At 45.1% G+C, this 72,089-nt stretch overlaps 1 long non-coding RNA gene across 1 annotated transcript in view; it reads left to right on the top strand.

Moving 5' to 3' along the window:
* The first annotated feature begins 71,525 nt into the window (after positions 1–71,525).
* LOC136996546 (uncharacterized) overlaps positions 71,526–72,089 on the top strand; it is a 7,470-nt gene continuing 6,906 nt past the window's right edge. Inside the window, exon 1 of the long non-coding RNA XR_010887597.1 lies at positions 71,526–72,089. This exon is cut by the window's right edge and continues 164 nt beyond it. This is a non-coding gene — a long non-coding RNA (uncharacterized lncRNA).

Genomic DNA, 72,089 nt, shown 5'->3' with positions numbered 1-72,089 from the left:
TGCCCCCACGCCTCAAGGACCCTGCAACTCCAAACTGATCAGCAACTGATGGTGGGCTAAATGCCTTGACAGATCTTCTCTACTGTTATCTTCCATGATCCTATGGGCAAACTAGTTTGCAACCTCAAAGCATAACAAATGGGGTTGCTGATTCTGGCACGCTTCATGGGAGGCAAAACAAAACCCGACTGATGCATTTGGCCACCCAACCTGCGGACAAGGTGAGAAGATCATTTCTTGTAGGTCTAAGAAGACTCAACACACATTTCTCAGCTGCAGAGCTAGCCTGATCTGAAGTGATCATGATGAGAGAAGTTTCAAGGTCACACAGGCTTTGTGAATTGCTTCTCCCTCCAGAGCAAGATACAGATTCTTACCAGGGAAACTTGTATTGCATCCAATCCTACAGTCAGACAATAGCAAACATTCCTTGGTCTTTATTGCCACAACAAGTATCTGAGGACTCTTCATACTGAAATACATGTTGGCAGAACTTTATACCATCTGGTGACCTGATCCAGAAGTTATAAAAGTGGAAAGGAATGGCAACAAAGGTTGTGACCAAAAAGCGTGCCTGAATTTGAGCCATGAAGAGAAGCAGTAATTAAGACCTAACAAATAATTACCATGTTGGAGTGAAGAATGAGCACAGCCCCAAATCCAGATGTTTCTAGTTGCAGCTCAAAACCCACAATTAAACCGTGATTTTGGTCATTATGAGAAGGTATTTCCAGAGCTGGGTCTTGCCTTTCACTGCCTTTATCCACCAAAACAACTGAGTCAGCATCAACAAAAAGAAAACCCAGCATTTTGATAAATGTCATCCAAACCAGACTGGAGAGTGTTAGCCTGCACTGGATGCCTCCAGCAAAGCTGGATGCCAACCTGTGGGCAGAGCTGCCTTTTTCGGATGAAGTGAGGAGAACGCTTTCTCGCTGGCAGGCGATGTGTGGGTTCTGGAGAGGCAGGGGGTACCTAAAAATACTTTTGTCCTCCCTTGGGAGCAGAGTGCTTAGGATATGGCCATATGGACAGGCAAATGTCACAGTGCATATCTCAGGTTCCTGGTCCTTCTCAGCCTCGACTCGTCATGCCAAGGCACCGATTCCCTGGGGGAAGAAAGGAGGAGAAAGAGTTGGAGCTTTCCTATGGTCACCTGCTCATCCCATCTTCTTTGTGTTGTCCTCAGTGGTGACTCTAGAGGTGAATTACACCATCGACCTAGATTTCTGGGTGATGGTGAGGTGTTAATGGCTCATTTCCTTCCAGTTTCTCCCACTGGTGGTGCTTCAGGGACCGTGACATACTCTGGCTCCCAAGCCTGTCCTCCTTGTGCAGTACACCAGGAGTTATTTTATCCTTTGACAGATTACAGACATCTTGCTTGTTAGCCTATTGAATAATTGCTCAACCACCATCATCAGCTCCTGTTGCCCAGCTTCTGGCATGTGGCTACAAGGGTTAGATGTCAGCTTTTTCAGGCCTGCGCTGGTGTCATTAACCTACCGGAGAAAGGTGAGAGAAGGGATCTGGGGGTTGTCCCTGGGGCAAGTTCCTGAAGAAGGAGGATTGCACTAGCTGAGATGTACCTGTCTACAGTGTCAGAGTCATTTCCCAAACCCCCCAAAATCCCAAAGCAGTTCCAGGCAGCACTTTGCTGCAACTTTCTAATATTCTTTCTGAGTTTTTCCTAAGAGAATACCATCTATTTGAATGCATTCTTAGCTATGTTTCTGGCCATGAGTAACACCTCGACTCTGACACCCAGGCCCATCAGTGTGAATCAGCCGATCAGAGTCTAGCCCTCCTTTAAGAAGCTGCTTGGGGCAGGGAAGTTATTTTCTTGTTTGGCTATACATTATCTAGCAGTGACTGGCTGCTGTCTAAATAAGGCATAATAAAATAATAACACACTGATATTCACCGTAATTAATTTGTAATAATGACAGGGATGCCTTTCTAGACTTGCTAAACCAGCATGTAGGCTTATAGTGAGTATTTCTGAGGATGGACACCACACAGAGACTAATTTCAAGTCTCTTCCTCTGGCATTTTTACCCATGAGTGGATCTGTTGCACAGAGGTGAGAAAAGTCCATCTGCGGCCTTTACATAAAATTGTTTGTAAGAGTCGACAAACCCTGGAGACACAAGGGACTGGGAGGAAAGTGAATTAAGTTTGAAGAGTTGTAATGAAGGGTTTTCAAGACTCATGGTTAGAGCTGGCTGCAAACCAAGGCTTTTGGTTCACCAGAGGTTTTCTCTTTTACATTTAAATAAAAATAAAAATAAAAATATGTTCCTGTCCAAATGGGGTGGAAGTTCCTTTGGACCCTTGAGTGGCTCAGCGAACCGACATACCATTTTCACTGAGCGGAGATGGCCGAATGGCAGCATCTTTGGCCCAAGCAGATCTGCCAACTACATCTGCCCTGCAGCAGCTTCAAGCATCCCTCGCCCTCCAGCAATGTGCTGAGAAGTCCTCTTTTTCAGTCCTCACCCCACTGAACTGAAGATATTTCAACACACTGTTGGCCTTTCTTCGACAAAACAGTCCTTTGTTGGAGAAACACCATGCCATATTAATTTGCAGGAATGCTGGGGGATAAGGCAGCAATAACTTATCAGAGAATCGGGGCCTGTCCTTCGTCATTCACGAAGCAGGATATGAGGGTTTCATTCCCCTTATCTCACGTGGGCTCAAAGCATGTGTTACACATACAACAGGTCATGTTGAGGCACTTCCCAGGAGACCCAGCAGGATGGAGATACGGTTTCGGAACTGCGGCTCTGATTCAGCGTGGTGGCTTTGATGTCTCACTCACTATCATCTCTTGAAAACTCTTGAGATGGATGCCCAGAAATGCACCAGACAGACCAAAAGGTTGGGAAGGTTAGGCTCAAAGAAAAAGCTCACCTGCCTGTCCCTGGCAGTTTTAATGCAGGTATTAATTGCCATCCTATCTCCTAAGCTGATCTGAGTGTGTCTGCAGTCGGCTGCTTTCTCCTGAAGCTGCCTCACTGCAAAGCTGCTGCTGCCTGCAAGCGCTGGCTGCTCTGTGGTCCAGCAAGGACCGGACCGGTGCCAACAGCAGGGCAATTAAGGCCTGCGAGGGTGTCGGCCAGCCTGGCATTAGGGGAAGGCACTTTTTGCTATGGCTGTGAAGCTGATTTGCCTGCAGAGAGTCTGACTCAGCGGTGATGTGAGGGGTAAGCTGAGCTGAACTGTTGCATGCTTGCCACAGGATGAGACCACGCACGTGTTGGGCAGCTGGGCTTTGGCTGACAGAGCGCCATTGCAATATCTCAGTCGTGCGTCTGAGCCTGCAACGTGAGTTTTCCGGCTTCTTTGGGAGGCTTTCATACTGCAGGTGCAACCTGGGAGTCTGAAGCCTCTGGTATTTCACAACGCCAGCGCAAACACTGCATTGCACAACATTTCCCTTTCTTGTTGGGCTAGTGGGTTTATGTGTCAATCCGGGAGGGAGGCTTGGGCTTCGTGGCTCGTCTTTGGCGGCACAGCTGGAGTTGATGCAAAGCGTGGTGTCTGCGAGGAGCAGTAAACACCTTTGCAATGTCCAGTCTGTTCACTGGCTGAGGGATAACAGGAGCTCTCATGTCTCCGCATCTCTTGCAGGTTATGGTTTGAAGCTAGTGCAAAAACAAATACAAGCAATTGCTAAACAAATACATACTGTCCAGGAAGTCAATATTTAAAATGCTAATGTGCAAGAGCAAATTGGATATCTATTTCAAAAGGTGCTGAATTTGCCCCTGTGCAAACATCAGGTGACATATTAAGCACCTGGTACATCTCTCTATTGCTTTGTATAGGTGATTATAGGTACACATCTGTGGGACTGCTGCGTGGGAGGTCTGAGCCCAGTTTTGTAGGCAAGTTTGCAAAAGTTAGGCCGCTTGTGAGATCCATGTTAACTACAGGCAGTCAAATTAAAGACTTGAGTGCACAAATGCTGGGGTCAAGATCGACTGTTCTCTCTTACACAGATTTCCACCTAGAAGTTGTTTGTTTTGTTTGTTCACTGATAATTTTTCTCCCTCTGCCTGAGTAATAGCTTTCCATTAGGAATCTGCTATCGACTCACTATCAGTGAACATTTGCTACAAGGCCTTACCACCAAGAAAAAAACCCACTGAAGGATGCAGCTGAGTCTAATAGCTATTGCAGAACCAGCACTTGTCCCCTTTGCTGAATGAGGTGTGCTTTACTCCTAGATAGATGCCATTAGCTGCAGTCCTTTCAGCTGAGCTGCTCTGGGTTGTCATCACCTCTGCTTGTGGCCGGTGAGACTCAGCACGGCAGTGAAACATTCAATGCAAAACAGATATATTGCAGGGTGGAAAGCCAGTAGCATCTTATTTCAAGTAATTAACCAAGAGGTCAAAGCAAATATGCACAAAGAGCAAATTAAATTAATGTGGATTGGTCATGCCTGCAGAAAATAAAACTGTCAGGGAGCTGGTTTCTTGCGCTATCTATGATTATTTATAGCGGTGCCGCCTGAAGTTGGAGCAACTAATCTGAATGGGAATGGCGTGTATCGAGGGCTGCGGGTCCCTTTCTGCTGCTGATAGAAGTCAGAAGGCAAAGTGAGTCAGGGACAAGCTTTTTTCCAGCTGAAAGTGCGAGTTTGTCAAAAATTGAAACTTTTTGCAGGAGGATGCTGGGCTATGTTGGTATTGGGGCCTGGGCTGCTGGGGCCCCGGGAAAGTCCCAACACTCAGAATGAAACGAAGTCCCAACGGCCACCTCTGCGGATGGTGAGGGGTGTGGGAAACTGCCTGTTTCACAGCATTTTGAGGCAAGGATAGAAACCTGTTTTGCTCCTGGCCGCGCGCTGGTTTTGGTGAGCCAGGAAGGTGGGCAAAGCATGCCTTTCCCTGGCTGGTGTTTTGCCCAGCTCCATGGAGGAGCTCCCCTATTTTAAGGGCATTGCCCTCCTGAGCAAAGCTGGAGACAGATGGTCGCATCCTGCCTGCCTCATCCCCCGAAGTGCCATGGGACTCTGAAGTGTGGCAGCGGGTTGCAGGCATCCATCCCACTCTGCTGGCACCTGAAAGGTACGGAGCAAGGAACGACCACTTCGGAAGCTAACCAGAATGCACTTATGTGCTGGAGCCAGGGGGAGTTTCACGAAGCTCCTTGGCTGTCCCCAAGACAGGCTGGTGCCTTTGCTGATGGAAAAGTTGTATTATTCTTTTTTTTTACTATTCTTATTATTACTATTATTGCTCTTGGGAGTGTCACATGCTCTTCAGAGCATCTCAGGAGCCAGAAGGTCAGAAAAGGATTCAGGTCACACAGTGGATTCAGCATAGCTCTGCTGGAGTCCAAAGCCTAATTTGGCTTATTTTTTTCCAGAAAAGGCACAGGAAGAGAGGTGATTAATTGTCTCATTTCACTTCCTCTGGGATCTCAGTGCACACTTCACTGGTCTCTGGAGGGATCTCACATCCTTTGGGTGAAACACCCTGTCATAACATTTAGCAACAGTCACATGCCTGCCTGGAAGTCCACTAGTTTGAGCAGCCAATGAACTTGCACAGGAAAGGCATCAAAAATCAGCGTTTAAATGTGAAGTCCACCCTGCTTTCAGACATCCCCAGAACACGTCCCAGAAGACGGTCATGATGCCAGCTCATCCTCCCTGCCATTCGGAGCCCGGGGCCCCCTTCTTCCCCCCATCCAAATTATGGATTGCTAATTTTCTGCAATCCCCAGGCCTGGTACTAATCAATCCTGAGCAAACAGAGTTCCCACGAGGTTCATCAGCCTTGAGCACCATCCAGAAACACTCTTACCCCACTCCTGTCACTACCTCACAGTGTCGGATCTGCTGGGAATGGCGGATTGCAGCAGAAGTCATGTCTTCTAGTAGGGCAGACAATGGATCAGTGGAGTCACAAAGCATAGGGGGAACCTGCAGCTGGGGCCTGAACTGGGCATTTACCCCATCTTTAAATTCTCCATGTTGCATTTAGTAGTGCTGATGCTTTGATTTACGAGCTGCAGCTTGTCTGGCAGGTGCTGCAGCTGGCCAAAGCCTGCAGCTTCTCCTTCAGCGGCCAACCAGGGTTTAATTGTTGCATTGCTCAATTCTCAGCTGAGCTGACAAAAAGTTTGCAGCAGTCAGCCTAAGCGATAAGGCTGATTGATTGAGTTTATGGGAGTTCTGTCTATGCGTCTCCGATAAAGCCTGCAGAAAGCATGCAGGCTTGACTCCTCCCCTGAATAAGAAACTCTGGAGACAGAGGCTTTGAAGGAAGCAGTATTTAAAGCTGTGGGTAGTTACCAGCTGCCTTCACTAAATGGAGTCCTTTTCTCACATGTGGTGAATGGAAGAAGTGACTGAGATTTGCATTTTTGGCTGGCGCTGGCTAAGAGGCAAGAAACAGCACAGCAACTCAAACAGAAACAGCAGGTCTGCGGCTCTGAGCACGGGGGAGGAAGGGGAAGCAGCGAGCACATCGGCGAGGGGAAGGATGTAACTATGTGTCACAGGTAGTCATTGCCAGTAATTGATGCATGCTGCATGGTTTAGGCCAAGCCCGTATTTAATTTATGGCCGGGCAGAACTTGGATAGCTCTCCCACTGCTTGCTCATGAGCCTGAAAGTCTCCTTTTCCTTTTCGTTTTTTTTTTGTTGCCCCAATGCAGGCAAATAGCAGTGCTGATCATATGACCTATCTCTAAATTGGCCTCCTGCTGGAAAGGGTATTTTTTTCAGTTAATTCACTTGAACTGTCAGTCTGAGCTGGTAGCTTGGCCCCAGATGTCTGAGGACAGGCACCTCTGTGTTCCTGGACCTGGATTTTGCCCCACCAGCTCTGCACACCTAAGTGGTGGGAGATGGCTCAGGAGCTTGGGGATATCTGCAATGGGATCCTGGCATGTCCCCTTCCAGCTGCTCTTCGCAGGCAGGTTTCAGAGGTGTCAAACACCCTGATTTTGCTGGTACCTCCAAGGACTCTGGTGCTGTTGGAAACTCAAGTCAGCAAATTGTAGGTGAGGCTAATTAAGCTTTGAGGGCAGTGCCTATAGGCTGACCAAGGTGGAACCATTATTGCGCCGGGCCTTGTACAAAAGTGGAGATGTAGATAGGTCCTTGCCGTGCTGGATTAACAGTCCAAAGGGTTTTATGCCGAGCCTAGAAACGATGCATTGAGAAGGTAGTGTGGGCGGAAGAGGGGGCGATGAGTAACTAAACCATGCCCGTCATCATTGAGGTGCATAAACCTAGGGAGCTCCTTGTCAGCTAGTGTCTGCTTTGCAAAACATGCTGAGAGTAGAGTTCATTAGTTATGCAAAGCTGCAAGATTATGAAAATAATGTCTCAGATAATCCAAAATAGCATGTTGCGAGGTCCACAAAGAGGCTGTATTTAGAAAGATGTAAAAACCACTCTCTGCCTGGAGCACTCAAACGGGGAGAAATGCCATCATCGCCCATCCGTGAATGCGTATCAAGTCTGATCTGATCTCCGAGACGATGCACCGGCTTCTTGTCTCCTCCTTCTCTTGCCCAAGGGATGTTTTGACTCCAGCACTGAGCAGAGAGAAAAGCTTATGTGACCTAAATCAGGTTTTGCTTCTGCTCATATCCCTGCAGCTTGAGTAAACAACGAGAGGATGTGACTGAGAGCACATACGGTACCTTGTCAACGCCTCCTTTTTGCTTCAGGTTTTCTTCTCCCTTCCCCAGAGATGTTTGACTCATTCTATATTTAGAGAGATGCCTTCCCTTTCTCCACACTGCTCATTAATCCTCTCTGATCAGCCAGGCCCCAGCCCATCTCTGCAGCTTTTATCGTTTTACAGGGTGACTTTGTCTAGCAGGACCTACCTCCCAAGCCAAGCCCCACCAGTGGGCTGGAAAAGGCCTGGAAAAAACCCAGAGACTTCCAAAACAAACAAGAGGCTCACTTGATCAGTCTGAGTGCCAGCCCCACCCTGGGGTGTGGAATAAACACAGGCAAGTATTTATTCATCTTCACTCAGCATCCAAATATTTGTTTCTCTTTGTCTCATGGACACACACATTCATGCAGAATGTCAGACGCTTTTGTTATCAGTGAACCTGAGCATGCTTCTGTCTGGTAAGGCAGGGGAGGAAAGAGAGCCTCTCTATAAGATTTGTTATAAGTATACTAAAATATCTAGCTATTTGTTGTCTAGATGCACAAGGATATTTCTGTTTGGGTGTCTGAACTTCCACCTAAAAGCTTTTTTGAACCAAACATTTGTCCACCCATTTATCCTCAGGCACTCACGAAAATTGTATATGCAAGTGTGTGTGTGTGTGTGTGTGTGTATATATTTCTACATATAGCTACATCTATTCACCCACAGTCACCTACATATGAATGAACAGTGCTGGACATGAAAATCTGGATTTCTTGGTATTAATGATACATAGGTCTGATATTTGCAGACGTGAACACATTGCACACAATGACATTTTAAGCTTTGCATGCACACATATACATCTTTACCTCTCTATAAGGGTATCAATGGATATTTCTCAGTCTGTCTAGTTATAGTTACATGCTGATATATAGTTGTTCTTAATACCAGTATATTCTTGTATGGGAATGAGGATGAGTTAAGTTAGCACACAGCACTAAATATCTCTGTCAGAGAATAAATCAGTAGAACCATTTAATTAAAATTTATATACCTGTCTTATCTGGCTAAATCTATATGAATCTCTGTGTATATCATTGTCCTGATCATCTTGATGTAGCTGCTAAGAAAAGGAAAAGAATGAAATGCTCTTGGATGACTAATGATAGAGGAAAATTTCCTTGTTGATCCCATGGATGCTAATATGTTTCATTCACTGATATGCTGAATTAGGCCATAGATAAAATGTGGAGGTGTTACATGGCACCTGGGAGAAAAGCTTTTCTTAATGGTGAACACACATGACCTTTGATAAGTACCCTTTGGTATGTCCCAGCTCTACGGATATTAGAGGAAATGCCTTTGGGGCAAATGAGTTTGAAATGTTGACCATGGTGATTAGATGAGAGTGTTTAGTGAGAAGCTTAATTTCCTGCCTAAAATGGTCATGATGACCTGTGATATGATGAATAATGATGAGTTGTTAGAGGTCAGGAAAGGTCCCCAGGAGAAGATTTTTTTGAATGTCTTCAAGGAAGTAAAAGCAAGGGGAGTTCTCAGTCTACTTGAATATTTTATGGAACCAGGATTTTATCCAGATGTGATCCTTGGGGCGATTCTCTGTTGTCCTGGTGAGACTCATGGAGTGAATTTGAAATGATAACTCCAAGCAGTGTCAAAGGCAACAGGGAGATTCTTACTCTGGTGCAAGTCTGGTCGCCTTTAAATGCACAGGTAATTTAGGAGGTGCTGGATCCGTATCAGCTACACTATCCTTGTACAGATTAGTCTGTCTTTTTGACAGCAATTTATAGATGCTAAAAAGATGCAATTCTTTATTGAGATCTCTCACTGTAGCACCTACAATATGCTTCAGTGTCCACACTGCAGTGTAGCATCAAGAAACAAGGGAGTGATGATGGCTCCAGTGAAAACAATGGGAGTGATGCCCTATTTAGACATAGTGATAGAAAGTCCTTGTATGATTGACCCCATTGACTGGATAGGGAGCTGAGGTTGGGCAGGTCTGGAGAGTAGGGATTCTGCTCTTCTATCCATATTTTTAAGATCAATGAAAGGCAAGACTCATCTTAGTACTGGAGGAATGACTTCAGGTTGAGTGTGTGTCATATTCAACAACTTTCAGATGTGACTAATAGCTGTGAGTGCCTGTAAATGTGCTTTTCTTCCACAGGTGTACCTACCATCAGTGGGATGACATGAATTTGTGTTTCCCAACTAGGAAACCTACGCGGTCCCAGAGACAAGCCACTGCAGGATACGTTGCTTCTTACCAGCCATAACACGTGTACACCACCTGTTACATAACAGGACAAGGGAGTACCTTCTTCCTCTTTTTTCCTGAAGCCGTCAGAAGAGCAGCCAGGCAAGCCTGGGAGGTCAAGGTTGTTTTTCAATCAAATGCAGCAGGTTCTGCATAAGAAACAACATGTTCTATCAGATAAGAAGGGGTATGATGGCGCATGCCCTGAAACCTCATCACAGCACAGGCTGTCACGAGTTCCCGTCCCTCTCATGGGAAGGGTGGCAGATGGCAGCTTATGTAATTGGGAGACACACCTCTGAAGCTATAAACGTAATTGCATCTCAGGGAATTACTGAGATCAGTGAAAGAAGGCCATCAGAAGGTGTGTGAGAGTACCGAACTCTCAAAATAGACTGAAAACCTAGTGATGGAGAAGTCATTACACACAGCTGCCATCCAGAAACAAGGCTCTTCTGTCGTCTGTGGCTTGCTGCCATAGTCATACTCTGTTAGACCCACTAACCATCATCTACAGTGTGTGATCCCACTTCTGGCCAGGGTTTGTCTGAACTTAGCATAACTCAGCTCCTGCTCTGCACTGAGCCCAAAATGGCCCAAGTTTTTTAGGTGGGGAGCGGGGAAAAGAAGGTTCTCCTCATTTCCTTCCTGGCTGGTTTTGCTGTAGGAGGGGAGCAGAGGAAGGCTTTGTGGGCAGCCCTGCAAGGTGGGTATGGGTTGGCCAATGTTCCTTGGTAGGCTCCAAGGTCTTCAGCGCCACCTACTGCTATGCGAACTCTTGGCTCCCTTGTCATCCCTCCAGGAAAGGGCTTAGAGGATACTTTCAGTCTCATAGGATGAGGATAATTAGCAGCAAGAGCTATTGTCTTGCTGCTCCTATGGGCTGAGTACAAAGAAAAGAATACATTAGAACCTGGAAATGTCAATCTGGCTCCATTTTCATCACAAATTCGTATAAAGGGCCAGAAAAAGCAAATACTTGAGGATTGTTGTCTGGCAATGAACAAAAGCCAGACAAAAGATGATAACTGGGTACTACAGTTTCATTCCTTCTGATCTGCTGCTGGCTATAGGCGGTTTTCCTCTGTCAGCAGAAAATTACTAAGTGAAGGTTGAGTTGACCAGTTAGTGAAGGTTAGAGGGAAACAGAAAGATACAGAGAGTGACTATAGCTTAGAGTTTATTGGCTCATCTGCTATCAGATCCAAAGCATCCCTCATATTAAACAGTAAAGGAATGTTGGAAAAACATGTGATAAGATAGGTGTGGTTGAAGTAGTATATCTGTCTCTAGGTCATGTTCTAATCTCATTCATCTTGAAGCAAATCAGCTGAAATCATTGAAGTTACATTGGATTTACAGCCCATGTATTAAGTGCAGACCTTTGTTCTCTATATTCTTCCTAGGTAGAAGAACACAGAGATTCAACAGCTCTGTCATTCCTAGAGATCTCTAATTTAAGGATCAGGGCAGCAAATCATCTCTAATGTCTCTCAGGATTTTATCCATGTAAGGACAGTTTTGATGACCACTTGCAGACGCCATCTGCATTGTCATTTGGGAGCTCATGTCATGTTATGGTATTTTTGTGAGGTACATTCCACCCCTGAGCTCTCAGGTGGTTACAGTGGTTGGAACTGATGACTGATCCCAGGCCGGTAGCATTGTTTGCTCCTGTGTTTGACAGTGACCAATAAGCTAACATACATCTGCTTGCATTTAATTCTGGTTAGTGAAAGCATTGCTAGTAACTGGGATCAGTTTGAGCAAACGAGAGTGGGTGTGGGAGGGCTCCAAGTCACATCTTCAACAAAATGTACACATTCAACTTTAAATACCTCTCCTGTAGTCCTTAATCAGGGCAGGGCATCCTGCATATGGCATGGATTCAGCAAACATCTTGGTTGGGAGATCTGGGAAGAAACCTCAGCATGCTCCCCTACCAACACTTTGCTTTTCCCAAGGTCTTGATATGCTGTCAGTGCCTCTGGGACCTGGGAAACACATACAAATAATTTTTTGAGAAGCTTATAAGCTAAAAGCAGAGGGAAATTTTGGAGGAGAAACTGAAAGTTGGAGATGGAGCTTATTTAAAACAGTTTGCTTGGTACTGCCAACAGTCATCTAGGAACACTGGTGATCTAAGTGTTAAACACAACCTCAGGACCTCTCGCATGCTCTTCTGGTGAGGATTTGATCAGCCTGACTCAGCACTGTTGAAAGGAAAGCAACAGATATTAGAAACAATTAAGATGTTCCCATTAATGAAGGTTCAGAACATAGCCTAGCATTTTTGCAACTTAAACACTTCTGCTCCTGGCCTCTGGCTGGTGTCGATTAGTTACCAGCCTTCTGCTGTAGATGTCTGGGTAAATCAGGAGTCTTTGTACAGCACCCTGTAGGCTTCCAAAGGAAAGGGGGGGGGGGAAAGGGAGGAAGGACAAAACCCAGTGTGGTTTCTGCAGAAATGAAACTCCAGTCTAAATACTGGCTTCATCCCTCCTACTAAAGAGCAGTCCCATTGTCCATCCCTAAAAAGGACACAAGCAATGCCGACTTCTCCCAACTAAAGATGATCTCCTGAAAAACTGTGATTTTCACTAAATTCTTAGCAACATATCTTCTAGCTAATATGCTTGTGTTGCGACTCCTGGCATGCTGAATGGCAGGAGAAGGAAGCAATCGTGCAACCTGGCTTCCTAGTGGACTTTGCTGAGGTCTCCAGATGGGTAATCTGACACCCAAAATGTGACCCCAATCTCCTCCTGAACCTTGCAGGGACAGTGTGTTGCAATCAGCCTTCCTGGGGTGGCTTGTAGCCATGTGATAAGATTAATATGTGTTCCCACCCACTTTTGGTGTCCCTATGTTGACAAGCACTACTTCTCCCTTTGGCAGTCCTGCACCTTGGCACCTGCAGAGCTGGGATTCAGGAGCTCATGGTGACCTTGCAGAATCTCTATGATCTGGACCTACCCATGATTGAAAGTGATAGGTTGAATGAATTTACTTTCCAGTGCTTCAACTTACCCAGATGCAAAACAATGATAAGGGTTTCTTGGAGATCTTTGTAAAGCGTATCATGACTTGGTTATGCAGGAATTAATTATTCTACTTATTATACCCTTTTTACTAGAAGTGATTTAGCACAACGGAATCTACTTGAGGTGATAGGGGAAAGAAACTTTTTATACACTCAGTCAGCAGGATTTGGAGACAAGATATCTGAGCTCTACTCCTGAGTTTGTGACTGTCACTCCTCCATGACCTTGGCCAGGACACTTAAACATCTCTGTGGCTCATATTTTTTTAAAAGGGTGAATAATACTGAGCACTCAGAGAGAGGATGAATTTCTCATTGTCTGTAAGATGACTAGAAAAGTCTTGAGTGCCTTGGGATAAATAATGCTTATTGTTTTCCTCCTTTTGGTTTCAGTTTTTGGTCTGGGTACCCATGCTATACTTTGAAGGGGTCTGTGATAGCAAGTTTGTGTTTGACATACAACAACCAACATGAGCGAAAGGGATCTGCGCCTCTGCTACAAAATGCTCTACAGTCAGGAAAAAAAAAATTTGGACAGCTCTACCCTATTTTAACCACATAGTAATGGATATGGATTTTTAAAGCTGCACGTACTATAGTCTCTAACTTGCTGGACAACTGACTCTTTCTCCGTAAATAGTCATGGCAACGGAGTTTACCTAATGTGGTCTCCAGGTCTGAGCTAAGAGTGCCTGTTATTTTCAAGTAATGAGTTAAAAACAGTGAAAATTTCCCTTGTGGGAGAAAAGGCACACATTCAGTTTGCTCCCATCCTCCACGGGTTCTTCTCTTTCATTCGCCCTTTGCTCTTTGCTGACAGTTGTGGTTTTGCAATTATCTTCTTCTGTAGTTTTGTTTTGTTTTGTTTTTCTTTTTCATGGGGTTGGCAGTCCTGAGTTGATGTGTTGAAGAATCATACAAATAACAAGAGAGTCTGACTAACATGACCTTGACGTTGTATGCTGAGTGACTTTCACCTTAGTTTCAAAGATGAGACACAGCAGAACTGCCTTTTCAATCCCACTTACACAGTGGTCCTGCAAAGATGTGGCCACTTGCAGCTTTGTCACGGAATCGTGGGGAAGTGAGATGAACTCAGGGCAGAGTGACGTGCACGGTGCCAAGTCATCCAATACGGGGCTTTTTCATTTTTATCACAGTCACTGGTGTTTAGAACAAACTTACGTGGAGCTTGATACAATAGTGAATAAAAACAATTCATTGAGAGGTGTGATGTTTAACTTGGCCAGGGCCTCTTAGCATTTCTAAAGCACATTAAGATCCTTGGTTGAAAGATGGAGCATAAAGGCAAGAATATTATTGTTATTAGTTTAAACTCTGTGTTCCAGGCACGTGAGGTAGCAAGATCCCAAGGTCTGGGTGAAAGAGAGCTACACACCACATGCAGCAATGGAATTTGATCCTTGCTGCAGGGTGAGCTGCTAATTAGAGGGGGACTTTGTACCACTTCTGTCAATGTTTGCAGTCGCAAGCTGCTCATGTTAAAGGAGTTGAACATGGAATTTTAAGGCAAGCAGATAATTTATCAATCTAGGACAAGAAGCCTGAGATTTAATTTGAAGAAGTTCTCAAAGATATGAGGCAAAGCAACACTATTCTTAGCAAAATGAACTTTCAGTATAGGAGCTGGCCAGGACCTAGAGGGCTGCTGGAATACTGGAAATTTCACCTTTCAGACATTAATAGCAAAGCACTGATTTTTCTTTTCTTTTCTTTCTTTTTTTTTTTTTTTTTTAATTCCACACTGGATATTTAAAGAAGACCAGAATTAAAATTGGTTCTTCGTTTGACAAATGAGAAGCTAAGCACAACCAGTCCTGACTCATGGTCATGGAGCATGGGTTTAATCTGGGCTGCATGTAACAGAGCTCATTGGTATGGGCTCAGGGATTGCTCGAGCGCTGATTTATAGGTGATACTAGCCATGAAGTGCTCTGATCCCATGCTGTAGTTTCCTCTGGCTGGAACATCAACAAATAAAAGAGAAGATGGCCACCTTGTCCTGGCAAGGAGCACCACAGGGTCCTTCCCAGCAGGTCCAGAGGTGTCACAAAATTCACCAGAGCAGCATTCCAACATGTGTATTTACCTGGTGTGTGAGGCCTGGGGGTAGTGAGATCTGCAGAAATGTTGGCAGCTGTTGTTGAGCTGAGACAAGACATTGGTGAAGGTTCACACCCATGTGCCTTTCTCTGCCCTGAACCAGTTGGGTACACTGGGCATGGTGAAGATCACTGGGAGGGCTTTCAGGTGAGGCCTCCAAGCAGCCGTGGCAGCAGTAGAAAGCTGGGCTCATGTGAGAAGTGATGTAATGCTGTGCCTTGTGTTAAAATGGTCACTGTAACATCCCTGGGAGAGATAAAGGGAAAGGGAAGGAGGAAAGCCAGCCCCTGCTTACAATACATCCTTTTCGAGCCCTTGATCACAAGGCTCATCAGACTCCTAGACTAGAAATGCTTAATAGTCAGTGGGAATGATGTTGTGAAATGAAATGGCCATTTGCATCTGGTTTTTCCTCTTGAGCGTTGTACAGACCTTACAGGTAGAAATCATGCCTGCCTGTTCCTGCACCCCAACATAGCCCCTCTGTGGTGAATGCACTGTCCCTGCTCAGCGTGATGCCACACTGGCAGCAGAATAGGTAGAAGATCCAGCCTGGGACTGAAATGGGGGGTGACTTTTGCACCCAAATGGGAACTGTTTGGGAAGCTCTGGAAAAATGTCCCATGGCTCCCTGACCACAAGTCATCCAGATCCCAAGTGTGACATAAATAAATTACTTTTCAAATCAGGTTGAACGGACAGGTTGAAAAGCCCCTCTGCTGAGTGTCCATAGCTTTTTTCTCCTCCACGTTGTCCCTGTTTTGTGCCCTGGAACTGTCACAGCTCTGTGTGGTTTGTGAAATCTCCTGAGAGTGAAGTTCAAGAAGGCAAGTACAGGTACAACTCCTCCCCTGGAGATAATAAAGGTGGAAGGATGATACCTTTCCTTGGACTTTACACGGTTTGTGTCTGGTACAAGAGGTCTTCTGAGAATGCCTGAGAGATAAGAGCCCTGGTGTGACCATATAGCAATAGCAGGATGCTCCTCCTGTTGGCCTGCCTTTCTCTTGGGCCCATTCCCCTTTTTGGTTAGTGTCATTCAAAGAGTAAGGCTAGACTCTTCTTGGCTGACATATAAACCATTGTCTGATATAAATTCTTTTGTGACTATGTTGCCATTAAGCAGCTGACAAGAACAACAGGGTGGAAGACGAAAGACGAGGGTCATTTTCTCTCGTAATTGTGTGCCATTTCAACCCAAATGGTGGAAGGGAGAAGGAGATGATATTGCTTGCTGCAATTGCAGCCTTAATTAGGCCTGAGAAGAGGTGCTGAGAAATAAACTCATGATTCATGCATTTTATGTGCATTTCTGTTTTCATGCCCTGCCAATTAATGCACACTTCTTGATCAATAGCTGGGTAATTATGAGATTAGGGTTAATGGGTCAAACTCATTGAAGGCTTCCTATTCTGTGTTAATGTCAGATTAGCTGAGTCCTGCTGTCATTAGTTTTACCTTTCCAGGTTTCTGGTTACAAAGGAATAGGAGGCAGAAAGGGGTTGTAATTACCTGTTCCCACCCTTTTTATCCAGAGATGGTGGGCAGAGAATTCCCTCAGGATATGCAGGGCTTCCCTAAAGCTGGGCACGGATACATCTTTTGCCAGCTACTCTGTCATGGGGCTTGCCAGGAGCAGAGAAAGACGTGTCAGTGGGAGCTGAGATGGAAAATGATGGTGACTTCCCAGATCTCCACCACGCCAACCTTTCCCACAGGAATGTCAGTCAGACAGGGCAATGTTCAAGTCATCCCTGGATGCCTGAGAAGGAGGTAAATGCCTATAACAACAGAGGAATCTGGTTCACACACAAAAACACGTACATTTAGGCATCTGCATGCAGGTTTTTAGATGTGAATTGGGTGTCTAAATTCCCATTATAATCAATAGAGATCTAACCAGTGTAGTCAATGGTGTCTAGAGAGAGATTCATCCTATCCAAAAGGGATTCCTGGAGTGGAACTCAGTTGCCTAAACACAGCTGTCTAGTGCTGGGGTTGCCCTAGACATCCATACAGGGCTGGCTGATATGATGGGGGAGAGCCATTGCCCCTGGATGGAGGACAGGTGAGATTCCCTGAGACACCTCAAATATAAGACAGCGATGTGTAGACAGCTTAAGCACCTGGTGTCTCCTTCTAAGATCAATTCAAGCTGGCTTTTAGCCCAGGGCAGTCAGCTCTAAGGAAGATGGGGGTAAAGCTGAAGGTAGATGCCCACACAAGGATTTGCAGCTCTGTCTTCATTGACTTAAACCAGGCCACAGAGGCCTCTGAACCTTATCGCATCCTGGAGATCTGCTTCTACATGAGCCTGCAAGTTTTATTCTGCTGCAGGACAGCACCCAGCTAACAAAATCCTCCATGGAGATCTTCTCCTCCAGTGACCTTTTTCAAGGAACCAAGCAAAGCCAGGTGCTGAAGGGCTGGGGTTGGAGATGAGATGCAACTGTTTGCCTTTCTCAGCAGAAGTGAGGGAATTAAAAATGTAAGGAATTTTCATTACTGAGAAAAGATAGGATTCTTACAACTGGTAAGGTGTGTCTGAGTTGCTGGCTAAGAAAAAAACACTGAAGAAGACCCCATGTGGGAAAGAGAGCACTTGAATGAGCTAAAAGGGAACCAAGATCCCTGTGACACTGATGGTAGTCATTTCACTGATGTTGAATACCAGCCCTGGATTTCGCAGGAAAGGTACCAAAAAGAAACATGGTCTCACTGATGACATTGATCTATGGGTGGAAGCACCTCTCAAACCCAGGAATGAGATGAGAAGCAGCAGACTCTTTTCTGCATTTATGGGCTAATTTTGCTGACTCCAGAAAGACAGAAGCACACAAAGACTCACAGACGAGTCTCCAGCCACTGAGTTTCTTGGTGAATGTCTTCTGCCCAGCTGGCTGTGCAGTATGCCCATGACAGATGCTGCTGGAACATGAGCAGCACTTCCTAAGCTCTCATTAGGGCTCAAACCACTGCCAAGATGAGTTTTGCTTTCATGACTTTGCTTTGCCAATGGGGCCTAGACTTTAAACATATTGAGATCTTGTAGATGACTCTTCTCTGACATCCACTGAATCTTTTTGCTTCTCTGCTACATGGCAGGCCATATGTATAAAAAATGGTTCATCTGCAGGATTAGAGTCCAGTTAAGGGCTGTAAGGGGACATATTTGGTTACGGCAGAATCTGTCCAAATAGCAGAGTGGTTGAGAATGAGATAATCATTACAGTAGGCAGTCATCACACAGGTTTGCAATGTTTAGAGTTCCCTAGTAATTGGTTCTGAATCAAATCTTGGCCTTCTAATATAAACAGATAGGCAAAAGACAAGCAGATGTTATTATTTAAGTCATTCTTCCTGTGTTTTTAAATGTTTAAAGAAGAGTGATCTGATCATGTAACATTACTAATGCATGTTCCTTTTTCACACTTCCTGACTTTTTTTTTCACCCTGTTAGACTACAAAATGATTCGATTGTCTTTAAAGGCTCAGATTTTGCAGGAAACGCAGCCTCACTGTAGCCTTGCTCTGGGGATATTGCAGACAAACATCAAAATAACAAACACACCTAATAGCAAAACTAGCATAGGCCATGAAGAGATACAACCCAGACATGGCTACTTTTGGTGACATAAAGAGTTTCTTATCCAGTGTGCCAGGCAGCCTGATCCAACTTACAGTGGTCATGCTTTAGTGTGGCAGGACTGGCTTTAACGGAGTTACTCCAGATAACATGGCTCAGGCTAAATCCTATTTATATGACAGTAGTGGTCCTATTTGTCATCTCCATGAATGAAATAACCCAAATCTGACCACAAAAATGCAATAGTTTTAGCCTCCCAGGCTTCCTTTGCTGATTGCTGCTGTCCTGTTTCCATGGGACCTTCACATTTACCCCTGGGAGAGTGCTGCTCCGAGGGCTGCTGTGCACACAGTGTTTGACGCAGCCTCTTGAAAGAAAAGGGCATGAAAAGCTAAGCTGTGCTTACCCACACATATATTCTCCATTGCCAGGGACACACTTTCCATCACTGAGTGTACCACAGACAGAGTCCTGCTGCTTTCAAGGGTTTGAATATTATTTACACAAATTCACTGGAGAGTATTCAGGAAAAGCATCACTGCATGTTGATTTTGTCATATTTCCCTTAGATCACTGCCGTTGACCACAATACCAGGCAACAGGGATCCAGTGTGGTTGTTTTTATGTTCTTTTGTGCACATAAATACAACGCCCGTGTTTACACTCCCTGGTGCCAGCCCATGGTGCATGGGATGAGCACAAGAAGGGGATGAGAGAGGGTCAATCTGATGCCACGCCTGCAATTGGGGAGGGTCAAAGCTGTAAGAACATAGTGAACATAAAATCTGCCATGTGGGATTGGACCAAAGGTTGACCAATGACTGTCCAGAGCATGAAAGCAGGCTGAGCACAGAGTAACCTTTCCCCAGGATACCTCCCAGAGAGCTGCAGCTCTGAACTTGGTCATTCAGATAGCTGTCATGGACAAGAACTGGCGATGACAAGGCTGTCCTGGATCCTGGCCTTTTGCTAACTCAAGCAGAAGCCCTCTGCAGCATCCTTGGTGCATTGTGACCAGGGTAGACCCAGCAGACTCAGATATACCAGCCCCTCCTGCAGTCTCCTTCTGGATGAAGATAAAGACTGTGAGACCAAGACACACACACAGACACAGGAAGGGCTGAGATTGATGGGAAAGCGGGTTGCTTCTGCTCCGCATCTTCAGCTTGATCTGAGTTGCTTGGAAAATGCAGTTGGATGGCTCTGGATGGAGCTGTTGGATGTTTGAATCCTGCTTCTTTTACACTGGGCCCAGCTGTTCAGTAAAAAACACCATGCTCAAAAAGCAATGGTTGCAAGGGATCAAAGCAAGAATTCATGGGCATGATGAGCAATTGATATCATGGGGGTTGTATCTACATTCAGCTCTGGAGAGGATCAAATATGAGAGCTTGGAAAGCTTAGGACAGGGGGCAAGTTTACATTAGTAAGCACTCACAAGGTGCCATTGCTGCCTTTACGCCAGGGCACAGAAACGTGAGGAGCATGGGGTAGAGGCTGTCCAGCCGCCTGGACGTGAGCCAGCTGCATCTGCAAGCACAACAACATCTGGTTAGCAGGGATGCAGAGGCAGTGGGTGCTGCTAACTTGCAGCTGGACCTGGCCGATAAATTTGCCTGGGACAGCCCCAGATGCGAAGGAAAAAATAGCAAAAAAAGCAAACTGCCTGCCCTGAAAGTTTGATATCAAAAAAAAAAAAAAAAAAGGAACTTCCTAACACTGAAGCAAGATTTCCCCACCCTGGGCCTGCCTGGTTTGATTCCTAAACCCCAAATTCCTCTTTATATACAAAAAAGTACCCCTTTGCACTTGCACTAGGAGAATTATTTCTACCTTTTATGATCAGGGTGGCAATTTTCATGCAAGAATAACTCTGGCAGAGTTATTAAAAGATTAAAAAACACACCCAAAAATATGAAATCCAAGCTGAAAAAATAAATATCCTGACCAGAACTCAGGGGTGTTTCTCATAACATCTTGTTTACGTTACAAAGCCTGATTAAAAAAAAAAAAAGAAAAAAAAAAAAGAAAAGATGAGGTAGACTCAATTACTTTGCTGAGATACATATGACCTGCTGATAAACCAGATTAGAAGTCTCCTGCTGTAGCCTTGTATAGTCTTGCGGCGAGAAGGAATTTCTCCTGCTCTGTAATCACGCTGGTTCCTATAACGACAGGAAAGGCATGGGTGTTGCTTGCTTGCTTGCGTTGTTCTTCATCGGGCTCGTGCCTTGTTCTCATGACAGCCCACATTTCACCCTCCGTGTGGGTGTGTGTGCCTTACCTGCGGTGCGGCGTGAAGGCGGCCAAGAGATAGCGCCGGGGTGGCTCCGACGGGAAGCTCCTCGTGGCTGGTGACTCCTAGTGGGGCTGAGTCACGGTCCCATGTAGCACTTGCCGGGCAGTTGGGTGGGTGATCACCTTGACGAGGGGGAAAAAAAGAAAAAGCGATGCAGTAGTTCTATTGAAACGTGGTCCGAAGGTGAGATTTCAGGGCAGCAACCCCAAAACTGGGGCAGGGGGGAGATTTTGGATGAATAGAAAAGCTGTGATCTCTCCTCAGATAAACCTCAGTGGAAACTGCTGTGTCTAAAAGGACAAAGGGCTTTGGAGGACTTGTGTTAAGGCTGATGCAAAATCTGCTGTGCTGAGACCTCCGACGTGAACCAGGACCAACACCATACCAATATCAGTACTGGCTTCACAGAGCATCACTTGTGTAGGATCAGATAAATGGTACTTTTTAAAGGACAAAGTAAATATACAGTATTAGGCAGGGAAAACAGATATATTTATACAGTCACTAATGTCTGCTTGAGCCAGCAAGATGTTAGGCATGTCTTAAATAGCTCTACTGTTTTTTTTTTTTCCTTTTTTTAAAAAAGTCATCCATGTCTCATGCAGATGAAGTCACTTTCAGAGGTGATTTCAGGACACAGAAATCACCTCGAAGCCATGCTGGACTTTCACCTTATGTCTGTACCAGGTGTTTCTCAGCACAGTTTACTTTATGCATACTTGTCAACTCTTGAGGTACCAGGAAACAAAATAAAACAGGTTTTTCCACTTTCTCTCCTTCGGTCACTAGAATCACATAGATTCTTTACAGCAGGCACACTGCATTTCAAGCCCAAATATGGATTTAGAGGAAATTCAACATGCTGGCTATAAAAAAAGCAAAGCAACCCCCCACCCCCCAATTACAGGTTGACATAATGAGAGGGAGAGGGAGAGGTATTTATTAATTTCGGCTCCTGGAGTCTGAATGACTGAGAATGTGTTCAGAAATGCTGATGTCACTGCAGATTCCAGGTCCGGGAAATCTCTGAGTCACATGGAGACGCAGAGCCAGGAAATAAAAGCAAAAGATTTTAAAAAAAATGATAGTAAGAGGCTGAAACAATCTGGAAGCTCATCGTAACTTCCTGAAAGAAGTCATGAGCCTCAAGAGGCTCAGCCCCTGCTTGATCTTTGTTAGCAGCAAACCACAGGCTTTGGTTAAATATCGGCATTTACCTTGGTTGACACATCGGGTCAGAATGTCTCCCCAGTGCAATTGCCTAATGATGTCAAGAGGAAGGAGGCACATGGTCGAATATGAACCATGGCATTGGAATGTAAACTTAGAGTCTCAGCAGCTCCAGCTAATTGAAAAAACCACCCGTGTTTCAGCAGCGAAAGGAGGGAGTGGGACTCGTTCAGGTCTCCATTAATTTTCCTACCAGCCCCATTGCTCAACATATGGATTAGGACTGGAAGATGCCGAGTGCTTTGAACTCCCAATGACTTCAAAGGCAGATGGTTCAACCCAGGGCTGGGACCGAGAGGATGCTTTTGGCAGGAAGCACAGCTTTGGGTGGGCAAAAGCTCTCTGCGAAGCCTGGCTGAATTCAGCAAATGATTGCAGGTAAAAAAAGAAAATTTGGAAACATAATTTTTAAAGCTAGGATTCAGGCATGTTCTCGTAGTCGGAAAAAAATCTAAAATTCATGTAGTTTTATTTTTCTTCCTTATTTTCTCCTACTTTTTTTGGTGGGAGATTTTTTTTTTTTTTTTTTTTTTGTCACTGGAAAAGTAGAAGAAAAGGGAATATCTTGAAGGAGGGGAAAGAGAAATTGAGGCCCCACAGGGACCTGTTGCTCTCCATCGACTACATGGGCATGCTGAAGTCTCTATATTTCAAGTGGCTTCGTGGTGCATCTGAAACCACATGGGGCTAATGCAGGCCACGATTTCTGAAAAAATAAAAAATAAATACATTTTTACTTTATTTTTATTACTTTAAATTCCATGTTTTCCTCATGAGATCTTCTTAGTTACATTGATACAGGGCTTTGTATAGACAAACAGAGATCTAGATAAACAGAGAAAAAACCCTTCTCCCATGGGTCAGTGAAGAGGAAACGTCTGTCTGATGACTACAAGTGAAGCTGGCATGTTTTTGCCAAATCTGCACAAGACATCTGAGTTTCACTTCACTGTGGGAACTTTGCCTGTGGTTCGAGTTTGCTGTCACTTGCAACATCACTTAGTTTTGATGCAAAGCTTTTGCTTGCATATGCTGAAGCATAACAAAATTTAAATTGGTCTTTCTTTTGCAACTGCAGCACTGGCTGGGGGAACTGGAGGACATGAGCATTGTGGGAGTCCAGCCCTTTGCACAGCTTCAGTTTTCACAGAATCACAGAATGGTTGAGGTTGGAAGGGACCTCTGGAGATCATCTAGTCCAACCCCCCTGCTCAGGCAGGGTCACCTAGAGCATGTTGCACAGGATTGCATCCAGGAGGGTTTTGAATATCTCCAGAGAAGGAGACTCCACAACCTCTCTGGGCAGCCTGTTCCAGTGCTCTGTCACCCTCACAGTGAAAAAGTTTTTCCTCATATTCAGATGGAACTTCCTGTGTTTCAGTTTGTGCCCGTTGCCTCGCGTCCTGTCGCTGGGCACCACTGAAAAGAGTCTGGTTCAATCCTCTTGACACCCTCTCTTTAGATATTTGTATACATTGATAAGATTGATGCCAGATGTGTCCGGTGGTGGAATGGGAAGGAGTCATTCACACTCTGTTTCCTGTCTCAAGTCTTTACTTACGGCAGCACATCATGACCTGCAGCTAGGAGGAAGCTGTCCTTTTAGGTTTCCTTTCAGGTGCAGACCACCGTAGCATGAGTCACTTTGTGTTCATACATGCCATAGGATTTTTTTTCTCTCTCTGTCTTTGATTTGGTCTCAGATAAAAAGCTCTCTGGTCCTGGAAAACATCTTTTGCTCCTGAGGAATGTGTATATGAAACATGAAGAGAGGTGCTGGGAATGTGTGTGAACAAATTTAAGAGGGAAGTCCTGATGAGATGGTCTGGTTTCCGAGAATTTTTGGGAGAAATTTTTCATAATCCTCAACCCCTCCAAAATCTGACACTTAATGCTGTCAGTCTCATAAGTGGTTTATCAAAACCTGCAGTACACAAATGCCTTCATCTTTCACCTTTGCTTTGTCACTCCTGGCTGCATTTCTTCCAAACTGAGCTTTCTTATGGGCAGAATACAACTTTGTGGAGATGATCAGTGATGGTTACTTTATTATTGTTAGTAGTTTTATTTTTTGTAGTTTTGTAGTTTTATTTTATAGAGTCCAAAAGTAAGCAGCTATTTCTAAAGACAGGAAGGGCCTTAAGAGAAGCCCAGTGCCTGTGCTAAAGAGTTTGAGACCACCTCCATGGAGGAACCTAGGCCCTGTGGACACTTCCTCCTCACTGCAAGGGGAGGAAGGCCAGACAACAGGTCATGCTGAGGAGAACGGTGCCTGTCCTTCTCCTCTCTCATCCTCTCTCTCTCAGATTTCTCCCTGTGAGTTTGGGGTTCAGAGTCCACCAGCACTTCCTGAAATTAGGTGATTACATTGTTCCTTGGGTGAAGTCACCAAATATGCTTTGCCTGCCGGAGGCAGAGGTGGTCCAACTGTTGTTTTAACCATGCAGGGCATGGAGAAATGGGAGATCCTCATCTTGAGGGCTTCACACTCTGCCATCTCCTCTCCCTTCCCCATGTTGGAGAAGGTGCATCCTATGGGCCTGAAACTGAAAGGCCCTCTCTGACCTTCCTAATGAAGTTGTAGGACCTGATGCTAATTTTAAAACCTGCCCAAAAAGCTGTGGAAATGCTTGGTTAATGTGCTCTGAGTTCCATGGTGCCACAGCTGCCTTCAACCAGTGCTGCCTGAGCCGTGCATTAAGCATTAATTTACAGTTGTGTCTAAGCTGCATGTCACCTGGACTGAAGGCTTGACAGACACTCCAAATGCCAGCCAGAGCCACAGCAAGCTTTGGGGCTGAAATGTTGGGAAGGAAGGGAGTAGGTTTACAAAATGTGTGTACTGGGCTTTTGGTGCATCCATACCACGGTATCTTCTGTGTCCACTGGTAGTCACAGGGCTGGGAGGCTCTGTGGCACTGCACAGAGCTGTTTGTTTGAAGTCCCACATGACAGAGTAAGAGCAAGCCCTCATCCCAGAGCATATGCAGTTTCAGGGGCAAGAGGCAAAGGGACCCAAGGGCATGCAGCCAGTCCAAGATAAGACCCCCAACACCCCGTGGTCAGCCCATGGCAAAGGCAAGGGGATTATTTTCTATCAATTTAGCATGCAGAAAGTGCTCAGCACAGGGTCCGAGACATGCTAGAGCTGATGTGAAGGACTGGGAAGATGTGCCCAAAGAAATTGAGGGACATAGGAAGCCTGGAGGTAAATGGGTTTATGCAGCCATGGAGTGCACCCACTGTTATTAGACCACACATTCCCCCTTCTCCCCTTGCCCTCCCGGCTGTCACACTTGTGGCTCCTTTTTCCATGTATTCCTACAGCTGCAGGGTCTAAACAACCTGTCCTCCCACAAAGCCTAAAGTGAACGAATACAGCTGCATCTCACATGCTTCGCTGTTTAGTCTCATGCATTTGCATTACTGGATCATAGGTCCTTCTTGTCTTTCATCCCCATTTTGCTCCTCTGAACTCTCTTCAACCTCTCTCAGGGCTTATCTCTGCCTCATGCCGTCTCTGATATGTTCTGCAAAGTTTGTTTCTTTAAGGCCTGACACTGGATAAGGCAGTGAAGGCTGGCGTATTATCTTGTAAGCACATGTGGAAATATAAACTTTGATTAATAAAAAAAAGAGAATTCAGATGTTTGCAATTTCCTTTTTTTGGGTAACTTTAAAGAAATCTTTGGCCCATTTCAAAGCACAGTGGAAACAGGGGGAAGCACCAGTCCTATTAGATTCTTCCTCATATTTGAGATATTGAAAGTGATTTTAAAATCAGCCCAGACTGTAATCAAAGCCTTTTGCAGGGTAGTTCCTCTGAGGCTCAGAATAATGCTGTTTAAAAAATGCTTAACGATTAAATGACAAGTTTTGCATTGAGCTATCTGGTTCATTAATTCCATATGACTTCAGATTGCTCCAATAGTTTGGCCACCTGGAAATCCCAGTGTAATCTTTCACTTCTGTAGCTCAGCTGAAATGAAGAGCCATGGAAGGCACTAGCAGCATTTCTAGTTGCTCTTTCTAGGAAAGAGCCAAAAAGATGTGGCGCGCAGGTAACCGTATTGCTACATGGTGGAAAGGTGAAACTGTGACTTGATTGAGCACAGCTGGTCATCTGCTCTTCTAAAAGCAGCAGTCATCCCCAAGGGGCTTTGAAATGCTTTTATTTAGCCCAGAGGACATGCATATCTCCTACCATGTGATTCTTCAAGTACAATCAGCACCCATAAAACGGTTCACTGCGTGAAAGTAGCAAAAAAACCACTAAAGGCCTGAGCTTCTCTCCAGCCTCACCAGGTCCTTTGGGCCTTCTAGCGACAGTGGGTCATGCACTGACCTTCTACACTAATCCAAATTTAATTATTTTGTTTCCATTATGGGATGTCAGCTCCCCCAGTTCAGTGTTTGTGGGCTCTCTGGGGACACTGAGTTTTAAGGAACCACTTGAGTGAGGATGTGGCAGGCAGGGAGCAACAGTGTCCTGAGGAAGGAGTTAGAATGAGGACAGAGTGGGATGAATTGTGTCCTAAAAGGGCCTATTTTTTTCCACTGGTTTTCAGAGAGGTGCAGACAGCCCTTTGTGTCTACACTGTATGGTGGGATTCAGCCCCAAAATCAGAGACCTTCCTTTTGATACTTAGGGTGGTGGTGTCCCCATGTGAGCCAGACGTCTGAGCTCCCAGAGAGTCTTTGGAGATCTAGGGCAGCTTGCAGGTGCCTAGACACAGATGCTTGCTGTCACCTTAGTCACTATGACATATCTTGTCTGGTCTTCAGTTGCTGCTTTAAAAGAGCACATGTCCTCTGTGGTCTTTGTCATATTTGTCAGTCTTGGGCAAACATCTTGGGTACCCTTGGGCATTGCAAATGGTGCTAGACACAGCTGTTTAAGCAGCTGTATACTGATTCAGTGCAGTCAATGGGATCTAGAAAGCTATTTCTAGACTTAAATATCTAGGGTTATTTGAGTTGCATCCTCTGTGGTTTCCACACAGGTGCCCTTGTCCTCCCACACGTGTTACGTCACATCTGCAAGTCCTTTGCAGATGTTCCAGGCACCCAAGGGTGTCTCAGGTGGCACTAGATACCTCTATGACATTGAATCAACCAGCTGGCTCAAGCTCCTGAATTTGAGCCCAGCCAGTCCAAAAGACAGAACCAAAAATGGGATTTTTGTGCTTGTCTGGGAGAGCTGATTAGTGGGATTTGGATGTGTCAAGAAAGGGAGAGGACTCAGGACAACAAGGACAGGCAGGTATTAGTGGGAAAAGAAAGAAAGGACAGGAGGGAAGTGGTTTGGGAGGTAGACAAGGAGGACTTCATGCTTGTGCTTCCTTTCTCATTTGACTTGTTTCTTGTTTCCTGTTTTAAGCACTTGTGCTTGTAGCAGTGTGGACTATGCAGAAAACTGAGTGGTTTGGGCATATGTTTTGCATTGCAATTACAAGCTTCCTTCCTGGCAGCCTAAGAAAAAGTCAAAGGAAAACAGAGCAGAGAAAACACTTTCCATGGTTGGATGGCTTCCCCACTTACCAAAGACTCATCATTGCTATTTAATGGTTCTATAAAATCCTTGAGGGCAGCACTAAAGTGTAAGTTATAAACACGATACTTTGAGACAGGTATGTTGTGTAACGGCTATAGTTCAAAGGCTGTGAAATAGGACCTGCTGGGCATAAAAGTTGAAATCTCCGGACACAGAAATGTGAAGCAGAGATGAGACTGAGGAAACACACAGCTTGGAATATGTCTTGCTCTGGCTGGAAAATAGGCTTTCCAATCCCTGACATCCATTAAGTAGAAAGTCAAAAATAAATGAATATAATGCATCTTTGAGAATATGCGGGTGAGGGTGCCAGCACACCTTCTGGGACTTGCGGGCAAGGCTTTATGCCTTACTTTTGCACCTACCAATTTCAGGTGAATTGCCCAAAGACATTAGGGGTTGTTTGTGGGAATCATCTCTAATTTCAAGAGCTTGATTCATTTGCTTAAACTTGCCCCAGGTATGAGAAATCCATGTGGGGCTGGCAGATATGACCCAGAATCTACAAAAAAGCAAAGCTTTCTTTGGGATTGGCAGCTTGAGGCCAGACAGGTCACCTCGAATGGCACTGGACACCTATGTTTAAATGACTTAGTCAGAGTCTTATCAAACAGTCAATGGAGATCACGAAATAATTTCTCCGACCAGTGCAGGTATCTCCTTTAGGATGAGCTGAACTGTGCTGTAACAGCCCCTGATCATGTTGGTCAGCTTTTTGCTGTGAAGGGGACCAAGGGTGTCCTGGAAACACCTCCACTTTCAATACTTGCATCTTTTAGTTGAATTTCACCCCAGTCTCAGGTGATTTGTGCTTACTTCCAGTTCAACATGGACTGGTTCTCAGTCTACTTCCGAGAGATCCGTGACAGATTCCAAACACCTCCTGTCCTGGGGCAGGCAGCCCCGCACTGCCAAGGAGGATGGGTGAGGGCAACACTGAAGGTGAACACCTCCTTTGAGGCAGCTCAGGAGGATGTGAGGGGAATCTGGATAGTTGGGAAGTGTTTTCCCCACTGTAGGAGATTTCCCTACAATAAGGGTGGTAGAAAGGGAATCTACAAGCTGGGTCCACAGAGATAATGAGGTGTGGGACCTCCATTCGGAGTTAGCCACCTACGTGCCTTTACAGATGTAACCTTACCTTCACCCTGGGAGAAATGAGGCTGCTAGAGCTAAGGCTGATAGACTCTGTTAGAAAAGTCCTGAAAGCTCCAGGGATGGCCCAGGCTAGCAGATTGGAAACACAGTATGAAAAGGCAACTGCTGTTCTGAAGTGCTGTGCATGAGGCTTGAGCATCAGCTTTGAAGACTGAGGAGCCTGACCTCTTTCTCAAGCATCCCATGAATTTGCAAAAAAAGAAAGTTACAGCTGGAATTTAATAAAATGAAACTCCTTTCCCCCTGCCCCCAGCTAAATTGCTTTCCTTAGTCATCTCAGTTTGCCCAGACATTTCAAAGCAGCAGCTGAGAGTCTCTTTCGTATTGACCTGTTTCCACTGGCAGTACCTTGCTTCCAGTAAAAGCACAGCACATTCCCTTTGTTTCCACACTCACTTATAGACAATCACATTTATCTGCTCACTGCCCTTCAATGGCAGGCGGCTTCTAATGGATTTCTGAATGAGGACTGTACCCCCTACCCCACTAATTGAAATTCAGCTCACAGAGTTACATCAGTGCAGCGTGATGGCTGAGAATATCAATGCACAAAGCCCAGAGGGGGAGCGGGAAGGGAGAAGTTTCAAGTTTTCAGAGCCTTGTAGAAAATGTGACCGGGATTTCCTTGTGCATCAAAGCAGTGTAATATGATCACGTGCCCAAAATCCTTGTCTGAGAGTTGCAAACTATTCATGAGATGAATAACTGCCCCCCCCCAGGGGGTTCAAAAGTGAGGGTGAGCTTAGATAACTCGAATGTTTGAAACTTCTCTACTTAATGCTGAGAGGCCCCACAGTCCCCCCTGGCCTCCAGCTGCCACCCTAGGAGGCGACACGTTTTCTGTAGGTCTTGATGGCTTATCTACTTGTGCTGTGCAGATGTTTCTGGTACCCTAGAAGATCTCAACTGGCTCTAGGCACCTTTGAGAGAGCAGTTCGGTGGAGCTCTAGGTTTCCATTGACTATAATAGGAGGTCAGCTGCCCAGATCACATGGAGACACCTGCACGTAGAGAAGGGCCTGTTGTTTGAACAGCGGTGACACCTGAGATGTCCCAGAGTGTGGGGGATATCCATGTGGGGCTGGAAGGTATGACACAGGCCTATGTTAGACCCATGCCTTTGTGGAGCAGCAGCTGGAGACCGGATGGAAAACTGTGGGATGACAAAAATGACACTGGGTGCTTATGTTTAGTCAACTGAGTCCTGTTCCTGTGTCATTCTTGGCAGTCTGGGTCTCCCATGCACCCTACTAGCTGATACCAGTCTGGTGTCTCCAGAAAACTGTTGCCTACTTTGAATTATCTCTAAAAGCACATACTAGCCTGTGGTTTGGGGCTGTGACTGTTGTGGAGTCACGCTGCTACTCTACTCTGCAATGAGCATCCCTTAGGAAACCAGGCCAACCAGGTGACTGTAGTAGGTCTTGCCTTCAAAGCTTAATTTTAGGAGACACATGATCAGACAGGCTGCAACCTGTCTGAATCCTGTGCAGTCCCTTCTGCTACTGAGCTCCACTTCAAAAGGAACTGGGTTTCTGCCCATTTCAGTGGTGAGGGAGACAGGGATGAGGCCAGTTTGGGGACAAATCTTTTAATCTCACTGTGCCTCAGGAGGGGGATGGCAATACTTCACTCCTTCCATCCCTTGTCTATAGGAGCATAAACCCTTTGGTAACAGGAGCCATGTCTCAGCCTGTTTGGGCTGCACTTGGCACAGCTTTGCTGCATACCCTGAATTCAGTTCCCCTTGTACCCACAGGGCAACCTTGCTATTACTAAAAATGAATAATTTTGAGCAGTTTTGTTTATTTTGATCCTGGGAGAAGGCACCATCTCTTGCTCTATTTGCAGACAGCTCCTGCTAAAAGCAAGTCTGATCTCAAGCACAGTTTCTAACCAGGACTATAATTCCAGTGGTGATAACAATAATAAACATGGCAATAACAATGCCCAAATATAAGACTTGGCACTGTTTTTCCTGTTCAAATATTAGTTCCTGTGACTGTCGTTCTTTGCACGCTTCCAAATCCTGGCATTTGGAAATGGCAGTCACTTCCAACAACACCTTTTGTCCAGCAGACATTATTTCCAGTAGACTGCACTGCAAACTGCAATGTTGCACTTTGTCCCATCAAGGTGGAAGTGGGGAGAGCGAGTGACTCGTGTGTCTCGTGATCCTGAAAAGAGAGTGCATCACTGGTGCAGGGCTTAGCTGTACACACAGATTTCACCTCATCCCTTCCCCTCTCCTCTGGAAAGAAACACCCTCTGAAAGGCCTGGGCATAGGGGAAATGTGTTTCTAGTGGAAAATGGGGCTTGCTTAGTTCCCAGAAGGTGCTGAAAACACTGGATGTAGGGATGCATTACAGCTGGGTGAAACAACCACTGTAGGCCCGGACCAATGCCATTAATTTCTTCCCAAATAAGTCAACACCAGGTCGAAATACTAGCATTTTCCAGATTAGCTATCCCTCCTCAAAAACATGCCTCTGCAAAGACCTCATTTTGGTATTTCTAATCCAAAGGAAATATTTTTAAATTCCTGAATTTAGTAATTTTCTGTTCCGAGTTTTTTTTTGGGGGGGGAGTTGTTTTTCCATAAGAATTAACCTCAGTCATTTTGAGTTGTCACAGATCATCTGTGCTCTGGTTTAATTGTTTCAGGCTCCTGTTTCCCCTTTGCGAGACACTGCATTCACTTCTCTCACTGGATGAACATAGTGCATGGTGGGAATCAATGTCCTGGGTGTATCATGGAAAATGTTATCCATACTGGGACGTGGCTTCACAGTTGTAGAAGCAGGCTAAAGACACTGAAAACAATTCTTATGAAGTCCCTGTGTAATAAAAATAGTCCAAGCATGAGATCAGCATGACCCAAGAAAAATCTCTGCTTAACAAAATAAAACAAATGGATTTAAATTAATTTAATGAGAAATGAAGTCATCTGTTTCTATGTCCTCCAAGGCAAAAAGTAAAACTGTCTTAATGCAAATTCATGGACAAATTATGGAAACCTTCAGTTATAGAGAAACTGCATTTTCCATGAAACTAATTCCCAGGGAATGGTAGGTGATCCTCTAGCTGATGGAGTGTTGAGATTGGTCAGGCATGCTTGATTTTATGAAGGTTCAAGAGAAATTCATGAAAATTCAAGGGAGATTTCAGGAAAGCCTCCTCATCCAGTAGGAAGAACATATTCTCAGTTTCGCTTACAACCTGGAAGGCAATAATGAGAAATAAAAGAACAGCACCAATGACCTCCTGGAGATGGACAGGAACATGGGGCACCAAGGAGGGCGGGGAAGAAGGAGTGAAAAGTCTAACTCAGGAAGGTGAAGGAAGAAGTGGGAGGTGGTGAACAAGAAGGTGACACTTCATAACTTTGTTCAGATGAGATTTACTGGCCAGATGAGGAGGGATGGAGAGCACTAAGGATGCTTTCACCTCTTATTGCCCTCCTCACTATCACTGTCTGGTATAGCTCACACTCGTAATATGGTGAAATCACACAAACCCTGGAGATATGCTTGAATAGCCCTTGGAAAAATCAGAGTGGCTTTTTTGAAAAGCATGGCAACAACCCTCTTCAGCCATGTACAACCATTAGGCAGCACTGTCTGACCCTGAAGTTTCTCGTCTGTCCAGATGTGCTCAGCAGCTGTTTGCTGGGAAATACCCAGTTGGGACCTAGGGCCTGGGCACACTGCTGCCAAGGGAAGTCCCCACATCTCACCCGAGGAGGGCAGAGCCAGCCGGGACAGAGCTGGAGCTGCCTAGGACAGCTGGTAAGAAATGCCTGGTGCCTGGACATGCCCTTCCACACACTGGAGTCACCCGCTCTGGGTGGATGGAGGCAGCTCATTTCCTCCGAGGAGCCACAGCCGTGAATTCCCCTTGGCTTTACTGTGAAGGAGTGCCTTGACCTCCATGTGAGGCAACAGAGGAAAGACCAATATTTTATCAGCCACATCCACTATACTTTAGACTTGTGACTGCTGGGATTTACAGCCTCCCTTATCAGTCTGTGCGTTTCTCATTGGGTAAAACTGATAGACAGGTACTGGGTACAAGCTATCCTGCTGGAATAGCAATTACCTTGCCTCTTACTTAGTACAAGGAAGGGCAATGGCTTCTTTTTTTTAATGATGACTAGTATCTTGAATGACAGGTAAAATGGGTCAGGCTGGGGTGTACTCTTTTACGTCTTTACGTTGTATCTTTTACACTAAAAGACAGACCAGCCAATTAATAGATAACAGTGCATGAGGGCAGGCTCACTGGCCCTCTTGAGTGCTGTTTTCAAATAATCACAGACAGATTTGCAGTTCAGAGAGGAGCATCGTGATAATTTAATCTGGCCTTCATGCATATCAGAAACCAAGTGATTCTACCCTGTATTTTCAGTACCACAGCAAGGTCTTTGGGTCAGCTCTCCCTGGGGTTGCATTTGAACCTATGCCCTAGAAGAGGAAAGATCTTCTTTCTTTCTAGGCTCCAGAGGCACTGAAAAATTAGGGAAAAGGCTTGAAGGTATTTCCTGGCCCCTACTCTGGTATACTCCCCTCCACGGGAGGTCACAAGGCACCCTGCACTATAAAAAATTGCTTTGGAAAAAGGAAGGAAAGGGACAGAGCTTTGCTTTTCCTTCTCTTGTAATCCCACAGCTTCCAAGCTGTTCATGTCCTACCCAAGAGGAGGGATCTCTGCTCAAAAGCCAGTGCTGACCACACCAGCCCTGTTTGCTGCACTCACATGCAAACATGGTTTCCTTAAATGTTGTCCTTGGTCAAAGAGGCCAAAGGTCAAAGAGGGCAGAGAGCTGGCCGGAGGCAAGAGGAGATTGGACCTGCCTTCCAAAATCTGTGGAGCTACAGGAATACAACTGGACAGTGCTTAAAACACCTCTGTCCAGCTCCGGGCTTGTGTTTTCTCCCTTCTTTTGAGTGATGTCAGGAGGCTTCCAGTGCTCCCAGCAAGCCCCGATCCCCCTGCAAGCCCCAGGCAGCAACACAATTTTGGGCAAATCCGTGTGAAACCAGGAGGCAACATTTGGGCAATTGTGTTTAGGCAGCTGAATTGCACTCTTGATGTTAACTGTTTAGAGGTCATCATCCGAGCTAACCACCTGAGCAACCACCTGAGCTCCCCTCTTAATCTCTGGAAGATATCAGGCACTTGAAGTGTGATTTGTGCCCTATTTATTTGTGTAAAACACCCCATAACCTGGACATGAATGTTTCTCCCCACTGACTGTGGAGACAACTAGCTCAGGTGCTGATAGAGTTCTCTGAATTTGATCCACTGAATCCCATTCCTGCACCTTAATTAAAATGTGATTTTTTTTTTAGAAAGTGGTCCAACTCAATCGGAAAAGCAGTGCTGATTCACTAGTGAGCTGATGAGATGGTCACATTGACCCCCTCGGGCTCCAGCCTTTGCGTCTGCGAATAATCACCGTGGAGTGGCAAAAGCAGGAGCTTAATGGGATTCAGAGTAATTTGCCTGTCTCACATCTCAAAGGTCAGCTGTCTCAGCCCACTACATCCACCCTGATTTAAAGTTATACTTGGGACTTACGAAGCTGAGCAATACGCACCAACGGTGGCAAGCTCATCTCCTTGTCTGTACCTGCCATGCTGGTGACAGGCTTAGTGTGCCAGAGAATAATAGCACACATTTGTACAGGGAGAAGAAACCCAAAATCTAACCTTTACACTTCTTTGTGTGTGTGTATGTGTGCGTTTGTGTGTATAGCGTTATTTTATTCCTGTTGCCAGCTTTTCTACCTTGCAGTTTTTCCTCAAAAAAAAGCTCTTCTTCTTGTGCCAGATATGCTGTTGGGTGTTTGATGAGGCTGACTGTGTCCATGGTCATGACTGCTGTAGGATCTTTAAAGCAAAGGCTGCTGAATTTGCCTGGCGGGGTGTATCCCTTGAGTGATATCCTGGGTCTGATAGTACGTGATTTTATGTACTTTAGAGAAAGATCTGACAAAATTCTGTCATTCCTTCCCCCCACTTCCTCCCCCTCCCAGCTGGCCACTCCATCTGGGTTTAGGTCCCAAACTCTGCTACAGGCTCTGCGTGATATTGGGCAAGCAGCTCAACTGCTTTGCCTTTCATTCCCCCAAGAAAATACATCAATTTAGAGTATCCCAGCTCAAAACTTATCTATCATCGTCTCTACAGGCATGGTTCCAGTGATCACAGGCTACAATTCTCATATGTTTTATTGCTTTTGTTTCTTCATAACAACCCTATGGGGTAGGAACAGTTATTCCTGTGCGTGAGATACCAGGGTCAGGAGGAACAAAATCTGAAAGCTCAAGAGGTATTTAGGTGAGCAGCTTCCCGGGATTTCATCAAGAAAGCCTGGAAGCTCTTGGTAGCTGGAAGTACTGGCTGACTGATTTGCCCAGACTCAAAAAAATTCTCTGTTAGAGCAACGTGGGGAGCTATTACAATGATAGAAGGGAAGACCATGACAAAATCCCTGCTATTTGAAGGGGGATAAAGAAGAAATACTTTTCTTCCCGCTAATTTTATTTTCTATCTTACTAAAGCTCCACTTCAAATTAAGTCTAGCCTTTATTTTCAGAGGCAGCTGAGGAAATACATTTTCAGTTGAAAAACAGGCGGTTGCTCTCTGAGACAGACTTCCCCTTTGGGGCTGCCAAATCTCAAGGCAACTCTCAGCTCTGTCCTCATTTAACCTCTCCCAGAGCCAAAAAATATTCAAATAACAGTCTGCTTCATGCAGTGGCCATTAACTTGGCTAACACTGATCAGGCAAATTAATTCCAGTGAATTTAAACGAAACCTCCCTGTGGTTGTCAGGCAGCTAGTTAAGACTTCCAGCTTACTGGAAAGAAAGTGGAAAAGGTAAAGAAGTTGGACCAACAGCCATCTCAGAATGTGTGGGTGCAGCTGTTTCGGTTGTTCTCCACAATGTGGAGGTCCCACCAGCAGGGCTAGCTCTGTCTTGTCCTCCTCAAAAAAGGGCCTGGGGCAGTATGTTCCCACCATTCTTGCCTTGCCTACACCAAGATGTCCCAGGACACGCTTAAATTTCCATGTTATGCCCTGAAGCTCTCTCCTGAATGCCTTATCCCAGTGCTGGTGAGTTAGCCCAAGGGAGGAAGGCTGTGAAGGCCTTTTCTCCTCGTCATATCAAGAACAGTGAGGGAAGGAGCTGTAGATTTTCCTTGGATCTTGCCCTGTTGCAAGCTGGCTCCTTCTGGGGAATAGTAGGTAAAGCTCTTTCATGTCCTTTTCAACAGACCTCTTGGCCATCTCACGGGACACAGGAGCTCATGAAAGCAAATGTAGCAGCTGCCTCATGCCATTGGATGGGACAAGGCACTATCTTACAGCAGGAGATTGGGTGTCTGGTAATACAACGTCTTTGAACTTGCAGTCTGAAGATGAGCATGGCAGCAGCTTGTCTCCACCCTGAGACCCCGTGTTTCAGGCAGAAACAGCTTGGTCCACTGGTTTCAGGTATATTGATTGTGGACATATTTTTTTTTCACATCTCTTACTTCATCCTTAAAACGGGGTAAGAGGATGATTTTCCTCTGGAAGGCACTTTTGCAGCCTGATGACAAACAGGGTTGTGTATAAGCTAAGCTGAGTGTTCTTATCATTACTGTTATTAATACTACTAAACGTACGATCATGACAATAGGAGGCTTTTCAGAAATCTGTTAATCCGCATGTGACATCTCTCTGGAAGACACAAGTGGTAGAAAAACATTTCTCTTGTACCCACACATCGCACTGGGGGTGGGAAGACAAATGCAGGAATCCCCCAAAGGCTGATAGAGAAGTGTTATATGAATTGCAATTAGCACTCGTCTCCTTGAGAGATAATGACAAGTCCTGCAGTCAGTATTTCCTCATTTCACATAAAGCCTCCTGAAATACATACACAGGGATGTGCACATGCATATATATGTGACAGTGCACGGGTAAATATGGAAGTATTTTTCTGTAGCTGAGATGGACTAAGTATACAGGCAGGACAAGGTTTGTAGGTATAGTTGGAAAAATTAGCCAAGCTTTTGAGCATATAAGATACCTGAAGTCTGAAGAAAGGCCTGTGTGCCCAGAAGTTTCTCTGATTCTTCTTATCTCACTGGTTGACTCTAATAAAAGATGTTGAATCTATGTACAGATCTTTCCCGATTATGCATTCCTATTCATATTGCACACATACTTATCTATATAAAAAGAGAGAGAGACAGGGAAAAAGGAAGTTAGCAGGGCTGAATATTTTTAACTTTTAATCTATCTATAAGGCCAAATTCGTCTTTTCAGTGAGCCAAGCCCTGGTGCAGTAGATTCACCTTCAGTGCAATGGATTCCTAATGACACTGACATTTTGTGTAAGCAGCTGCTTTGCCTCATGCCTCCTGCAGACCGATGTTTAGTGTAAGTCCAGGCAACATCTAGCACACACGTCTCATTGAGTGCCTATCTAAGGTAGGGAAGACACTGCACTGAGACTTAAAATGAGGACCCGATGCAGAGAAACAATTCAACATTGTCCTACAGACCCTGACTGCAACATCAACTGCTTCTTGAGGGTGGACAACTGAATGCAGGATGGCGTGTATGCACTCTTAATGGGCCTGGTGCAGAAAGCTATTATTTCAGACATAATAAAATGGAGGAGATAAGCTGTAACCAACACAGACATCATGGGAGAACATTCCCAGGCTTTGGAACTGCTCCAACTAAAACCCACATGCAATTTGGGTTTGGGATCCTTTACAAGGACAGCAGTCGTCACCACAGCCGAGGAGAGTAGACCCTGTTGTCACTAGGGAGCATGGGTGTGTTATGATTGGTGCTCCAGCTCCTCCAGCTCCTCACCTTGTACTGTGACTGTGGTGGCCAACCCCACTGCCCTTTACCCTCAGTTTTGCCTGATTTGCTGGCTGCCATCTGGCTGCCATCACCATCTGCCCCAGTGGCTACCAGGACAGAAGAAGCCCTGGAAGGGTTGGACAAGCTGCTGCATCAAACCAACACCCCTTAGTGAAATGAAGCTGTGACAGGGCATGGTGCCATCTGCAACAGATGGGCACAAACAAGTTATCACTCCTAATGCAGGCCTAGCTCCCTCCCCATGTTGCTCTACAGGAGTGTCAGGCTTTGTTCGGGATGTCACTCTCTGTCCATCCATCTGCTGGTCTAGCACTAACTGAGTTACCCCAGGACAGAATACACACTGTTGTGCCTTGTTGTCCTCTCGAGAGCCAACATCTGCACTCATAGCACAATAGGAGAAGCCAAAACTCCAAGGAGATGACCTCCAAGGTTAAGAGTAGCTCTGCCTCTTCCCTCAGTTCTGCTCTGGTTTAATTTCCTACTGACTTCTCCAATCCTTCTGACTCATTAATGTCACCACCCATGACTAGACCCATCCTGGCCCACAGCTCCTGATGCCACCATGGCCAGGAGGAAGCAGGCAATGCCAGCTCTTATCCTCCATCTTCTCTGAGATGCCGTGTGCCCTGGTCAGCAGTAAAAGAACAGCCAACCTTAGGGCCAAAGGCAGTTCCTAACCACCAGGGCAGGGAGGTCTGGTACAGCTTCCCATCAGGTTAAAGAATGGGGAAACTCCCCCTTGCACACATCAGCTTTTAAGATGATACTGAATAAGCTTAAGATAGGGAACGCATTAGGGGGTGGACCATGGAACAGATACTGGAAGTCCTTTCTAGTCCCATGTTCCTGGAGACTTAATGAATTTAGGGACTTAACCAAACTGAGGCTGGAGCTGGGTGAAGATCAAGCAAACCTACTGTTTGAGAATGATGGGACCAGGCTGCAGCCTGAACGGGTTAAATTTATCCAGCAGGAACAGGCAATTACAGGATGTCTTTGCTTCTGTTTCCCAGCTGTTTTCACAAAGGGTATGTTGCTGTCTGAGTCTGCCCCAGCCTGACTGTCTGCAATAAAGTCAACATTCCCAACCAGGCTCCAATCGGAGCATCTCTGCTTAGCTGAATGACAGGTTCTGCGACACCTGCCCTGGGCAATGCTGGCTAAAATCCTCTTTTGCCTTTGCACTCAAGCTCTGGACTGCGAAAAGTAACCCAGAATGGCTGTCAGGTAGCTGCAGTAAAGGCCCCTGACAAGGTCAGGCTGTAGCGATAATTTTTTTAATGAATGAGAGGGCTTTGAATGATCTCATGGTATGTTGTTAATTTTATTCCCTTTCTCGCTGGCTGATGACACAAAAAAAGGGATGAATTGTGTATCGTTGCCTGATCCTGAATAAATCGGCTGGAAACTTCACAAGATACATAATAACATAATCAGACTAGAGCCCTTTCTAGCAGATGTCTGAAGCCAAGATCAGATAAAAATTTTCAGCAGGGTCTGATTTATGGTCTGGCTTGACAAATATTTATATGGGTGTGAAAAAGCTTTTGAAGATGGGCCATGGAGCATTGCAGCCTTGGTCGTCTTGGTCGTAAGCCTCACTGCTTGCTGTGTCTCAGATTGGTTTGCTATTTCAGTTGATTTCAGCTCCAGGCTGATTTTTCTTGCTTCAGTTAATCCTCAGGTTTGAAGCTGAAGATGTTTCACACATGACAGATTGGCACCTGGTATCTAAGGGTCCAGCTACACTGACTGTGATTGAGTTTGGTCCAAACTATATGCTGGAATAAATCAGCCTGATATAGATTGAAGCGATTGCTGCTGGGCTGTTTTACACCAGCTTCATTTCACTATCAGCAAAAGGATCAGTAACGAGCAATTTTCTAATAAGCCCATAGAGTCCTGCCTTGTAATATGAGACCTTTGCCCTTTCCTTGCTTTAAAACCTGCATTTCTGTGGTTCCAGATGCCACAGGTAATGGAAGACAGTCCCGCTTGTAGTTTTAATCATTTAATGTGCATGCAGAAATCTGGATGCAGAGCACAGGCATCTGAGGACAGGGGAGGAACAGAGGGCAATGATTGCATAGGGTTACAAAAGACGCATCCCCTCGCAGCTGTAGCGCAGAGAGCTGTGTTGCATAATTCTGGAAACCTATAGGAATATGGAAGAAAGGAAGCGTTTCATGTATACACAAGGCAAGGAGGACATCAATTATTTCTCGGTATTTTCTGGAGTGTTTTTTCCTGGAACGATCAACATTGCCTGATTTCATTAGGTTTGGAAATATATATCTGGAATGCAGCATTCGCAGTCTCACACGCACTGATGTATCCTGTGTCTCTCTAACAGTAGCAATAGTGGCTGAAAATGCCTGTCTGCCTAGGAAAACACATGAAATTTGGGTAACAAGTGGTGATTACAAAAAAGAAAAGTCTGGTCTGACAGCTTGTTTCCCTTGTGTGACTGACAGTGTGCCTCTGCGTAGACTGTTTTCCTATATAGTTAGGAGAGTGACTTAAAGACAAATGTTGTCTTTGGAAGATCCATTTCCCTTGTTTATATAGGTAAATAATGATGTTACCAATGTCTTATCTAGTGTTTTCAGTCCCTGAACTCAAAGAGCTTTACAAAATATGGGGAGGCAAGGGCGAGGAATCAGAGCTGGCTTTTTGAAGATGGGGAAACAGAGGCATGGAGAGAGAAAGTGATTCTCCTTGCAGGTCCTCAGCAGCCATGGGGTGAAACCTCAGCCTTACTCCCATGCTACATGCCTTGGCTATGCTGCTTCTACAAAGCCATACTTTTTCAAAGGGCCTGTAGCTGCCGAAGTCCTCATGACTTGGCTGGATTACTGATGTTTTGAATCTCTTTGAATTTGGTGGCCACTGAGGGCAGATGTGGCTAAAGGAGCACTGAAAGACAGACTCGTTTGAAAAACTTATCTTGAAGCCAGTTGGTGGCATGCACATTTGACCAGAAATATCTGATAAAGATTTTCAGATGGACAATTGCTATGAGCTTGTGGCAGCTTACACAAATTTTGACAGAAACTAATGCAAACCACAAGTCAAAATAGACTCCCTGCAAGAGGGAGAACCAACAGCGGATTGCTGTGGCACTGGACACTAGGGTGTCTTGCCATCTATTTTTGTCTTTCTTTAGCTGTGTTACATCACAGCCCAAATTTCCAGAGAAATACTAGCTTTGTTTGAATTTGTTTCCAGGCATAGCTTCTAATCCTCTTAGTGGTTTGGGACAGGAAGTGTTTAAAATGGATAAAGTCAGATCTCTGTGGATCATTCACGGACTGTGGAAATCTGACTTTCCCAAAGACACTTATGGGGTGCAGGAAACAAAGAAATGACCTCCCCCCCAAAAAACAAAAAACAAAAAACAGTGAAATGAAGGGAAAAAGTGCTGCCGGCATATATACGGATAGTTGCATTTTTCCGTGTTGACATTTGCTGCTCTGCTTGCTGAGTCAGCATGTTTTGCCAGCATCTAAAGAAGAGGCTGAAGAGGTTGGTGACATTGGCCAACTAAGCCCATTCCACTCTCTCAAAAGCCTTTTCTCTGTCTCTGCAAACAAGTGTGTGGAACAAATCTCTAAACCTGGAACTCCTTGGATCAAATAGAAAGTCTTTCTCTTTCGATCTTATGGCATAAAGCCCAGGCAGTCCTCCAGGAGAGCCTAGCTATTGGTAAAATGCTTTCCAAGAGCTAAGCCCTCTGAGTCCCTTTGGAAGGAGAGTTGGGCCAGAATTTCAACAGAAGCAGCAATCCTCAGCTGTCATAGCCATCGCTGTAGTAAAGATTGTATCTCAAGACAAAAGAGAACAATCAAAGAAGAAAAGGATGTTTCTAGGAAAGAAAGATCTCAGAGGAAAAGTTGTTTCTAAGTTCACCCCGAAGTAAAATGTTGCCAACTTGTAGAACTGAGAAATCCTCATCCTCTGCCACTGACGGCTGAAAACAACTTGTTGTCTCTGAATGTAGACACTAAGGAGACCTAGACCTGCTCAGTGTTTGCACATGAAGACACCACAAGTGTAGCTGAAGAAGCCAGGGGCAGGCATTAGACTCCAGGAAACAATGATTTGGAAAAAAAAAAAAAAAGGAAAAACACAACATAAAAAGCTATTAAGCTGTTTTGAGCTGGCAGAGGAGAAAGGAGGAGAATTTCGCTCTGCTGATTCATGGATATAGACAACTACTCAGCTGTGTGTTGCTGACTTTGCTGTCCGTTTACAGGGATTTCCCTTCTATCAGCCATGGGGCAGCTGGGCCTTAGTGGAAAGAAGAATCACATAGTTTTATCACATGCCAGTGGTAAAGACAGGCTGCAGAATGAGCTACTTTCTTCCAGCACTGAAGAAGGATCTTTAGTCAGACAGAGGAAACAATACCATCTTAAAAACTCTCTGTTCCCTCATCTGGCAGTAGCTCCCAAGGGGTCAGGCTGGCTGGGAACTGCCTAGACAGAATTGCTTGCTTAGGGATTTTGTCCACTGGGTACAAAAGCTCAGCTTATAACTCTGAAGTCCCAAATCAGATCTTTCTAGGCCATGGTGACCACGAGGTGCAGGAGGTTTAAAGGAGACATGGATTTGTTATAACCTCAGTGCTATCACATACCAGTAGATTCCCAAAGCTTTTCAAAGTCTGTGACATGGATTCACATGCCTTCGAGCAGAGGCAACGCTCACCGGACTGATCTCACTCATCAGGGATGAAAAAAATGATGGCATCTTTCTATTTTGGTGGAGATAAAACCCATTTCAGGAGACACACTCTCCCAGGCTGTGTGAGCACCCTCTGAGGGTTCCTGGGAAAGCTGACTTTCTGCAAAAATATGAGCAGCCTCCAGCGCACAAGGAGGGAAGCTGCTGTCCACTTGCCAGGGCCTGGTTTCTTGCCCTTGGATAGGGTCAGGAAGACAAATGACCCCCAATGTAGTTTCACTGTCTCCTTCGTAACCCACAGGATGATTATGAAATGGCACCTCTCTGAGGAGCTGTTCCATGGATATGTCATCAGGACTGTACATTTGCCAAAGTTTCTTCCTTTGCAAAAGTTTTGCCTCTGTTTAATTGATGACACATCGTTAGCTGAACCTGTTTAGGCCTTTTTATGTTCCTCTGAAACCAGTAACATTAAACAGGGCTTAGCATTCCTGGTAAGAGGCCAAATCCCCCCTCCCTCCCCTTCTCCTTTTGGAGCAGGGAATATCTCCGTGTGTATGTAAAATTCAGCTCATGACAGTTTTGCGCAGACGATTCAGCCTATTGCTCAGGATCTGGGGTGCGTGACTGCTGATGTGTTTGGCAACCTCTTTAACTTGCTCCTTCCCCAGCAGGGCACATAGGATATGTCAAAAGGGATGTGAGATTTCACACGTCCTAGTTCCTCATGGCTTGGGGGAAGAAACGCTGTGTTCAGTCAGAACCAATTTGTGGGACACCCCATCAAGAGACAGACAGCAGAGAGCATCCTGCAGGCTGTCTCCAGCGATGGTTTTGAAGAGTGGAGGTCTCAAGATAAGGGGGCAGACACCTTTTTATAGTCTGAGCTATAACAGCCTGGCTGGAAGTATTGAGCAAAGCAGTCTTTTGGTGCAGCATTCAAGAGCTATGCTCTATTGCTCTGTAATGGTCTCAAGAGACAGCCACATGGGTCTCCTACTGATATTCATGGACTTGTCTGAGCCTCTACAAAGCTGTAACACAGACAGGCTTTATCCCAGCATATGGACCACAAATGCTTTGATCTCTTGGTCATGGACACATGCATGGCTGTTTCTGATTAACTTGGTGGGATGGCTGGCTGCTCCCTTTTCCTGGAGAGGCCTGGGCCATGCCAAAGGGCACAGAAGACTGCCTATCTGTCATCACTTGATGTTCATGCTCCTGGGGTGCAGCTGGGGCTGTATGGACATATGTGCTTGTGCCCCCATCTAGTGGTTGTCCCCAAGCCTGCAGCATATCCCCTCCTCTTCCTCAGGTGCCACTCAGCTTGAGGGTCAGAGTGGGAGGGCAAAGTGACTCTGCTGTTGATGGTCTTGGGGTGTTACCAGGCTTGGGACTGTGTGTGTCCCTTTGCAACCCAGCTTTGTGACACATTACCCAGTGGTAAATTAATCACACATAAAATTCATGTTGGGGCAAAGAATCAAGATCTGATAGTCTCCTACTCCTGCCCAGGTTCCCAACACCTGATCTGGTGCTGGAGAATGTGTTACATAGAACCCATCACCTTGGCTAGAGTTGTGAAGAAATTAAGGGGAGAAAATATTTTGGTGAGGGTAAATGAAGTTTTCCCTGACCCTCCTGCTGATGGCTTGCTTTTGTGCAAGCAAAGTTTTGTTTTGCAATCTGTTTACAAAGGAAAAAGTCACCCAAAACCACCACCGGATGGTGAGTCCAGATTCGAGATGCTTCCCAAGGCACAAAATGAATTTTCAGGCAGAGATGACATTGTTTGAAGTGGAAGTGGAAGCTGTGCGTAAATGTTTGGCTGTTCTGTCAAAGGTTGAGATGCAAGATGATGTGATTTTGGTGACAAACTTAACTGGAAAGCCCGACAAACCTGGGACATTCAAACAGTCATCTGCCTCTTACACAAACAAGCAGTACTCATCAACTCTGGTGGTAATATAAAGGCTCTCTATTTCCTTTAGGTATTTTTACAGCTCCTGTTACAGCATTATCTCAACACTTTATCATCTTTTATGTATTTCTTCCCACAACTCCTTAGCCAGGCAGGCCGTCAGCATTATTCCCATTTGACTGATGGGAAAAAAGTGCACAGAGAGACTTACCAAAGATCCCAGAAGAAATAAGCAGCAAAGCAGGGAACTGAACTTTGATCTCTGCTTGCCACTGAGCTGTCTTATCTTAGATATATCCACAAAAACTCCACTGTATCCCTAGAACCCAACAAGACAGAGAGGTCACCACCAAAGGCCAAGGAGCATCACCAGCACTGCTCAAATGCTTCCACCTCCTGAGGTGTTTGTGAGAGCAAAGCATCGTGTCTGGCACTCAGCAGGTTAAAAGGACCACTTGCTTTGCACTTAGATGATGCCTATTGCACTGCCTGGAAGTCAGCCTCCTAAAGAGGTGGTGGCAGCAGCTGGGCAGAGAGAGCAAGAAGTTCCTTCAGGGCATTATCCAAACTGAGTTGCCCCAGACAGATTTCCTCAAGCAGTTACAGAAATGATGTCTGATAGTGACTTAAATCCACTGGGAAAAGACTTAAATGAATGCTTTCCTTTGCCCTCTGTCCCTTGCTCCTTTGCTCACTACCCCAATCTGACTGAGATTGGCTTCCCACACTATAAAAATAGCAAGCTCCTAGAGACCTTAATTTTGCACAGTGAACAAATGCCTTTTAGGTGCATTCCTCAGACTTTCTTGTTGCTCTATTACAGCATGCCTAGGGTGTTTTTGGAGGCATAACATCATTTTCTACAAAGAGAGCTCAAGTTGAATGAAGTCTTTCTGTTACATGACTGCTTATGTTAGTAAGTATAACTCCTTGTGTAAAAGGATGCTGATCAGGACACACTGATAGGAGTGGGTCAATACTGACTGCCAGTCAAATACAGTGTCAAGAGCAGTGCTCAGGAGCTGAAGGTGGGCCTGATGTTATCCCTGAAATTTGGTCTAACAGCTGAGGGCAAAGCAAGCTATCAATGACCATGTATCATTTGCATTTTTCCAAAACATTACTATTAGCTCTTTGGTGTATTCTTTTTGGTTGTTTTGAAATAATCTGCTGGGCTCTCCAGGAACTTCTCCAGAATCTCCTCTGCTTTCTCTGTGTAGAAGTTGGTAGGCTTTCTGCAGCAAGATTGCTCCATGCATGCTTATACCTCACCAGACCATAACACAAAAATGGCCATTCCAGGATAGGCCAAAGGTCCATTTGAGTCCTGTGTCCCTCCTCCAGTAGTACTAGGGCTGGATGCAAGTGAAACACAAAGCAAGCACACAGTGACACTCTCCAAGTTAACCCTCCAAAACTCCAATGTTTCATGGCTCCTGGATTTCCAATACCAGAGATAACATGTTTGTGGTTAATACCCCCGGTGTATTTTTATTCTATGTATTTGTCTAATCATCTATTGCAGCCATGTGAAATGTTCACATCTGCTGCACTTTATGGCATGGTTTAACTCTGTAGGGTCAGGTCCACCTACTTCTGTTTGTTTTGAACTGTTATCTGCTAGTTCCATCACTGATTTCCTTTAGAAAAAAACACTGAGTGATCATTCCATTTTCACCTCTTTCAGCCCACTTGTGATTTTCTAGACAACTCTCTTACCCTGCTTACAACATCCCATTTCTAGCTGGAAAACCCTACTCCACTTAATTTCTTGTCATGCACAGTTGGATCCATAACTCAGACCTCCTTATCACTCTTCTCTGTACCTTTTCCAGCTTGACTGGTCTTTTTGGAGTACAAAAACTATGCTTGATATTCAAGATGTGGAAAGGAGGTGCATGTTTATGATACTCTAGCCTTTTTTTACTTTACAAACAGAGCCAGCATGGGTTGTATTTGTGTGATCTAGGTTGGATATATGGAAGTTGGATGTCAAAACCTGAGTCTCCTTTTATAGCTGCTAGGAAAAAGCAGTCCCCTCTAGAAGCGATTCACTTCAGCCCTAGGTAGGGGTTCAAAATGCGGGAGATGATTAACTCCCCAGAAGACTATATTTTTCTCCAATGATTGTCAAGGAAGTTTGGTTTGACTAGCTGAGGTTGAGACATCCCAGGCTTAGATGTCTTTTGCTGTCAAGTTACATGTTGCTGAAGAAAGTCTATCTGAACTGAATTTTGCCTTTCTTTCTGACCCCTTTGATTTCCAGCATCTCTGATCTGCTCTGTCATTCTGCAAACCTTCAGTCTAATGCCAGACACTTTTTCTCAGCTCTTGCTGGCAGGTTCTGTATTTATATTTCTGCTATTTTGAAGTCGTATTTTCCTCCCAGTATCACTCTTCTCCCTCTTCTTGTTGTTCTTGTCTTTCCCAGGTTTTCCCACAAATCTGGCTTTCCTTCCCATTCCTCCAATGCCCTTCTTCACATCCACCTTGAGTTGTCTCCAGGCTGCTTCTCCATTTCTCCAGGTTCTCACAGGGGAAACTGGAGTGATGAGTAGTTTTGGGTATACACCCTTTCCAGGCCTTTTTCTCCCAACAAGAGCAAACAGCACAGGGTAATGCCTCTCAGAGGGGTACTTAGAGTTAAATCATCCAGTCACCAGCTTTCTCAGGCATGGTGAGGAGAAGGATGACCTGGTGTATCCATTTCACTGTCCTCTCAAACCAAGTTCGCTTATGAGAAGCCCTCTTGGCAAACACTGCCCATTTCAAAGAGTAATAACAAGCCTTCTGGATGTAGGCTGGTTTACAGTGGGGCTGGAAGAGAGAAGAAAGGAGATTGTTTTCCAAGTCCTGCAGCGATCCCAGATTTGATAAACCCACTTTTTTCCTTTCTTCTCCCTCCCTCACCTCCCAGGGGTATGACTCAAGTATTTATGAATGCAAATGCTTCTTGGGTCAAAAGCAGGTCAGAAAATGCTGGGCGGACAGGATAACACATCCTCTGTTCCACCAAGGCGCATATTACAATCCTCTGTTTCACCAGGGCACATATTGCAACACACACAAAAAGAAGCCTGTGACCCTTAAGCACCCCGTTCTCACCCTTTCATCCTGTCCCCCACTTCCTTCTCTGACTCGCGTCCCATCCTGGCCCACAGAGGGTTTGGCACGCTGAAGTCATGCAGGCTGAAAAAATCAATATCAGACTGATCTGCTGAGCCGCCCTGGAACTGTGTTTCTAAAAATGGCCAGGGTTATATAATATTGGGGGAGGGGAGGGAGAAAGGATGGAAAAACACCATCAAAAGCTAATGCTGTGCTCATTGGCCCTGACTTGCTGCGACAACAGAGAAGTTTCTCAGGAAATGCACCAAACGACTAGGAACCCTCTGTGATAACATGTACTTGGTGCCAATGGATTTTGGAAGAGAAAATACAAATCTCTTTGCTTCCCAAGGCACAATGCCAGGTTGAGACCTTGCTTTGGCTCCTCATTCACCTGTATAAAATCCTCCTGAAGTCACTGGGGACCATTTTGACCCTTATTTTATTGCCTTCCTGTGCTCAGCGTAGGGAGTCGAGGTCTGGTACCCCTGGGCAGACAGCAGTCCAAGCCTCTCCTTTCCATCTCTCTTGGTTGCTGCAGTCATCCCAGTGATTAAATGAGGTCCCTTCACTGCACGAATAGTGCTGTGGGCTCTAGAAGACACACTGGCACAGCTTGTATTTAAGTGTAAATTCAGAGAAACTCCTCCAGATCCACACTGTTTTTCCCCCCCTCCTAACACAGCCCAAACACACCCCTAAATAATTCCATTTTTTTGACTGCCCCAGGGATGATGGCATCTTATTAACTAATTGGCCCTTGTGACAGTCCTGTGTTGCATCTAATTCAGGTCAGGGGGAGGCAAAAGCCAATTTCCATCATTGCACAGGGAGTCAGTGGCAAATGGGGAACTTGGATACACCCTCCTCAGTTGGCAGGTTTCCACTGCTCTCCCTTCTGTTTATGGTGCCCTCAGGCATCGCTTGATTCATGCAACAAAGTCAATTACAAACTTTTGAGACCCAGGCCCACACTCAAACTCTGCACGGATTCTCCAGGAAGTACAACCAGGCTTTGGAGCAGGGCTGCAGGACATTTGTACATTAGTTATTCTTTTACTCTGGGTGACCAGCAGCTTCCTGATCTCTAAGTACTGATCCTATTTATATTCTGACTGCTGTGCTAGCAAGTGTTGTACTGACCTAGCTACCCTCCTTACTGGAGATAAAGATTAGATAATCTAACTTATCGTCTTGCTTCCGGCTTTTAAAACTCAAAAACGTATTTAAGCACTCGCATCTGGAAGGATATGGTTAGTAGTTGCCTTAACAGATGCTTTAAGAACTAGCTTGTAGATAATGCATGAAATAATACAAATCCTTCTGTCCGTTTGTTTTCTGCTGAGCAATAGCTAACGCAGGTCACACTGCCTTGTGAACAGAGAAAGCCATACTCAGTGGAGAATTAAGATGACTTCTGAGGTTGTAAAGTCATCTCTGGTCCAAATTCAACTCTTAATGTAATTTTGAACCTGGCCTGCACTTAAGACTGCCCTGAACAAAACTGACCCATGTGTAAGTGAGGGTGGAATAACATTGGCTGCTTAGAAAAAGGTGGTATGGAAATAATATGGAAAACCAAATGCGACTCATTGATTGATAGAAATCATCCTCCTTAGAGGTGAAGCTAGTAGGGGAAATTCACTTTCTATAACAAGGACTTGTGTCTGTCACTTCTGCTTCATTCGGCAAAATCGACCCGTTCTTGAAGAACATTTCATTTTATGCATGGAAAAGGAAGAGGTTTCTGGGGAGAAGAAACTGAAGACCATGTCCTGCTGTATGAAGACACCAAGTTAAAATTCCTCAAGCATCTTCACACCTACCACTTCCCAACTGTTTACCATCACAACCTGAAAATTCACTTAATAAAGTTATCTGATGGTAAATACAAGAACATAATCCGTACCTAGTTGTGTGGGCACAGATTAGCTTTACTTGAAGCTCTCATGGCCTTTATAAAGAAAAGGATAATCAAATGTAATTCAGTGGGTGTATTTCTATTAAAACTCATGTGCCTGCAACTGTCTGGGTTAGAACATGCACAGGCTTACTGTAATGCCATTCCAAATTAGGTCATTTTAAATATTACAGCAATCACTGCTAATGCTGCTGCATCATGCTGGGCTGTCAGATAGAACCCAGGGCTTTAATACAATGTTATATATATATTTATACAGTTGCCCATACTTCTTTAATTAGGAGATGGAAATGCTAATCAGAGACAAAGGAGAAAATGCCAACAAAGGCAGATCATGCTGTTCACATCGAGACGTTCATTGCTGACAAGACACAGCTGCATCAGCTTTTTCTTTTGGGGTTGTATTTTGCTCTGTTAAATCCTATTGATTCATGACAGTAAATTGTCTAGAGTGATGTCATTTTCCAGGGGAGGCAGAGGGGAAAAGTTAGAGGGCTGGGGGATGCCTATGCTGTCAGCGCTGTTAGAGGCTGAGGCTGTACTCATGGCACAAAGCAACACTGCTTAGATTGGCAAATATCACGATGCGGGTTAGAAAGAGATTTGGAAAAGCTGTCCAGTATGGGGCAACCTGGAGATGGCTGTTCCTGTTAGGCATGGGTCAAAATTCTTGGTGCTCAGCTAGAGGGGATCAGGGCATTACGGGGGTGAACACCACTGCAGGCCTCTTGGCCAGCCTTTCCAAAGTGCAGGGTAGATGCAGGGGATGGGGCTATAGCAAGCAGTCTGAATGAAACTTGGTTCAGCGCAATTAAGCCTGGTCTATCTTCTCTTGGCAGGGTGTGCCCAAGTCATCTGTAGTGTGTAGTGGTGGGATAAGTCTGAGATTTGCACTTCGTTTTTATGTTGTTCACTGTGAAAATGGGGAAGAAGGGAAGAACTGAATTACAATGTCTTGACAGTACATCCAGACACTGAGCTGCAGGCAGGCTTGACCCCTGATCCTTATGCTGAACGTCTCTCAGCCTTAAGATATGTTGGAGCTGGCAGCAAACATCATAGTTTGTGACTATTTATGATCTCAGCCCTGGACCTTCTTTTCCTCTGTATGCTCGCTAGTTAATATAGAGACCTTGGCTGTGATGGAGTGAAGGAGAAGCCCTCAAGAGGGACTTGACATATCTGCAGTGCTTGCCCAGCAAGCCGTTAAGTCTGATTAAGCTGTGACACAGTATTTTGCAGTCCACCTGGACTGGGCCATGTTGAATGGCCACCTCAGCCTTTCTGCAAAGGGTCTGGCATGCAGAGGAGAAAGAACTGAGGGAAATGGAGCACAAGCTAGAAAGCTTGCAGCCAGGTGTTGACCTAGAAAGCAGCCATCTGTACCGCCATAGGAAACCGAGCCCGCCGGAAAGCTACAACAAACAACCTCAGAGCACTTTGGTGAAAATAGGTGTGTTTCCAGAAACGAAAAAACCCATGTTCCATCCCAAGAGACATAGCTTGCTTGGCAAAATCCCTGGTGCAAATATAATTAGGCTAGCAGTGTTTGTGTTGGCCTAGCTTATATCATTGTAAGAGGCGGCAGAATTACCTCAGCAGCAAAAAAGCCTTTGTCAGCACACGTTGCGTCTCTACAGGCCTAAGTTTCACAGGCAGGGGAGGTGAGGGTGGGGTAATAAGTGGGCAGCAGCCGTCCACTCCCACTCCTTCACTGCAGTGTGGGTAACTTAAGTGTTTTCCTGTATCTTGTCATGGGTTCTTCTTGCTTCCTTCATCTTCTTCCCTGCTAGACTGTCAACAAGCTGCCACTGGCAGGTAGGTTCATCAAACAGGGCAGAATCTCTCTGCAGGGCCATCTGGGTCCCTCTCTGTCTGCAGTCTCTTGATGTGGCTTTGACCCATCACATTACATGCCCCTATTCACACTGGGCTGTCCCCATCCTTACGGGGCACATTTTTGTCCCAGCAATGGTAGTGTCCTCTGATATAGACTGGGCCTGCAGGTGCATTGCTCAGAGATGCAACAGTGGCTTCATGGACTGGAGATGGAGGTTGATATAAGATGACCTTGTTAACCTTTAGGACTTTCCCAGCCCTCCCATCTACCATAGCCTTTCCCAGGAAACGTTGCCGCTGTGCCATCAGGACCAGAATGGCCAAGGGTAGGGACTGATTGCAAGGTTGTGTGGTACATGCTTCACACTATGGACACATGCTATGGGGAAAAAGCTATGTAAACAACCTGAAAGTACAGCTGATTATAGTTTCATCATGAAGAGTAAATAAAACCATTAACTATTACAACCCTCATTCGGCTCTGAAGTGGGGCACCTTCACTATTCAAAATATCATCCCTCCATCCCTTGACCTGGAAGGCTATCCTCTCTATCTCACAGCTCGAGAAGGCTCATATTTTTTTATATAGCTCAGTTTTAAAATGAAAGACTAAATAGTCATGCTTCTACTTTCTCAGGGTAGTTCTTTCACGGCAGTTAAAACAAATGTTGTTGATTATCTACAGAAGTGCTTCTACCAAAACTGGAGCCCAAGGTGTGGTTGCAAAAAAGGGCCATTTTAACCAGAAGTCTAGTGCAGACAAGTCCTCAGTGTCCAATCTTAAACAACCATTGCACAAGTTTTTAGAGCCCCATATTCATGGTGGGAGGGATACTGCAAGCCCAGTGACTGACTGAAGGATTAGCAATGAATGTTGAGCTGGCTCTCGATACCAAAACACCCTTTCACAGGACAAGCAAGTTGGGCAGTATCTGTTTCAAGATGCCATACATTCATACGGATGTTTATGCACTCCAGGAGTATTTATGCACATAATCTTGTTTCTATGAACCCTGGTTGAATTTCCAGCCAGCCTGAGATTTTTCATGCGTTTATTTTTCTTGTCAAGTGAATAAACCCTGAAGTTAATAAGCTTGTTTCTCCAGTCTTGAAGAACTTGGTGTTATTCTCTTGAAATTAACTGAGTCAGATCTGGAGGTGTTCAGTTATGCCAAATCCCCAGTGAGGTTTCGTTTGAAGTAACAGTGCTGGTATACAATTTGGTATCAAAGTGGAGATCAGGAAAAGCGAGCGTCTTTTGCCAAATTTAAAATCCATGAGAATTGCTACAATACAGATTTAGAACAAAATCTAATCTTTTGGAAGATTTTGTTATATTTATCTTTGGCAAACCATGCTGTTTTGAGCTGCCTCCTATTCCCCAAAGAATCCTCAAAGTAAAATAGAAAATTGTTTCCAAAGAAGAATAATTATAGCTTGCATAACAGTCTTGCATTCAATTACAAAGTCAAATAAACCAATCAGCACATCTCTCTTGTACAAACAATGTCCTAAATTGCAGGAAGGAATGTTTCATGATACCCCAGTTTCACGAAATATCTGACTTCATTTTGTTCTAAGTTTGAAAGTTCAAGAGATTTTTACCAAGCTTAAACAATCTCCACTCCCTCTTGCTAAAGATCTAGCCTGTTATTGAATTCTGAGGCTTTGGGTAGAGAAAACAAAGGTAAAACTATCAATCACAGTTATCTCCTTGCATTTATCTGTGATTTCCCCAAAGTCTTCAATAAATAAATAATTTTGCACTTTTTCTGTACTTGTTTCTTTCCTCTCTTTGTTTAGCTCATCTTTTTTAGGCTGCACAGTCTTTGGGCTTTGGGGGTCTGTGCTTTGTTTTTGAGCACTGTGTAGGGCAATGGGGATCTGATCTTGACTAAGTCTTTTTGTGCGATTGCAATACCCTCAATAAAAACATAACAACCAATTCAAGGGTAGTTAGTTCTTTAGGTCAATAAATTGTTTAATACAGATCATCCTAAATAACTCTGTCTAGTCATGTTTTGGGAATAAGGTCTGATACAATAATTCTGGGGAAGTTTGCTTTCACAAAGCAAAAGCCTGTGGAGCAATGCCCTGCTACTCTGAAGAGCACGTGCCAGCACCCTGGGATGCTGCACGGTGGTGGCAATTATTGAAAAGATAGAATTTACTTGCAAACTCCATCATGTTGAAAAGGAGAGGTGGCAGCTTCGTAAGAACCAGATTCAGATAAGCAAAATCACTGTTTTTCAATAGCTGTCTTCCACAGAGAAGTGCACTGTTTTTCTACTACTCGTACATATTAAAACCTGTAAAGATTTTTCTAATGTTAGAAATCACAAAGGTGCTTGTCTGAAGTTTTGCAGTCAGGCAGGCCAGGACACTAGGTCAGTGTGTGCAGTTAGAGTTGAAATGTGTGGCAGGCCCTCCTTCTTCAGATTCAAGTATGATGTGATGTGACAACAGATCTGATGAAAGTTTTCCCAGTTTTCCACATTTTGGGATTCCTGGAGGACTTACCTTCTCCTCACTGACTGTCTGGGAAGCAAGTGGCCATTTCCAGGTAACTGAACCTGCCTGAGGTAAGCAGTACTTTCACCTCTCCAGATGTTACCCACACTTATTTTCAAGTAGGGAACTATCAAGATATTTTCTCAGCTGTTGTCATTTCAAGGAAGGTGAAATGCTGGCTTCTTGCATAATCGCGTTGAAATCCTGTAATGCAATCTACCATAAAGATAATCTGACTTGGGTTAAAAACAACTTCTATTTGAAGTGGTGATGAACACCCACCTCTTGTGTCCGCAGAATAAACACTATTTTCTGCAAATCCCAGAGTCATTTGCAAGGCAGGAGAAAGCTCCATTTACCCTTTCTCCTTCCTTTCTGTGATGGTCAGAGACCACAGGTGTCAGGACTGAGCTATTCCTTCCATCCTGGGAAGCCAACATAGAGACTGGATTCAGCTTGCTGATAAAGACCCCCTGTGTAGGTATCTGCACAGAGGCATTTGCATGTGAGTTGGGAGCCCAGTGGAGATCTGGTTAACACAGTTAATAGAGTCTAGGTAGAGATACAGTTAGTCATACGTAGGTGCCTGTTGTAGAGTGAGTTATGTCACTCTCCAGACTATTTACCATGATGACTAGGTGCTTGATTCAGTTTTCTAAATACAGATGCCTAGGGAATTAATTGTGTGCCAGAAGTGCCCACTTTGTTGACTGTAAAGGGAACCTCAGTGCCTAGCCCAGGTGGCTTTTACACAGAAGAAATCTTTGGCTGGCTAGTTTGGTGAGCTCCATCATAGGATACTACAGTGAGAAGTGTGACAGCTGAGTCTCTGTAGAGCAAGCTCTCTCTAGTGTATAACTTTGACAAACACAGAGAAAGACAAACAGATGCTTGTCCAACTCTTTAGAAAACAATAGCAAGAGGCTTATCTTCATTCTGAGCTCTACCAGCCTAATATTCCTAGGCTTTATTTAGATAATTGGTGATAAATATCCGTCAGTTTTCTCAGCTGTTTGCTCTTCCTCAAAATCCTAGAAAAAGTTGGGTTTTGAATATTCCCAAGGAATTTCAGGGAATATGCTCAAGAGAGGAAGTGAGTTTGAACAGGGAACTCTTCACTGCCGGTAGTTTTCCATTTTGGATATTTTTCTGGTATGTATTTTCCTAGATGAAGAAGTTAAGGCAAAGACCTGTTCCAACCTGAGTAAGGCCCAGACACCACAGACACAAGTGGTGCAGTGTGCAGTGCCCTTCCAGATGCGTTCTGCTGTCCTGGTCATCACGAACACACCTTGGCTGCATGTTGGGACATGAGGCTCATATGTCCAGGCAGCTTTGGTGTGATGCCAAAAGCATGAGATCGTGGCCTGGACAACCAGAGGACCAGGACTGCAGGGCGTACAACACATCCCTACAGCATTGGCACGGTCAGGGAGGGATCCCTCCCAAACTATCTCGTGCTCCTCTTTCAGGCTCCTACTGTGTTCAGAGCTGGTCAGCAGGTGGATTGATCCAAAGTCCTTCATAGCCAGTAGAGAGCTCTGTGGCACAAATCTGACAGCTGGGGAAGTCAGGAAGGGAGGAGAGCAGCTGTTTGGAAGAAGACGCCTTGCTGGCTTGACATTTTTGGCTGTCATGTTTGCAAGGCGGCTTAAAACTCAAGGCAAGTCAGCTGCGCAAATCCTAAAGAAAACCCTTCTCATGGGGAGTGTGTTGATGGAGAGCTGTGGCCACCCCTGGTTATTGCTGCAAGGCACCTAAGGGTTGGAGAAAGCTTCAGCTACCGTCAGCAGTGTTAATGAGGGTTAATGTGGGACAAGCCCTTGTCAATCATTTGCCGTTTCTCCACTGGAAACTTTTTACACAGAGGTTTTGCTTAATCATAGCATAGCTGGTGTTTGGAGCATAGGACAGGAATTTATTTTGCTCTGGGGCCATGGCTCGACTTGAGAATAAATTACCTTTGGGCAGACACGGGAAGGGAGTTGGGTACAGCATGTCCTTCTTAGTTACCCCCTCGGTTTCCAGATTAGACTCAGGCAGGAACAATAAACAATAGCAAGCGCCAGTGCCCCTCCTGCCTGATTCCCAGGGCACGTGGTGCTCTCACCTGGCTCCTACCGGAGACCAGAGACGTCTGGAGTGAGTTATAATAGCTTTAGTCAATGCCTGTTCTGCCCTGTGCTGCTTGATGTTATCTGACTGCGAGGACAAGGATGGAAAACTTTTTCTCGAGGGGAAAACATCAGAGATGTTATGAAGTGTATTCCTGGTGCTTCCCCTCTCTATAGTGGGTGGAATGATTTCAAAACTCGAATGTTTCTCCTCTCTTATCTGGCTCCTTTCTTCGTGAGGATGCTAAGCCTTGCTGGAAGGGATTAAAAAGTCTCTGAGCTGGAAATGCCTGAGTCTTTTGCAGACTCATGGCTCTTTCAAAATTGTTTCCGTGCTTGGGTCCTGGCCCTACTCATCTGTCAACAGGGCAAAACACATATGTGTGAGCTTTTCCCATGAGTGCAGTGAATCTCTCTTCCCTCTGCCTGGCCCCAACTTGTTTCGGGTCAGATTAAAAGCTACGTAAGCCTAATGCTGCCTCTTTAATGCATAGCCATGGGTTGACGATCAGGGAACGCTCACTTTGCCTCTGCTTTCTTGGCAGAGAGGCCAAGCCTCAGCTCTCTAAACCCAGGGGTTAAAGAGAGTGAGAGAGAAAAAGACACCAGAGAGGGGCAATCATCTCTGCAGTTTCTGTCCGTGAATTAGGAGCATCTCAGAGAGGCAAGCTGAATCAGAGGCTAATGCAATAGTAGTGATTAATGTTGTGGTATCTCTAAATTTCTGCTGGACTTTGTTTGGCCCATGACATCAACCTGTTCATGGGAATGGTCTCAGTTTTGAAGCATGCCAAAAGCTCAGTTTTTGCTAGCTTCCTCTGCAGTCTCTGGCTGTCTGGATACCAGGCAGCTGAGGTTTCTGCTATCAGTGACTTCAGCTACCTACTCCTGAGCAAGCTGCTTGCCTCAATTCTTCAGGAAAGTTCTACATTTGCAGGTTTGCCTGGTTTCCCAGGGTAGTGATATTTATACCTCTGGGCTTTCTGTATGTGTGTGAGAGAGAGTCCTTCCACCCCAATAGCTTTGGACCCTGAGGCCATTTTAAACTAAATTTAAGATGGAGATAAAGGCTGCAAAAGCATTCAGTTCTTAGGTGTTTCATGATAGAAGGTGACCAGGTCAAAGAGAGAGAATCTAATAATATACCCACTGATGGAGGGACTGTGCTGTGAACTCAGCCCTTGAGAGACACTAGATAATCTGAACAGGAGAACAACACAATGAAAATCTGAAGTAGAGGAAAAGCCCTCTGGAACTCACAGATACAGAAAATCCAACAGTGAGTGGCAAATTAACAAATCCAAGTGAGTTCTGTCATTCAGGGACAGCTTGTTTATCCCTGATTAGAAGTAAATGGGTTTAGAAATACTAAATTAAATGAACTTTCCCTTCTACTCCACTCAGCTTAGGATCTGCTAGAGCCAGAGATGGTCTTATACTTTCATAGATTGCTTTTCACAACAGCCTACTGGCCTTGGGCTGAAACTGCTCAATCCTACAGAAATGCTGCTGGCGCATTTGTAATGATAAACCCAATATTATTAAAATGGGTTTATGTAATTTGCCTACCTATCAATTGCAAGAATGTGTTGTGCTTACACAGTGCTTCATTTCTGGACCACTTTAAGGAAGAAATATTGAAAATTATGGCTTCTAACACTGTGAGGAGATGAAGAATTCTCTCTGTCCTGCTTTTGGAGACTTGCTAGTAGCAGGTTTGGAAAAGTATGCTGAAGTAATGTATGGAGTCCTGAGAATAAGGCAGAGGAGATGGAAAGCCCATATAAGCTAAAGAGATCTGGTAGACTTCACCAGTTTCATGAGAAATCCTGGAGAAGCAGCAGAATGGTTCAGAGGCCAGGACAGGAGAAAGGAGGACAATGGAGTAGGAAGGATTTTGACCCTTTGAGGTGAGAGCCTGTCAATACTCTCATTGGCTGCAAAAAGCTGGGACCTTCTGCTGTGAATTATGGTTTCTACCCAGCCTACATTTTTAGAAAGAGGGAAAACTGAGTTTCTTTAGGGGCTGCCATTTATGCATTTCCCAACAGGTTCTGGAGGACCACTGAGAAATGCAACTTCACTGCCTTCTTGCAGAGGGCTCTGCTTGTTCTCTTTCTCCTGCTAGGCTGGTCAAAGACAGAGCTGAGAGTGACTGTGAGGAGCTAGAAGGACCATAGCTGCCTAACTGGTATGCTTCCAGACTTTGTCCAGGCTTGTGGCACCAAAGCCGCAGGCTAGTAAAGTCATTTAATAGACAAAAACACAAGGAACCCTAGGAATTTAATAAAGAGTTTGGGCTGTCCCAGTGAACAGCAGAGAGTAAAACAACTTCTGGAGAAGATCAGTGGTCTCAGGAATGGATCCAGCCATGCTGTGGAGAGGTGCAAACATTTATATATGTGACTTAAGAGTCTGTGTGTTACATCAGGTGGGGTGAAAGAGAGTTACAGCTCCATTAGTAATTCTCTGATAAATCTGGTCCTTGGAGAAGTGCAAAATGCTCCTAGTCCTGGCATTTATTGCAGTCTTTTCATCCTTGCTTCTTCACCTCCTTTGTCCATCTCTTCCCTTTAGGCATCTCCCCTCTTTCTGGATGAGTCTGCCCTGAGAAGTGACCAGCGCAACCATCGAACCTCTTTTCTGGGCTCTCCTGCATGGAAAGGGACATTGCTGAGCATGTGGCTCCATCTACTGTCATAAAAGGAAATGTCAGTCCTCCACCAGTATCTGCTATGGGCCCAAATTGAACTCAGCGTAGAAATGACTCACTTATTTTTTTCTTAAAAAAAAAAAAAAAAAGCCAATTATTTCTGGACATTCGAAATTCTAGAGAAAATTTTCCAGGAAAGTATAAAATAATAATCTGCAAACAATTTTTCATTACTTTTATCCCATAAGGCTGCTAATTTAAGTAGTGCATGAGAAGGAAGGAACAAAGCAGCCTAAAATAGAGAGCGTGTAGTGAATAACATGCTGCATAAAGCCTGCATCTTGCTACAGTTACCAGTGTATATGGTGATAGAAGGGTTGCTGGGGGTAGGGGAAGGTGCCCAGATCTCCAAATTATCCTAGAAAAAAATATTTTAACTGCCAAAATTATCCAACACTGAAGAAAAATCTGGAAAATCTGGCCCAAAACACTCTAGCTTAGCCTTATAGAAGAAAATTAAGACTCACAGTTGGATCATGATTAGTGGGATGGGTTAGTGTTTAGTGGGTTAGGTTTCACTTGGGTTCTGCCATCGAAAAGTTAAAGATTCAGGGTAAAATAATTGCCTTGGTTCCCTCTGTAGTCAATACAGAGAGGAAGGCACCTACAGAGGGCAATTTGTCCTTCTTATCTTGGGTGCCTGCCTCTGGGCTTCATGGCTGTCCTTCTCTCCTTTGAAGGACACAGTGGCTGGAAGCAGGAGAAACACAGATCCAGAGGTGGAAAGCATGACCTCACTTTTTGAACCATAGTGGTGGAAATAATAACTCACAAGGGGCAGTGCCAGAGAGGGACAATATGAACTGTGTCTCTTGCCCTTAAATACATACAAGGGAGAGACAGTGAGTAGAGCATGCTGGACACGGGTTGTCACAGCATTCGTCTTGACGAGAGAGGCAGCTGCATCTCTAAAGGCCCCAAATGCCCTGTGACATGCCCCTGGCACTGTGATACTGCCCTACGTTGGTGTAGGGTCTCCATCACTTGGGGTCCTTCTGGAAAGGACCAACAGAAATGGACTGGCTACAGGAGCTGCAGGGTGAGGTTCTTTGGCCCTGTGTTTTGGTGTTTTTTTTTTTTCTTTCCAGATCTGAAGTCTTTATCAAAGACTAATTAATATCAACTGTAATATCAATGTATTTATAATGATGCAAAGCCGGGGGGAGCAAAGGAGATTCCAACAGTGGAAAAGCCAGGAGAAAAATCTCTCTTAGGGATCTAAAACAGGAGATTGACTTCTGTTTTTAATGATTAAACAGATTCTTAGTTGGTTTAAATCAACTAGCTGATGCTTGTTCACCTGTACCCTCATTTCACAGCTCCTTTTTGCATGGGAAGAGGTGTTGCCAAAACTCCAGTAGCAGTTTCACATCACACCAGGAGTGGTTCCCAGGAAATGCAAGGCAAGCTTTGAAAAAGGGTTATGTAAAGGTAGGGAAAGGAGTATATGATCCAGTTCTCCTTCTTTTGAGAGTGAAAGACACCTAAAAAATATTAAAAACTTGCTGGAATATAACAGACTTGCTTTATCCCACATCCTCCGAAACACACAGGAGAATGTGACCACAGATTTCAGCGGCAGTGGGACTCCTAAGGGGTGCATGTTCGATTCAGCTGTGGTCACTGGTAATACTTGTATTGATTGCAACAAAAGCAGAAGCCAGTCTAATTTTGCAGAATCCAGGGATAGTGCTCTGGTCACCAGAGACAATGGCAGTCTTTCTATTGACTTCACGGGGAGCAGGGTTTGGCTATGAAAGCTGGTCTTGTGTTGCACAGAAAGGGAAGGGCTTTGGGACTGCATAGCTGCAGGGATTAATAATGAACAAAGAGTCTTTAGCTTCTAGGTCATTGCTCCAAAACCCTGTCAAGCTGCTGGCGAGCAAATGCTTTTGCCATCTGTGCAGTGGCAGCTGACAAATGAGTTTGATAGTTCTCAGCTCGCACCTGGATGGAAAATGTCCATATCATTACAGAGTCGGTGCCTCTTCTCACCTCAGCAGAGAGTTGAGGATGGAGGGCGCCTTGTGAGACTGATCCCCTCCCCATCGTCCCAGATGTGTGAGACCTGTTGGCAAGGAGCACAACAGTACTTGCCCTTTGGTGAAAGATGCCTCAGCTCATTTGGCTTGCCAAAGCTCCATCTGTGGGGCTAGGACAACATATTCCTGCTCAGCGCTTGGCCTAAAGGTTTCCAGTGGTGATAAATCATATTAAATGAGCAGTTGTAAAGACCTGTACTTCTGACCAATCCACGTTGCTAACTGTGTCTCCCCTGGACAGTCCCTGTTGCTCTCTGTCTCTACCCTGATCAGTCATGTTCAATCAGAGCTGTATGTAAGTCTTCGCAGAGGTGATGAGTTCTGGCTGCTGGCCTGTGTTGGTAGGAGGCTGGGGAACAGACCAGCTCAATGGCTGGTGGCCTTGAGCTGACATTTGTTTTTTTCCCCTGATCAGAGACACTGTAAACTTCCATTTCATAGGATCATAGGATAATTCAGGTTGGAAGGGGTCTCTTGAGGAGATCTCTAGTCCAAGCTCTGGCTCAAAGCAGGGTCATCTCTGATGTTAGACCAAGTTGCTTGGGGCTTTATCCAGCCCAGGCTTGAAAACATCCTGTCTCCTATCTTCTGGTTCCAAATTTTCCTAACATAACTGTGACTTAAATTCTTGTCTCTCAACCCCATGACATTCCATCCTTAGTTGCAGGCACCTCTGTGGGATCCTTCTCCTGAGCTATCTCTTTTTGCCTTGCCCCTCACCTTCCTGTTCTCCAAGCTATCCAACTTGTCTTGCAGGGAGCAGAAGGTGTACTTGGTCAGGAAGGCTTTTTTCTGCTATTGTTTTTTAAGAATAGATGTTAGGAAAGAACTTCACAAATGTATGAGAAGACAGGGGTCTGGGCACACGTTTGCAACGTGAATGGAGGTCTCAAAAGGCATGGGGAGCCCAAAGTCATTTCATGGCTGTGCATCCTGGTGGTGTATGGATGAATATGTGCCATACGTCATGTTGGTGCTGGGCTGGGAGACAGTGAGACACTGCTCTGAGCTGGACCGGGGACTGGCAGCTGTGCAGGTTGAGCACAGGCTGTCCATGACCCTTCACACGTGGCTAGGGCTTTTCTGAGCCAGACTAACAAATTTTAATGACAATACAGGAATCCAGTTCCCCACAGACTCAGAAACCTTCCTCATCTGACTTCTGTGGCTAAACACCTGTGGGCAGGTGATTGAGACATTTATGAACCATGCAACTGGCTGTGCATTGCTCTTGCAGAGGGCTTCCTTGTGTCCAAAGGCTGGTGTCATCTGTGCCCTGGCTGGTATGATCTGTGGCACAGTTAGGTGAACAAGATGGGATCTTCATAGAAAAAGGCCTGATTATCACAGTTTGGGACTGTCAAACTCACAGCACCTTATCTGAACCACAATATTGCATGAGGGTCTTACCCTTCAGCATCAGCTTTCATGTAATCCCAGGACCTGACCCCAAATGAAGTGAAATGGGAGCTTTCCAAAGCATATTATTTGCCCTCCATCTGTCCCTGAGAAGCTAAGTGGTACCAGTAGCTAACCCAAAAAAGCAGATGCTCTCTCAGTCACCAGAAGCTCACAAAATCTGTGATTTGCACAGCATTATCCTAGCACCTTTCCTTAGTCTACTTTTTCCTTTCTAAAATCTGTTCACCTACTTTTCCAAATCCAGAGATTAGAAATTATTCTAGTGAGCTACGTGGGTCTGCCTGTGAAGGACTTTTCTCACCACACCCTCACAGATGCTATATTTATTTTAAAATTATAGGATGCCATAGAAATAGGGACAGGAAGGAGGGTGTGTTGCGACAGTGGAAGTATCAAACAATTGCAAGCAGCCTCTTCGACGCGGGAAGATGTCTCCAAACAAGGGACTGTGAAAACAAACCAGCAGAAGGGAGTAGGTTGGCTGCTGATTAAAATCAAGGCAGTTGTGGGAAGGAGTATCTTAGTAAAGATCTAAAGAAAGAGAGGGATTAGAGCATCATATTCAAGGTCCCCCCACTGAACTGGTACTCAACTGAACCATACTGAAATTTTTTATTGTTTGATTTATTGAGTTCTAACCCTCAGCTATTTATTTGATGCGATGTCAAATTGCAAGCAATCCTCGAAGCTTAGCCTAAAATTATAGGCATGTCCAGGGAGATAGACATCTCCAGGAAACCTGGAGCGGAGATTTCTAGGAATGGAATCAGGCCAGCTTGTGGGGAAGTCTGGTTTGGTTCAGCTTCAATTATGAAGAAATTGCTCTGGTTCAGTTCTGGATTTGCATTTAAAAAAACACTTCAAAATGCTGTTTGGTTTCTTTTTTGAGGGAAAAATGGATGACCTGAATGGTTTTTCAGTCTGGGTTTTCTGCCCAGCCTGTGTCAAAGAGCAAATAATAATCATAGCTGACTGAAAAAGAGCAATGTCTCTTTGTTGAGTATTTGTATAAAGGATTAAAGAAAAAAATCTCTGGGTGGTTTTGCATGAGGGAACAGAAACCTGAAAATTCATTGAGAAAAATTAATTCAAAAAAATCAATGGAAAGCAAAGCTTCTTCGGCAGTTTTTCAGATCATCTGCCCTTTCCCTTTCCCACCTTGTTTTAACCCCTCAAAGTCCTGACAGCTGCTATGAAAATACTGATAATGGCCTGCCTATTTGTCCTGTGTTGCTGCACCTACCTGAAGTGCAATTACAATGCTACCAGAGATGACAGCATGAAACACCTCCACTGATCTACTGGCATGGCAGTGTTAGGGGGAAAACAGTCAGGTTTTGATGGGGAAAAACTGGAGAAAATGTCAAAGCTGCATGTCTGCGAGTCACAGTCCAGAGTACTGCCACAGCAAAGCCATCATGAGAGTGGGGGGGAAAAAAAAACAAAAAAAACCCCATGTGTAAAGGATCTGTTTTATATTTGGAAGCTGAGAAATTAGGAATGGGAAAAGGCTAATGCAGCACCAGTCAGGGCAAGTTTCAGAGTTCAAAAGCAGCCCTCTCCCTTTTCATGAAGAGGGCACCTGTGTCAAGTTTTTAAAGCTTATCTCTCCAATGAGGAGAAAAGTCTCCCTTTAGCCTCATTTACTTTGGAGAGAGACTTGAGCAATGCTGCATGTCCCACGAAGGACCATTGAACTAGTTGGCTGGTTTTAATCACACTCAGCAGAGAGGAGGATGTCTCCCAGGCGGTTACATTCCCACAGATTTTGCTAGCAAGCGACTGGATAGAAAGGAGATTCTCTAAGTGCTCGTATGAACCCCTAAGGGAGGGAAGGCAAAGTGAGCTCACACGCTGTTGGACATGAGGAAGCCCTCTGAAAGAGCAGTGCACAGCCAGTTGCGTGGTTCATAAATGTCTCAATCACCTGCCCACAGGTGTTTAGCCACAGAAATCAGATGAGGAAGGTTTCTGAGTCTGTAGGAAGTTGTATTCCTGTATTGTCATCAAAATTTGTTAGTCTGGCACCCACAGAAAGCATCTTTTTCCCAACGAGTCTCACATAGTCGCACAACTCCAGGAACAGGGAATTGACTTCTGCTCCATCTCCCTTGTAGTTCACTTCTCTGTTCCCTGTGATCTTTTCAGCGTTGGCTCAGCCTTGTCCAGTGGCTTGAGCCTCAAATATTTCGGTCATCAACTTTCCCCTTAGGGAGGAGCAAAGAGCTGCAAAGAGCTGACCTGGGAGTTTGTGTTGCACATGCAGTGGATTGAGAAGTCTTTCTCAAATGCTGACTGAGGTGGGAACACTGCAGACACAGCAGATCTGAATTTGGTTACAATATAATTCTGGACAGTGCATTTTTGTTGCTAGTACTTGCTCAGCTTGAATTGCATTTTGCCATCTGGCACTTTCTGCCTGGGCTGATGGGGATTTTGCTGGGCACCGTGGAATTAACCCATCTCATATAGGCAAAGGATGGTAGGCACCATCTCCTACAGAAAGTCCAGGGGTCTCATTGCAGGAGACCATTCCAGTAATCACATCCCCTGGGGAAGTTTCTCCCCAAGGATGAGAGATAGGATGAGTCCTTGATAAACATATCACTGCGTCTCTGCTAGTGCATCTCATGCAACATGGGTTTAACCCTACTTGTCTTAAGCCAGGTGAATAGCAGGCTGCCAGACAGGCATTTTGGCTTGTCCTCCTCTGCAGCCCAGAGAATTCTTGGAAAGCTTCATCAGCGAAAGATCCAAACTGGGCTCATTTTAAACACACTGAGAAATAGAAAGAGTGTAAAGTAAGGCTGGCTGCGGCAGTGCATATCGGTGGATGGCAGCACCATCTTGTGTTCACTTCTGAGGAGGGCGCAGAGTTTCTTTATCACTGAACAGGCTGCTTAATCTGTCCCATTCTCAATCTCTTCGGCAGCTCTCGTGAGAAAAAATAATAACTACTGGCAAACAGTGGATAAACACAAGGCAGAGGCATAAAGTCTAGGTCAGGCTCCAAAACCTCCTTTGTGCCCAGGGTCTTCAGTCAGGGCTTTTCTTTCATTTGCACATAAGAATCGGTTAAAGGTGTGTCCCCCTCGCATCCCTGGAGGCACTTCAGTGTTGTGGTCAGTCCTACCAGATATGCTCCTGGCAAGTCACTAGATCCACCCTTTAAAATCGGGCAATCTTTTTCCACCCTGTTACGTTTCAGTGCATAGAAACTCTGCATTATCTAGTCTGATGGGCTATATCTGGACCTGATTATCACACAGTGTTAAATCCAGCCTGCAGTACCCTCCCAGAAAAAAGCACATACTGAGCTCTTGGAACAATTAAAGACAGTTCCAGCCTGTTGTATAAGAGGCTTTGTTCAAAAAAGATTTCACTCCGTGCCGTTGATAGGATATAATGAGGCTAATAAATGACTCCCATTATTTCACATTTACATGTTTGCATAGATCTCTCAAGTCTCTCTCTCCCTGAGTTTGAAACCTTCCCGTAACTCCTGCATCTTGAGTCCCCATAGCAGGATCAAGTCTCACTCATTTGTGGAGCAGCACCATGACATTTCAGTTTTGATGCTCCAAATCACCTTATAGGCCCACCCATCTGGTGGAGAAGGAGAAAGGGCCTCCTACTGCCCTGCAAGAAGGGGCTCCACATTTAGGGGAATTAGATTTCCTGATGGACAGGGAAGGGCAGCAAAAGAGAGGGATTGAGATGCTGCATTGCAAATGGTCGAGAAAGCAGGAAAGCAGCAAAGAGAACAACTTCCCTCTGAGGGTGTGCAACTTGATCTGTCTGGGCAAGCGGGTTCTGGATACCACCTAAGCGCTTTGACCAGCAGGCTGACAGAGGAAAGGACCAAGGGAAACGATGGTAGGACAGACGGATTCACCTTTCATCACAGGGCAGGGCAGGGCTCACTACGAGGGCCCTGAGCTCTTAGGGGTCCTGCTCGAAGGCAGCTTCCTGACTTCATGCTAGGGCTCTGTTTCCCCATCTCTGGCCTCCCATGCCAGTGTCCTCAGCACTGGAAAAGCACCCTCTTGAGAAAGCCAAGTCTGTAGCAGCTGGCCAGAAAATGGGAACACTGCCAGATAAAACCTTGCCAATGAACGCATATTTATGAAAAAGGTGAAAGAGCTCCTAGCAATTTTTCTACATGTTGTTCTACACCATTTCTACCATGCTGTCAGCTAGGTGCCTCATTCTTTGACCTAGACCTGCACTAGACATTTGCAGGGGAAGCCAGGTGACATTTGGCCAGAGCTGAAATAATGACAGATTTGCTGCTTGTTGCAAAACGTGTAAGTCATAACTGTTTGTCAAAACAGCAAGATATCGGAGCCCAAGGTTTGGAAACCATGATAAGATTGTATTATTATTGTGATTTTTATGTGATGTGGTCTGAAGGTGTACCCAGGAACTCCCACTGTGGGCCAGATGCCCCTGGCTGTAAAGATATACACTATATATAGATAAAAACTGGTCAAGTGTGCGGGGAACATTGTTGGACCCTCTCCATGTTTGTGAAGTGTGAGAACATTCCTTGGCACAAAGCTGGCCCATTTCTGCTAAGATTCTCCCCCAAACCATTCCCACCTCTGCCTGTTGGTCCAGTCCAGGGAGCATTCCTTGTTGGCAGTTTGTTCACAGCCACCTCTCTTTGGAGGCAGACAGTTTTATGGCATAGAAACAAGCTGCTACAAGAAAGCTGGTCCCAGTATGTGGAAACATGTGCTTGCGTATTTAGTTTATTAGTGTGGATGGTTCTAACTACAGTGTAATGGAAAGATGGGATGTTTTATAATCCATATTCAAGGTGGGAGAGGAAAGGTGGATACAGCAACAGGAGAAAAGCAAAAAATACCAGCCCTGTTTTGGGAATGACCTTGTATCCATCCGCTCTTCTTCTGTACACTCGTCTCATGGACTGGCCTTCAGGCTGGCAAGCCCCAAAGGGTGTTTGCGAAGTCTTCTGCATGGTTAAGGAGTTGAAAGCACAGAAGTCTTGAGGGGATTGTAGGGTCACCTTGGTGGAGAAATGGACATAACAGATGGGACAATATTGACCAGCAACTAGCCCACTGCTTGGTTAACCACTGAGGTTGCACTCTGTGACAGAGGAAAACATTTAGTAGATCTATTGCAACAAGCAAGGGCTGAATCAACTCCTTGGAGGCAGAATTGGTCTCAGGTTGCAGTGCAGAGATAATTTCAGGCTCTTCAGTCTGTCTCATTCTTTGTCCTGAAATCCCATCCTCAGAGAAACCTTCTGCGATAAACTCATCTGTTTGCCTAATCAGCCTTTTCTGATGAAATCTGGTTTCACCACAGCATCTGCAGGTGGTTTCGCTCCTTGCAGCCAGGCAGAGTGGGGGTGCAGACTGCAGCGGTGGCAGCAGGGACCGGCCCGAGGCACCTTGCGCCGCCAGATGGTGCCGGGAAACTGTGCTCGCCTCTGTGGAGCTGGGACCCAGCAAGTGTCAAGACACAAATCCCCTCTGGTGAGCGGGAAGTGAGTGTTACACTGGTGTTAGCAGTCCTGGATCCCACCAGGACATCCCAACGTGGGAGAAGGTAAAGCAGCCAGGAAGCATTTGTAAAGGTCTCTCCCTTCATTTCCAGCCACACAATTCAAATACTGGCTTGGAGTCACTCTCATATTCAGTTATTTCTAACCTGGGGACAGGGCAGCTTGCAATAACACCTCTTGTTTTTTCTTTCTGAGGGTTTTGCTTCACCTGAGTTTTTTTCCAAGCAGTTTTGCTGAAGAGGTGCCACCAAATTCCCAGGCCAGAGTTAATGACAGGGACAAACAAGGCTGCTACTGGATTGGTTTGGTCTAAATCAAGGATTTCAGGAGTGGCAGCTGGGGCTGAACTGGTACGTCAGTGGAGGACACGCTCTCTGTCAGTCTGCGGTAAGGAGACGATTTCCATCCATGAAGGTGTGATTCAACAGGGAGGCCTTGAAGAGAGTGATAAAGAGGTTTGGAAAGGCTTTGAGGGTAAGGCTGTGGGACGATATGGTCCTAACCGAAACTGCGGAGGCTGAGCAGAAGGGGGATTAGCAGCTGGAAGGCGAGGGTGTATCCGAACGGTTAATGCTGGTAGTGCCCCCCCCCCCTTAGTTATAGCAGTATAGCCAAATCTGAAGGTTTCAATTCTGACCTCCCCCATTTAGCACAAATGCCACCACTAGCTTCTGCAAAAGCTGAGCTTACCTTGTCATTTTTAGGCTGTGGGAGAGAGACGACAGCCTTTTCCCATGCTGTGACTCCTAGTATTACGCTCATCCGTGATACTAGGAACTAGAGAAAGGGAAGAAGAGGTAGTGTTTTTTATAGCCTGAGACCGTTGGTGCAGATGGGGGTGTGATATAAATAAATCATAGTATTCCCCAGCCTTGCAGCTCTTGCACAGGCAGCACAGAGGAGGCGCAGGGGAAGAAAAAAAAAAAAAAAGAAAAAAAAAGAAAAAAATACTTTAGTTGTGTCTCTCTCTGTATTAGAGTGCATCATCATTTGGCAGTTCAAGGCGGTGTGACTGCCTGTCGCCCTGCCCTGGGCAGCCTGGCAGGCAGTGGCTCTTCCCAGTCCCCTGCACTCAGGGGTGATCGGGGAGGACGTACGATTCCCTACGCTGTGGGGCTGAGAGGGATCGTTCTCACTTGTCGGGCTTCAGGGTCATCTGCAGGGTGGGATGTTAGGGTTGCCAGTTATTGGTATGGCTTTTCAGCAGCAGGATATTGGCTGTGATTGCTGGCTCATTTTACTGAAGCCAACAAACGGGTGTCAGACAGAAATGACTTTCTGCCACTCCCAACCTCGCCTGGATTCAGCATCTATAAGAGTGAAGCGGATATATATACACCAGACTCAGACACTCTCGGTAGTTAGGGATCATGGTTCCAGGCCCTAAAAAAAGACAGATTTACTACAGCAGAGCAATTACTGTCAAATAAGTACCATGGATAGTCTCTCTAATTTAGAGACACACTCGCAATTGGTATTCTTTTGTATTTACTTCTCATGCGCATTTTAGCAAATGAGATTGCTGGCAGAAAACTCCACTCAAAGAGCTAATTAAAGCAACTCATTAGGAAAGCAGATTTCAAATCTGCAAGTACAAATTACGGCAAGCTGGGAGTGTGCTCCAAGTGTAATAGTCATCCAAGGGGCATCAGAAAAAATGTTGCGACCTACTCAACAGAGCTCTTCTGAACGGGGGGGCAACCAGCAATCACAAATCAGCAGGCTTGGTTAACTGCAGCAGCAGCGTATCCCTTTAAGTTCCCTATTTTTTTCCTCAAAAAACTCTGATAAAGAGCTTTACTACAAGGTCCTGAGGTTGGAAGATCATGAAATTCAAGATATTTCAGAGCTAATGGCATCAGATCACAGTTTACGTGACCTACACTTCCAGTCAAAAGAGCCTGAGTTTGTGACAGTCACAAAGTGTCGCTGCTGGAAGAGCTACAAGTGATTTGAGGGAATCAGGCAATAATTGAACATCAGCTGGGATTTGAATGTAAGGAAAAAATCCCCCTCTCCTGTTTCCAAGACCACAGACAAACAGAAAGAGAAGCCATTTGAGAAGATTATTTGTCACATGTTCCCTGTTTTAGCTAGTGCTCCTCTCCACATTAGATCAATTTGGTGAGGACTCGTTTCTTTCCTTTCCCTTCTTCAGCAGTTCAGTACTCTGTGGACCTTCAAGGCCCAAACTGGCAAAAGACTACAGTGATATGGCTAATCTGGAGATATACCTATGCTGATTGACCTGCCAGCCCATATATGTCCAGATATTCGCTGCAAAGGAAAACTTGCAGTAGCTGAGCTCTCATTGCCTTTGCCACAAGTAGGGACACTTTGTTAGGCCTGTGTGACAATATTAATAGTAAGAAACAAAAAAGTCAAAGATCCTCCTAGGCATTGGACTTCAATTGCTAAATTCTTCTCTGTGTCACGAGACAGGAGTATTTTAAGGTAGAGAGTAAGACAGCAGGTGGATATTGCTGGGTCTGTCTTCGTCTATCTAATAGAAGCAAGGGAGTTAGAGAGGAATTTGTTTGGGGCCAGTACAGTAGCCCTGAATATGGTTGAGATTAGTTTCTTTGAAGGCTCTCTCTGAATTGTACTGGAAATGGGTTGACTGTGAGCCAGACGTGTCTTGGAGAGCCTTCTTTCATGCCATTGTTTGGTTTTGAACTTGTCTGTTCTTTTCTTCTTTTTGGATCTGACTCAGCTATGAACAAGGGTGATCTAATTGCCATGTGTTTTGTCTTTTTTGCTTTACAGAAAAAATATCTCTGAGCTATCAGAATAAAGGCTGGTGTCACTGCTGTGTGAGTAACTACTTTGTTACAAGGAAGATGAGTTCTGAGGAGATATTGCTGTGGTACACAGGAACTAGTAAGTTACTAAAAAGTTAGCTGCCAGACCAGGCTTCAGAGCTACATGAACCTTGACCTATTTAAAAGCTCAGACTGAAGCCAAACAAATCTCTGCAACTTTTTGTTTTATGTTATTTTGAGTTTGTTCTGCTCTCATTTTGAGGAGAACAACTTTCTGAGAGACAAAACCTACGGATGAAAACACACGTGTACCAAGTCTCAAACCACCATCCACCAGAACACTACAGGGGACTCGCAATGGACGTGAGTCTGGGATCTAGGATTACCTCTGTGCTCAAGTGGGGTTGTAAATAAATACATGAGGTAATAACAACTGAGCACTGGGAATTCATTATATAAAGATACAGCACATAGTTATTCCCGTGAACAGACTGCTCCTTCTAACCACAAGAATTGTTGGTGCAAGTTTTTGGCCAGATAGGGCTGCCTAGAAGTGAAGTGTATTGTGGACCCAGAACAAGTTGGTGAAGGGAAGATTCTTGGTAAGATTGTCACACAACAAGGCTAATAAAGTGCAAATGAAGACAGCTGTTGCAAAAGAATAGGCTACAAAGACAAAAGATGAGATGTCTGCCCACAGCACTCCTCAAGTAATGTTGACTGACAAATGAGTTGGTGACAATTAAAAGTCTGTGCACAGATAATTCATGAACAGAAAATAATGGGTTTTGTTTTTTTTTCTTCCAAGTATCATTGATTTTTTAGCTGGCTCCAAAGCTCCAGTTATCAGATATTGGACATGTAGCTCTGGAGTTTCTATTTTTCTCATATGTTAGATACCATGTGGAAAACAGTGAAGAACATTATTTCTTAAGTTCCAGTCATGTTCCAGAGAGTCCTAGTTGAGCTAGACATACAGATATGGAGAGATTCAGTCCATGCTAGAGAGTTTAGGGTAACCATATTTTTCCATATCATCCAAGATGTTTTTAGGTTTCCAGTTTCCACTTGGAAGGACTTAAGCATCTAAATACCCTGGAAAATGAGGTGATGAGTTATAGTCTGTGATAGGTGCTAGTTTGTTACATCAAATCGGGAAGTGATTTTACGGTGAAACGAGGCGCTAATTACGGGCTAAAACCACAACATCCTGCAATGAGGGCATGTACCCCGCCTGAGATAATTAAGTGGAGCCAGCGAGGCGGCGATGTTAGTTTAGATAGCCTAATATGGCAACGGCGAGGTCACACAATTGTAAAATATATGCATGACCTGAGGGTCACCACACACAACGCAGAGGAAGACTCCAGCCTTCATCCCCACGACCACCAGAAGGCTGAAGAAGACCCCCTAGCAACAGCCGGCGCAACCGCAGAAGTTACAGGAAGTGCCACATATACCCGGGGCTGGAATCGCATATAAGGAGACTGTGAGGGGGGGATCGTGCGCGCCGTTGGTGGAGCAGGAGACTCCCCGGCCGCCCAGCGCTGTTTTGCTTACTTGTGACTTGCTCAATTATTCTATTAAATTGGAATTTATGCAACCCGGCCCGAGTGGTTGTCAATTTGTCGCGTTTACCTATAACAATTTGGTGCCGTGACTCGGATACAGGCTTCCCTGGTTTCGGGACTC

The sequence above is a fragment of the Apteryx mantelli genome, chromosome 1, assembly GCF_036417845.1.
Source record: "Apteryx mantelli isolate bAptMan1 chromosome 1, bAptMan1.hap1, whole genome shotgun sequence".
NCBI classification, from domain to species: Eukaryota; Metazoa; Chordata; class Aves; order Apterygiformes; family Apterygidae; genus Apteryx; species Apteryx mantelli.
Note: the sequence above shows the minus strand (reverse complement) of the source record. Positions and strands in the feature narration are given on the sequence as shown.